The sequence below is a fragment of the Dipteris shenzhenensis genome, chromosome 23 (genome assembly GCF_047967505.1).
Source record: "Dipteris shenzhenensis isolate YYH24624 ecotype China chromosome 23, Dip_SZ_1.0, whole genome shotgun sequence".
Classification (NCBI taxonomy): Eukaryota; Viridiplantae; Streptophyta; class Polypodiopsida; order Gleicheniales; family Dipteridaceae; genus Dipteris; species Dipteris shenzhenensis.
Window position 1 is genome coordinate 52,096,240 of NC_141618.1, and position 72,089 is coordinate 52,168,328.

Consider the following 72,089-nt stretch of genomic DNA (forward strand, 5'->3'; position numbering starts at 1 on the left):
TGGATCACACTTTGCAATTAGGCATTTCATCTTTCCCAGGTACGTGCGTACATCTTCCTGCCAACCTTGTTCGATCTTGCTCAGTTGGAGAGCAGGATCATCTCGAAGTCTTTCCTTTGGGAATGCCTCTTGAATTCGGTTTGCAGCACGTCCCATGTGGCTCGTTCTTCCATTAGGAGGTCAAGGTACCATTCGGAGGCTTCATCAGTTAAGGCCATGGGAAACCATGCGACCTTGGTTTCATTTGATTGATCTCCGCCAACTCAACATGCGGCATCAAACTATTGGACGAATCTTGTTGGATCGCCTCGGCCATTGTATTTTGGAAGTTTGAGCTTGCCTATGGGTCACCTACCATGATTTTTATTCGGTCGGCCATCATTGTTGCGAGGGTTAAAGGAATGGCCCCATCTGCTTCTAGTTCAATGTCACCATCATCACGACAACGATCTACAATATTGTGACTTGGATGGATTGCGAGGGGGGAATTCGGGGCAAAGGGTGGTCGGAGACATTGGCCGAAGTGTAGTTACATGTAGAATTGTTGAGAGGCCAATTGGGTAAGCCCTCCTCAAGTCCAGTTGCTGATGCATGTGTGTTAGGGGGGATAGAGATGTGTCATTGTATTAGGGACCATCATGTTATAATTGTCCCTAGCATTGTCCCCTTGAGTGCAAGAATGTGCCGGTGTAGACGGATCGTCAATCGGAGGTCACAGGTGAAAGTTATGAGCGAATTAGTGTGAAAAGGAGACCACAAGGGGGTGTAAATTAACAAGTGCTAGGGATGAAAAAATGGTGTGAAATGGGCTGGAAAAGTTCCTCATAGTGTGGTGTTTTTGTGTGTGAAATCCTGGTTCAAACGGGGTCCAATTTGGTCATCAATAACCGACTTATGGACCTTTAAAGCTAGGGGCAATTAGGACCCCTTTGTGTTTAAGTCCAAGTATGAATGGACTTTAGACCTTAGTGCTAGCTAGGAGTTGGTCTAACTACTAGTTAAATTAAGTCTTAGTTAGTTTAACTGATCTAGTTTAGTTAGGCTAATTGATCTAGTTAGCCTAACCTACCTTGGTTATCCTAACTAGACAGTTAGTCCAACTAACCTAATCTAACTTACCCACCGTTAATCCAACTAAATAAATCAAGGTTAACCTAACCTAAGTGTAGTTAGCTCGACATAAGTCTAGTTAATTTAACCTAGTTATAACTAGTTTAACCTAAATCTAGTAAAACTAACCTAACCTAGTGAAAAATTGAAGATAAAGATTATCAACAGGAAGGAAAGATCTCAAGGTCGATTCAAGATGGAATGGCTTGCCGAAGATTGGGTAAATATCATCTACCAAAGCATGGCAATCAATGAATTAAATCCAATGGTCAAAGGCTTATCTAGGGGAAGCCATGAGTGTGGTAGAATGCTAGGGAAGATGAAGGAAAAGGCTGTGGAGACCATGATTACCTACGAGTGTGAACACTACAATGTGAAAACAACTAATAGTAGTTTACTTTTATAAATGAAATATTTTCCTAAAAATACTTTAATTCATAACTTATATTTAAAATAATAAAAATCCTAAACTATTATGTAACACACACACTCTCTCTCTCTCTTGTCTCTGTGCCAACATGTACTTAGGTAGTACAGAATTGTGTGTAGAGTAGTGGCAAAGCTCCGCATGTACTTGCATAAGGCTAGGAATAATCTCTCTTAGGAATCCTCAACATGCAAGTTCTACTTACAACTCCTACATGCATGTTCTACATGTAAGTCCTACATGCGATTCCTACATGCAAGTTCAACTTGCAACTCCTACATGCATGTTCTACATGCAAGTCCTACATGCGAGTTCAACATGTAACTCCTCCTACATGCAACATGCAACTCCTACATGCAACATGCAACTCCTACATGTAACTTGCAACTCCTACATGCAACTTCTATATGCATGTTCTACATGTAGAGAGAGAATGTCTTAATTCCTACATGCAAAGAGAGAAGCTCTCCAACTTGTATAAATACCCCATAATGGAATGAAGCCCACACTCTTTGGGGCATTGTGTTGAGTTCTACTTTGGTATTCCAAGCAATTGTCTCAAGTGTCCATGCTTCCTTGCACTCCACGTCCAAAAGCATGTCCTAACCTTGCAACTCTTCCAACCTTGCAACTCCTCCTCCTCCTCCTCCCTCCTCCTCCCTTCTCCTCTCTCTTCTCCTCCTCCGTCCTCCTCCCTTCTCCTCTCTCTCCTTTCCCCCCTAAACCCTTAGTTCATTAACCCTTGACCTCCATGATCTACGAGGGAAACGAGCTCTCTACCATGTACTCCACCTTGAACCTTGGAACCTCTTCTAAACTCTGGAACCTCTCTCTGAACCTTGGAACCCCCTTCTAAACCCTGAACCTCCCTCTGATCCTTAAACTACTCCTAAATCCTTCAACTCCCAATGAAGGTGAAAGCCCTCATTACCCCAACCAAAGCCTTCTTTACCCCAACCATGATGATGCACGTTCCTTTCACACATGCATGCATTATGTTTGCTTACCACACTTAAGCCTACGTCTCTCATCGGAATATGACTCTAGGTCCTAAGCTATACCTATACTACAAACGACAACACCGATATATCTATAGGTGACAAAAAGCCTTGGAACCCTACAAACTGAGAATACCCTACTCTTCCTGTGGAAGCCGTGGAAAAGAGCAAACATTTGGTGCCATTGCTGGGGAGACTAGTGTCTCAAGTAATGAGTAAACATATGCAACTATGTGTAAAAAATGAACTACTACAAATTTTCACAAACATAATACTCAAGGGCAAGGCGAGTAAAAATTTTTCCAACTCTAGCCAAATATATCAACCCCAAGCATCAACCTTGGGTTACTACCTTAAGAATTTTTCTTTATTTCTTAAAAAGAAGACACTTGAAGAACAAAAGAGGCTAGGTAATGGACATGAATGCATAGAGCTTGCAATTTCAATCATTTCATCTTTTTACGGAAGAGAGATCTGAGCTAACCATGAAAAGTTATGGCCTGGGAAGAGTTTAGGGTTTGATCCTAACCCTACACCCATTCCTATAAAAACCCACTCCACCCCCTCATTCTTCTTCTTTCACATCTAGCCTCCATCCTCTTCCCCATTCCGAGCCCTAGGCAAGACTGTCCTCCCTCTCCATTGACCACCACCCTACTCCCATCCTCACATGGTGAGTTATTTCGAGGCCTTCTTGCAGAGCAATAACCTAGCCATCCACCCACTATCCATTCACCCTCAACAATTATGTTACATCGAGAAAGACTTGGAGAGCGTTAAGGTGACCGTCTCTTCCTCCCTTTGGATTTCTGTCAAAGTTTTCTATCCATCAAGTTTTCTCCCACCCCCCCCCCCCCACCACCACCACCACCACCATCCCCTCCACCCTCCCCCCCCCCCCACCCCCACCACCATCCCCTCCACCCCCCCTCCATCCCCTCCCCCCCAACCCCCCCCCCTCTCTTCACCCCGCCCCAAGCCCCCCCCCTCCCTAACTCCATTTCTAAAGGCCTAAGACCTTAGGGCCCTAAGTCCCAGCACCCTCCTCCGCCTAGGTCGCCAATGACGCCCAGCACCCGTGGCAGCTCTACGAATTTTCACCGATCATCCCTACACCTACTCTCCCTACATAAGGGGCTCTAAGCCCCTGGTCTACAGATGCGGCCGCAACGACGACGCAGCAAGTCGCTCGCGGCGAGGGCTTGCCCGCCTCGCCAGTGCACCTCCGTTTGCACCCTCTGCCACCTCTGTTTGCGCCTCCTCCCGCACCTCCTTCTCCACCTGCCTTCATGCCCTCAACCCCCCCTCCCCTCCTCTCCACACCCCACTCCCCATTGCCCCTCCCCCTCGACCGCGAAAACTCCCCCCCTCATAGAGACCCTTCTGGCAGCCGCCGCGCGATGCCCCCCTCCATTAAAAAAAAAACCCTAATACTAACCTAACCCTAACACTAACCTAGGTTAGGTTAGTTGACTAGCGTAGGTTAGCATTTGGTTAGGTTAGGTTAATCTTACTATCCTCAGCTTAGTGTAACTGTAGGTTAGCTACTTAGGTAAACTATAGTTAAGTTAGGTAAACTAACTGTCAGTCAAACTAACTATCTAGTTAGGCTAACTAAATTGACTAAGTTAAACTAACCTAGTTACTCTAACTAGCAGTAGAGTAACTAGATAATTAGGATAACCGACCAATTAGACTAAGAAGCCCTAGTTTAGTTACCCCACTAAAGTCCATTCACACTACGCTTAAGGACAAGGACCACCCCCCCCCAACACACACAAAGGCCCCATTTTACCCCTACTTTAACACATCATAACTTGTCCATTTGGCGGCCAAACCAGACCCCGTTTGAACCACGATTTCACACATGGTAACACCATGCTATGGGGCATTTTTCTAGCCCATTTCACACCATTTAGGCATCCCTAGCACTCGCTAATTCGTGCCCCTGTGTGTGGGCTCCTTTTCACACTAATTCACTCATAAAATTCCATCGTGACCTCCGATTGACGAACCATCAGCATCGGCACATTTTCCTACACACGTGGGATAATCATAGACACATTATTAACATGGCAGTCCCTACAACATGAACACATCTCGAACCCCCCTAACACAACTACATCAACACGTGCAATTACGACAGAGACACCCGCTCGACCTTTTGCCAAATCTGCATGGAGCTACGCTCCTACCAAAGCATCTGACAACTACACTTGCCAAATTTGCATACAACTCCTCTGTAAAAAATGCCTCCGACAAGCCTCTACCCCGATTCCCCCCTGAAATTCAGGAAATCCCTTTGACTCCTCCAAGACACTCGTTGCGATGATGGGGATCTTGAACTTGATGTGGAGGGGAACAATTTTTTTAACAATCGCATCAATTTTGGCGACAATAATAACAATCAAGGCATGCGCCCCCTGGGCAAACTCAAACTTTCCAAATATAATGGTAGGGGTGATCCAGCCCGACTTCACTTTGAAGACAACCCTCCAAACTAACAATCAAAGTATTATACTCAGCTGCATTATTAGTTGCGATATGTGGGAATTCCAGCATTTTGATCAATCCAATGAAACCAAGGTCACCTGGTTCCCCATGGCCTTAACCGATGAAGCCTCATAATGGTACCTAGACCTCCTAGTGGAAGAAAGAGCCACATGGGACCTGTTGCAAACTGAATTCAAGAGGTGCTTTCAAAATGCATGTTATGTTAGCCATAATTGTGGAAGCTTGCGGCTTGGTTATGGTGAGGTAGGAAACCAGAGGGCTAGACAATGTTTGCATAAGTGGGGCCTAAAGGGCTTGGCTCTAAGGTCATCCCTAGGCTCAGGAATTAGTGATGAGGTGCCAAAAGAAGCCCATGGGAGGGCCTTAATTGATGGGAAAATATGTGTTTTTTTTTTGTGATACAACAAGGTGAATGACATTCAATGGGCCTACCTAGGAAAAGGGGAAGGGATTTATAGATGGTAGACATGTCAAAGGAGGTGACTTATGAATTGTTTTAACTTTGGTGGAAATATCGTTTGAAGTACATGCATGTGTTTTCTTTGTTGGTGATTTAGGGGAGGAAGTTATTGGTTTATTATATATAGGCTAGTGTGGTATAGGGTAGGGAGTCGTTAGATTGATACATGAATTTTGTATTGTGGTTTGTGGTTGTGTTTCACACATTGCTCCGAATGTGGTTAAGGGGGATTTTTGTGGTGTGGTAATGAGTTGTTTAATTTTTTGAGTTTGCATGAATTTGTTATAGTTTCAAGATGCTTAGCGTTAATGCATTTTAGTCTACGTTGAAGATACCGAGGATGTATGTGGAAATATGTGGTGGTATTTTGTGGAGCAGTTTTTATAGCATGTCAAGTAAGATTTTTGTTTCTATCCTTAGTGGCTTGTACACATTGAGTATTACTAGTTGTTAAAGCTTTGGATGTGAAGTATGGAGACCAAGCATTGACATCCTTGGTCAAATGAGAAGCTTTCACTCACCAAGTGGAGATGTATCCTGAAGAGGATTACCAAAAAGCAAGCGACAAAAAGCGAGTGAGCCAAAAAAAGCAAGTGATACAAAATAGTAAAAGATTTATAAATCCCTTATTTGAGTACTAAAAAAATATAATGTCAAAATGGTTTTGGCTAGTTTGGATAGGATGCTTGGATATGATAGAGTAAGTCCCCTTTTACTTCTTTCTAACTCCAATCGAACATTGTCTGTAGATGGAGACAATAGCCTCATCCTTATTGAGAGAGTGGCATTGGTTGGAGCAAATGGTTTCCTTGAAGGTTATTTCTTGATTTTGGTCACCAAGATTTTGTTAACATTTTCATGTTTGCATTGACCCCTTCTTCAAGAACATCATTTTTGTTCAAAAAAGTGTGAAAATATGTGATCACATTGGTAGCTTGGAAAATTAATTAGATTCGAATAAATATAATGATCCTAGTATGTATAATACCAGTGGTAATACTGGCAATTTACGATAGTATATAAAATTTACGATGGTAGGTGTGATAATATTGGCAAGATAGATAGAAATACTGATGGTATTACGAATTGTATCGGTGGTATTTTTAACTAGACTTTTTCCCCATTTTATGCATATAAAAAGCTTCCAAGAGTCGCAATTGCTCTTCATTTGGCAAGATTGTAGGCTATAGCTCCTCCACTTAGCATGTTGGGTAAGGTTGGCCACAATTTAGTCATAATCAATGTGTGTGCGTGCATAAGCGAACACGCACGTGTGTGTGTGTGTGTGGAGAGAGTTGTGATTATTGAAGTGATTGATTGCTTCGATATCTTGTGTATTGGTATAAGGGTCTACCACAATGGCAAGGCAATAAATGCGAAGGGGATTATGTGAGGTATTAAGATTTCCAAGAGCTTAGAATCCTGCCTTTATATTGGTGTGAGGTACTATTTTTTTTTTAGAGAGTGTGTTGATACATGTTTATGGTTTGGACTTTTTGTTTGAAAATTTATAGTCTTTATGTATGAGAGAAGAGGAGTAGAATAGTACGAGTGAAATTATTCATGTTGCTCGTGAACTTGTTTGAGCTTGCTTAGTTGGAGATCGGGATCATCTTGTATTCCCCATCAAGAATGCTTTATGTCCTTGAAAACAAGATTGGGAAACCTCCTTTGGAGAGTGCTTGCCATTTCCCATGTTGAACTCTCTTTAAGTCTATCTTTCCACTTAACTAGACATTCTTGATATATTATGTCTTGTTTTTTTTCTATTGTCTATCTAAATCTTTTCTGGTTCATGTGCTAAAGATGTAGGTTCAATGAGTTTGACTATAATCTCATTGCTGATGAGATTGTCATTGTCTCCTAACTTGTGTTTTAGCGTACCCACATGAAAAAATGGATATCCTCTACATCCTCCTAGTAAGGCTAATTTGTAAGTAGGTTCTCCAATTCTCTTAAGAATTAGTAACGGTCCACAATACCCAAGAGATAAATTTGAACATCTACTTGTCTTTAGGGTTTTTAAAGATTCAGGCACCCTAGGATAGTCTTTGTCACTTTCTTCAAAGTCCAACTTTCTATGATGTGGGTTTGTATAATTTCTTGCTCTATCTATCTTTAGCTACTGTGTAGGTAATTGTGGATCAATTGACCAAGATGGTTGAATTTATTCCAATCAACAAGAGGTAAAAACTCTTAAATTAGCAAAGCTGCTTGTGGAGAGTATTTATACACTCTATGGGCTAGAAACCAACATTGTTAGTGATAACATCATTTTTGGAGGTTTGTATTCATGAGGTTGGAAACTGCTTTGAATATGAGCAATGCAAATCATCCTCACATAGTGATGGTCAAATTGAAAGTGAAAATTATGCCTTTGAGGATATGTAAGGAAAAGGCAAATTAATTGGAAATAGTATTGGCACATATTAGAATTTGGATATAATTGTGCCAAAAGCATTCAACTATAGGTTTTAGTCTATTCATGATGATGTATGGATTTCAACCTAGAATCCAAATAGCAATGAGACTAAAACAAGAGAAGATTCAAGCACTTAAAGACTTTCTTAAAGATATCAATCAAATTCAAAAACTAGTTAAAAGAAAGCACAAGTGCCTATACCTTTGCAGATAAAGAGAGGAACTGATGCAAGGGTGATGCAAGAAACCAAGAGAACAAAAGACAAAATAAGCACTTTAGCATAGAAGATTAAGCAGAGGTTTTTTTGAAGTCGAAACACTTCATTACCCTCTCTGGCTCCGACTACTTGTTGCATCCCATTCTCTTGTAGTACAGTGTTGCCCCCTTTGAGACCTTTAATTTGGTTCAAAATCTTCCACAATGTAGATGAATAGATCATAAAATCTTTTTTTTAATGACAGATCTCCCCCAATTGCAAATAACAACTGATGAAAGATCCCACACTAACTAATGAGGTGATAGCAAAGATGAAAGGACACATCTATAGGAGAGGTTTTTAGGATGTTGGATCTCTATCTCGTGTGCCATGGTGCGATAGTAGCTGCCATAGTGTGCATTGGCCTTTTATCTTTGTTGTCATCTCATTAGTTAGTTAGTGTGGGATCTTTCATCAGTTGTTATTTGAAATTGGGGGAGATCCGTCATCGGAAAAAAGATTGTATTATCTATTCATCTGCATTGTGGAAGATTCTGTACCAAATTGAAGGTCTCAAAAGGGGCAACAGTGTACTACAAGAGAATGGGACATAGCAAGTAGACGGAGACAGAGAGTGTAATGAAGCATTTCAACTTTAAAAAAAGCTCTGTTTCATCTTCATTGCTAAAGTGCTTATTCTGTCTTTTGTTTTCTTGGTTTCTTGCATCACCCTTGCGTCAGTTCCTCTCTTTATGTGCATATGAGCTGGCAAGGTTTAACCTTATATTTTGTATTATACAAATGTACGTTTTATTGTGAAGGTGCATTGGGGCCCCCCAGTGCGCCGATTCCTAGTAGGTTCTTTCTTCCTTTAAATCCTCCAAGAGATGCTTCCTTTGCTCTTGTGTAATCACCAAGAGTATAGACTCTGGAGGAAGGTGCATCGGGTCTCTCAAAGAAGACAAAGTGCAAGTGAGGAACACAAGAACAAGAAGAAGATTTTGGTTGCAAGTGAGGAAGATGAGAAGAAGAAGAAGATGACGACGGGTCTTTTTTTCCTAAAATGCTTTCCCTCCACTATGGCAAAGGAGTGCAAGAGAAGGTAACAAGGATCAGTGCCATGCAGGCATCATCAACCCGAGTCTTCCTCCTCAATGCCATCCCCTCATGTAGCATTCAAGCACACAATAGGGTGATAAGTAAATGCGGCTATAAGTAGAGAGCTTTGAGGCAAGTTGCTAAACTAGCAAGCTATGGGGTGGGGATTCCATGTCAAATGACTTGTCAACTTTGAGGTGAGTTGAAGTAGAAAGCTTTGATGTGGGGATTTTTTGGTAAGAAGAAGGTTGAAAAGCCTTCCAAAACAAGGTGGCAATGCCACATTGGCCTTGCAAATGGAAACTGAAGGTTAGGTTTTGGGGCTTGTGTGGTGAAATTCTATGCAGACATGTAGGTAATGGAGTGGTCAGTCCTGTAGATGAACAACGTTCCTGACATGGTCTCGTTGAAAGGTATGTTGGTCCGAATGTGATCTAAAGTACTACCATATATTGTGGTTGGGACTGTGAAACTTGTATTTATGCATAACATTTTGTAGCCTTGTTGAAGTTGTTGTGCTATTCATGTCGATGTTGAAGTCACCAAGGACTATTTTCTTATTGTTTTGGTTTTATGTTGCGCTTTAGAATATCTTCGAAGAGGTTCAGCAAAGTGCTTATGTTGGTTGCTGGTGGCTTGTATATTGCGACAATCGTATAATCTAAGTTTTCCTTTCAAATAAGAGCTGATATGATCTCTATTCCCTGTTTTTGGTGTTTATGGTGATGTTTCAACACAACGCTTTTGTCCAGTAGAATGCATGAACCGCAGGAGGAGAACACATATATCGCACTGAACTTTTTAAATGTGGATGTATCAAATTGATTTGTTTGAGTTTCTTGTAAGCATATGACATTAGATTGCATAAGATGTTGTGTGCCATGGATGCCAAGTTTGTACTTTTGAAATGATGTAGCATTTAAAGATTGGATGTTTATGTTGAAATTGGAGTTTCTTGTAAGGATATGACATTAGATTGCATAAGATGTTGTGTGCCATGGATGTCAAGTTTGTACTTTTGAAATGATCTTGAATTTAAAGATTGGATGTTTATGTTGAAATTGAATGTTTTTTGCATTTGTTCTTTGATTTTGCACCATCTTCTTGTTCTATTAAGTCTCTGCATTTTTGCTTGGACGTCTTTGTCAACAGGGAAGTTTTCCTTTTTTATTGGTTCTTGCAACTAAAGGTCCTCAATTTTTCCCAACACCTGAAATGGCAGTGTACGCCAATTCGTGGCCTCTAACTTTTTCTGGTGAGAGGGCGACACGGTCCATGGTGAGGCCCTGTGATCTGGTGTGACCCGCAACTGGTTGAATGGGGAATTGTTCCCTTGTTAGAATGCTTTAATATTCCTATTTGTACTTCCTTGGAGATGCAAAACATAGGTGTCCAGCTTTGATGTACTTTTGCATTGTAGGCATCCCTATTGCTAGTTCTTGCTTTTTTCCCACGGTGTCGTTTGCTAACTTGATCCATACTATGTCTTTGCCTTTATATGTTGTCATCCCTTGGAAGACTCCGTCAGCTCCATTCACAAGACCATTATGCTGGTAAAGGTTACCAGAACAAAGTTCAACAAGCATTCCTTGCTTTATCTCTATTTTTGTTCTCAGGCTGCTGTCAGTTGTTTTTGGATCTTCCATTATTTTTCGACTTGTGCAAGGTGAATCAGTCAAGTTGTGCGTGTTCATTTGCATGTTTATATATAAGAGGTATGGGAATGTGTTGTCTTGTGGTGGGGTATGGAAGCATTTTTTGTTTATGTTGTCGACTTGTTGTTATGTGTGGGTGCACTTCCTAAATAAGTTCAAAATGTCAATGAAATCATGGTTTTCTATATAGCTCATAACATTTGACTTTAGCTGTCCAGTAGGTGATGGCCATGGACTCTAGTGTTTCCTTGTTGTCTTTACTTGGCCAGCACTAGAGAGTTTTATATGAAACTCTAAAATCTTGGGAAGCCATGTCGTTAGATCAACTTAACTATTATTAGCTACTTACAATAGCTCATATAGTTAGCAATGGCCAAGCATTCTGTTGAACACCCAGCGTCGTTTATGGGTTTTACTTGGTAGAAAGATCCAGAAGTTAAAACATCAACATGTCCGAAATAATCTTTGAAATTGTGTTTCAAGGAGCGCATTCGTGATACTGAGCGACAGTCCACCAGAACGTCAGCAAACTCCTTTGTTGATCGTATAGGGTCACAAGTATTCAGCACAGCGTCTCCCAACTACCTCTAGTTTTGTAAAGAAGTTTGTGACGTCATGCAGTCTAGGATTGGGTCTTGTGGGTCTAGATTTGATCAAACAACTTAAGCAAGCATGGAGCCAGAAAGTGAGTTTATGGCTGAAGATGTGGCTCCTTTAGATGACACTGCTAGAGAGGGAGAGGAGGTTGTCTTCCTCAGTTTCTTGTAAATTTTGGCCTCTGAGGATTCATTTTTTCATGCATTTCTGGATTTTCTTACGTATGATTCTGAAAAACTTTGCAGCATTTTGTTGCATGCCACTAGGAGAGGTTTCACTTTGTATTTTTGGATTACGAAAGGCTAACAAAGTCTGTTCTGTACGTGAATGCAGCCATTAAATGCCAAGACAAAAGTGAGTGAGCTAGATCTTGCCTTGAAAAATTTACATAATACTAAAGATGAACTTGAAGAGAGGCTAAGGATTTCTGAGGAGCAGTCTTTGCATCATGCAACCAATGCAGCCAGTTTGATAAATAGAGGTGTTGAACTGGAGAGCATGATAAGCCAGCATAAAACAGAAGCAGCTGATGCAAGGAAAAAGGTTACAGAGCTTGAGACTGCCTTGCCGGATGCACAGCAGCAAGCCAGTGAACTTGACGTGAAGTTGAAGTCAGCTCAAGACAATTCAGCAATGTTTGAAAATTCAATCAGTGAATTGTCAAATACAGTTGTTGAATTGGAGGACTCAGTAAGGATTTTTGAGTCTCAGGCCAAGGAATCTTCTGCAAAGTTTGTTGAGCTCATTGTTTCCTGATGCAAGGAAATCCTGTGACATCTATTGAATCTATAAACTGAAGTTTTTTTGAATGCGTTTAACTTATTTGTGGGCTGAACTACAAAGAAATTTCACTCTTTTTCCAGATGGCAACCATTATGCAAGAGAATGACGATTTTGAAGAGAAGGCTGCCAGCCTGAAAGAAAAGTCGAATGATACTCTGAAATATCTGCTAGAAGTCTTCAGGAATCCTCATTGAGGGAGGTGTCACTCAATGGTGAAGTTCAGGATCTAAAGACTGAATTAGAGAAAGCTGTTGAGGAAATAGAAGAGCTGAAGCAAAAACTCAAAGATTCTGTGACTACAGAAGAAGACCAGGTGCCCACTTGTACTTGTGCTAGCTTCATGTATTTCGTCTGTGTCAAAACCAACCTGTGTAAAAGAATACCTCATACTTTCAATAGTTCCACATGTGTCATTTGCAGAGATGTTTCTTTTTGGAATACGAATAATATGTGCACCTTTGAAAGCATCCTTTTTGGGGCTTGGTGAATTCATGGCCCTTTTAAAAGGAAATCTTGAATGTCACAAATCACAAGTGTACATCTTTTGAATAATTATGAAAGACTACTACCACAGATTTTCGTTCTCTTTTACTGAAGAGGCAAAGGAGATGATCCACATCAGCTTCCTACACTAACTGAGTCATGTCAAGCCATCTGATGGTGTTAAGGTGGTGGGACTCTTCTTTGTGCGCAAATATGTTGGCTGTCTGTATGGGTGCATGATCTTGCAAAAAGCTTGGGCCAGAATCTTAAATGTTTGTAAGCCTTGTGTAGAATGTGATTATCTGTCCAACAAATGTATATGCAGTTCTCTAGCATTCAGCGGATCTATATAAAGGTAAAGCAATATTCATACATTTTTTGTTGTAGCAATTCCCTTTCATGTTAGAGATGCTAGAGGGTTCAATGTAACCGATCCCCGATATGATTGCTAGTTCAATGTAACTCATTCCTGCTATGCTTGTGACACTTGAAATGAGGCATGCTAATCTGATGCTGATTGGTCTTTGGAATTCTCTTACCTTGCACTATAAGTTGGCAGTATGCACTTATCTTTCTTGTGAAGAAAACATATTATGCTTTTGTTCTGCATTATAATTGTTTTTTGGTATACCAGGGTATATGTTCATGCAACAAACTATGTGAGAAACTAAAGAGGATAATTGTCTATATCCAAACATTCCATCACCCTTGGTGTGCTGCCCTATCAGCTAGATTGTCTAAGCATTTTTTGTTTAGAAATGAAGAACATGCACCTTGAAGAGATCTTGTGATGATATAAGTTTCATTAAAATTAGACTATCGAGTAGAAAGTTATGAGCAAAAAACTAACAGGGGGTTAAACTATCATAAAAACTGCCCTCCACCCATGCTAGTTTCGCCTGAGCAAACTACTCCCTCAAGGCTCCACAATTATCAACGATCCAATACCCCTAGAATTTGCCTAAAAGAGAGGAAGAAGCTTGCATGGTGGCTCGGCAAACGGATGGACCATGTGTGCATAGTGAGCGGCTGAACAAGAACTACTTTAGACACTTGAATAGAGAGAGAAAAGGACATAGGAATGGAGACTCAAGAAAAATGATAAGAAGTGACTTTCATGTTTAGGAGAGACGAAAATGAAATATTATAGTCTTCACAAGCAGTTGTAATGGAGAGGGTGTGGACTACTTTTTGGTTATGGCTGAGTTTTCCCTTCACCTTTGAAGTGTTGACAGAAACTCAATATAAAGACCTTTGTATAAATGAATGCTGAAATATGTGTGGGTGTGTGGATACGTATGTTTGAGAGCATATGTTCATACTATGGTCTACACCTGCCATTGGGCACTGATGATGTCGGTGCGGATGCCATGTAGCTAGTCCCTACTATGTGTGATGGAGTTTATGGTTTTCAAACTTGTGAGTGACAATCATGAGATTCAAACTCCGCGCTGAGTTTGGGCATGTTCCTGGATCTATCTATCTATCTATCCAATGCTGCCCTTTGGGGGAGAAGATTATCTCAATGAGAACATCTGTCTTTAAAATGAAAACTAAAATGCCAGCACAAACCAGCTCCCACAAACAGCTAGTACGGATAACTATGCCATGAGAGGATGGGTTTACAGCCTATGCCCATCACAGGATGTAGAGGACGAATGCCAAACCTGTCGAGCCTATCAGCACATCAGGGAGAAATATGAAATAAAGATGTCCACACATATGAACCTGCTAATCCTCTTGGACCAACCACCGAAGAGAATAGGAGCTTACATCGATGAGGTATTGGCACATTGCAGTAAAGTCTTGGACTGAGCACACATGCTTGCAAGCATGCTCAAGGATGCGAACACATGAACTATTGTTGACAGCTATTTTTAGAGCTGCAACATGCAATTTTTAAATGGACTCACCTTATAGATCCTATTGGGTCTGCAACGGACATTAACACATAATATCATATCATATATTCTCTCTCTCTCTCTCTCTCTTTCGCTTTCGCTCTCGCTCTCAAGACTCTCAGTCTGTAACGATGTTGAAGTTTATTCTCTTTTGTTTGCATTTTTTCTCATAAGCATGTGAGACAAATATGCAAGAAATCTCGTCCTACCCCTTAGTTGGTTTCTATAGTCAAGAATTCATGCAGAAGTGCAGTCCATAAAGACAAAGGTTATTGTAGAGGTGGATATGAAGGTCAATAAAAAGATTAAGGAGCATGAGACTGGGCATGATAATGCACTTCAAATCAGGATTGGGGGGCTACCCGATGGCTGTTACAAGGAGGAAGACTCGTGTTTTGAGACTTTGCTTAGATTAAGGCGGCAGCCCCAAGTATTAAAATGAAGGCGAAGTAGATGATGTAAAGTTCTTCCATCAACTGAGACCCATGCTGCATTTACTCTTAGCACACGGGCTGCAAGACTAAACATTCTTCGCCAATCCAATTAATTGAAAGGGACAAAAGGATGGGTAGCTGAAGAGGTCACTCGAGCACATCAAAAGGAAAGTGAGTTGGCCAAGGTCAGAGTAGCCAGACCAGGCCAACAGATGGGCAGTATATCGCAAGGGTGTGGCCCATGCTGCATTTACTCTTAGCACACGGGCTGCAAGACTAAACATTCTTCGCCAATCCAATCAATTGAAAGGGACAAAAGAATGGGTAGCTGAAGAGCTCACTCGAGCACATCAAAAGGAACGTGAGTTGGCCAAGGTCAGAGCAGCCAGACCTGGCCAACAGACGGGCAGTATATCGCAAGGGTGTGTTCATCAAGGAGTTAAATCAAAACTGAAAGACCTTAACAGTCTTAAACTAATGTATGGTTGTTTATTGTCTTACTTTTATAGACTACAATGTAGGTACCTTATAATAACTCGGAGTAGCTTTATGCACTCCTTGGGAGCTGCCTTGCGCCCTCTCTAAATGGATGTATTAGGTGGTTTTTTGCTTCCCCATAGACCTGTTGGTCTCCCGTGGACATTAGTAGACTTTTTGGAGTCCTTTGTCACTTGAGTGCTCTATCCCTCTAGACCAGTAAGCAAGCGCTTCATCTTGCGACTCCATGGTCCAATCTAGCAGTCCTCTATTAGTCCAACGCTCCCTTGCTCCAGTCTAGTAAACATGTGTCCATCCCTCTATTGCTCCAATGTTCCATCCCTCGATCTCTCCAATGTAGTAAGCAGGCGCATCTTTCCCTCCCTCTCAGGCGCAGCTCATGCGCTAGTTCTCCCCGGCTCCTTACTTAGGTTCGTCCTTTCCTTTTTCTCACATTTTAACTACTCTCTTCTTATCAAGGATACTAACACCGTGATGATCAAACTCTACCTTTATTCCATTCTTGGCAATAGCATGAATACAAAGAAATTCTTGTAGAGTTTCAGAATTAAAGCACATTACTAAGTATCTGGTCTAACCTTTCTCTTGATGAATGAAACACTTCCTATTCCCTCTTTGAGTAGTCACCCATTATGGATGAAACTTTGGGATCCATTGGTCTGAGTGAACTGTACCACTCCCTCTTATTAATAGGTCATGTGTTGAAGTGGCACCACCATACATCTTCAATGTTAGAAAAAATAAGTGTGGGGGAGGTTGCTTGCTACAGCCAAAACTCCTTGTAGAGGCAGATAGATGAAACAAGATAGCGCCTAGGAATCACACAATGTCAATTTCAAATCCAACTTCTTTTCTGTATGAGTACTAGTGTAGAGAGAGATAGAGGTGCAGACAATAAATGGACAGTGCTAGAGAGAGAGAGAGAGGGAGAGAGAGAGAGAGAGAGATTAACATCTTCAAAAGCCCCTCACAGGACCATGAGACAAAGCACACACTCCAACATCAGTTATAGACAGAGAGTCTCATGGAAGTGCATATACCACTCCCAAAGGTATTTAGATTAGCTACATTGTACTAATTAAGATAAGATAATCGGCCTGTATTACATCAGTTGAAGACTAGGAGTCCTTGCGTTTAGATTTAAAGTCTTTGATAAGTGCTTTTCCATCTTTGTAGACAGCCCATTTTCTTTCTTTGTGAGCATCCTTCACTTTGTTCAGTTCTGTGGACTTCATCTTGAGCTAAATTGGGGTGAGCTCCTCTGAGATCCATACCTTGGTACCTGTCAGCTTATGTGTTTGCATAAGAATCTTGGTTCTTGCCTTCCTATCATTGAGAACCACTTTATCTTGTATCCCAATAGGAGCCACAATGGCTATGTCCTTTAAGTCCCACTCAAGGTTGCTGCATTATATTGTCATTTTTTTCTGCTAGGCTCCCTTCATGCCAACCTTCAGGTAGTCCTCCAATGCGTAGACATCGAGCATTAGCAGCCCTTTTTTCTTGCTCACTTCTTGCTTTAGAAAGCATATATGCTCTTGTGGGTCTGAGCTAATCCTCCGCTCGTAATGCAATGTGTATGGGCTGGGCATTGCTACGACATTAGAGTAGGAAGGTTTACTGATAGGGGTTGTGGAAAAAGTCTTCACCTTTGGAAGCTCCATGAAAGCTGTCTGGAGGTCTCTAACAAATTGATTAGTTGCAAATATTTCATCTTTGGTCCTCAGGATAGGTGGCAGAATCAACTTCCCATAGATGACCTAAAAGGGGTTTTTTCCTGTGGAGCTGTGAACTGTATTATTGTAAGCAAACTCCACTAATGGTAGGTACTTTTCACCCACATAGCATTTCAGCATATCCAATGCTGTGGAATTTGCTACTTCACTTTGACTATCTGTCTGGGGATGGAAGGAAGAAGAAAAATTCAGATTCGTCCCCATATTATCAAATAAAGCTCTCTAGAATAGACTGGTCATTCTGGGATCTCGATCACTGACAATGGACTTAGGCATACCATGGTGCTTAAAGATCTGTGCCATGAAAAGCTTAGCCATATGATCTGCCTTAATAGTTTTGTGAACTGGAATGAAATGAGCTTGCTTGTTGAATCTATCAATGATAGTCCAAATCCCATCATTCCCCGACTTTGATCTTGGCAAAATAAAAAATAAAGTCCATTGTAATACTTTCCCACGGTGCCTGAGGCACGGGAAGAGGCATAAGTAGGCCAAGTGCCTTCCTTCTATCATATTTCACTTTCTGACAGGTAAGGCGTTCTATGACAAACTGATGTATATCTTTCCGCATCCCTAGCCAAAAGAAATACCTCTCTAGTGCTTGAGTTGTTGCTGTAATTCTTCTATGCCCAGCATAGGGAGGTGCATGACATTCTTCCAAAATCTTTTTCCTCATCTCCTAGGTGATGCATAGGCAGTCATCTTTCATTAGATACCCATCTTTCAGGGAATAGTGACTGGTAGACTACCCCTCTTGCACTTGCTGTAAAATCTCACCAAAATTTGCATCATTAGCATATTTCTCCCTCATGTCTTCCCGATCCCGATGATAAGCAATAGTCACATTGTTCACCCGGGCTCTTCAAGACAAGGCATTTGCCACTCTGTTCCTAACTCCCGGAGTATGGACAATCTGAAAATGATACTTTGACAGCATGTTTGCCCACTCTGGAGTCTTCGAAACACTTGGTCACGCGAGTGATCTCCAAAGTGCTCGCCTAGCTCCATATTGCTTGGTTCTTCAATCCTTCTTAGTACCTGCAACCATTAACTAAAGCGCACAACCATGGCACCCATTAATGGTCAACGCTTTGCATGCAAATAATGATCTGTGGACTAATCCTAGTCATTGTGGGCGTCCCCACCAAGCAAACATGTGGACAAAACATAGAACACAATTCTTGGTCGACTGAGGTCAATCCCCATGGTGGTAATTAAGGGGCTTGACCATCAATCAAAGCGCCTTAATTATGGCCAAGTCTCTCTAATCGAGGTTGGCGCATCTTGGTTAACGAAGTTTACCCTCTTGGCGTAAGGCAAGTACTCTCTGACCGAAGTTAGCACCTTGGTTCTTTGGCTAACCGTGGTTAACCATCTTGGCCGAAGCCAAATCTCCCTAACCAGGGTTAGGCTTACTTAACCGAGGTTAAGTATCTTTGACCAAAGTCAAGACTTTGACCAAATGAAAATAACTCTTTAAACATAATCAAATAAATGAAAAACACATTAATTATGATTAATAAATGATCAACTGAAACTTTGACTTTGGAATATTTACAGCTTGGTGACACATTATATACGTGGCAAGTATAGAGGAAGTGCTCCTCTGTCTCACCTCCTCCAAGGTACATAGTCTATAGATCAGTTGCTCTCTGGGTGTGCATGTGGCTCTCCCTGTCACAATCCTCAACTAATAGGATGAGGCCCGCATCTTTCCAATGGCGATCCTCAAGGCATGTGAGACTCGTCTGTCCTCCAAGTATTGGGTTTTGATAATCACTCCATCTACTGATACTCTGAGGAAATGATCAACAATAGAATTCGATCTTGGTGGGGAGTTCTGGTCCCCCCCAAGTCTGTGGAGCTGGAGTAGGTCCAACTGTATGATACGGTTGATCTCATCTTGTGGAATCAATTGTTCAGGAACATCTAAGCTATACTGGAAGGGGGGGAGACGATCCATTTGGATGACTTGGCTGCGAAACCATTTGGATGCGTGCGTACCAAGCCATGCTAGTTCCCTTCTTAGCTAGGTGTATAGACGACTCTAGTGCCAATCTCGGTAGTCTCCCTCTAGATAAGGTCCAGACCTTGTGAAGAAAAATGACTGTCTGGAAGATAGCATCAACATGGAGCGGTGTCATGCCGAATGATTTGGTGGGGGACTGAGGGTTTTCTCCAAATCATCCTGGATCCCATCATCACCTGCAGCCTCTCGAAACGACGCCATTCAGTCCTCACTAATAGATCACTCCTGAGAAGGGTGCTGCGTACATGGCTGTCGGTCTCACTAATGTCAAATAGCCATCCCTTTGTGGGGGGTCTTGGAAATGTGCCTGAAAGCATAGTATCTCTAGTCGAGCTAGAGCTCCCTACCCTCCCGTGAGTCGTGGCCTAGCTGCGTGAGCCATTGTGAAGACTGGACCTGCAAAGACTGCCCCTAGGTAGGTGTACGACTATGCATTCTACACTGGCTCCCCTCAGTAAGTGAAAATGTATTGATAAAGAGCTGCTTGTGAGGTGTTGAAAATCATAACCTTGGTCTTCCCAAGGTTGACTGTGAGGTCTCTCTCTTTGCAAACACCTCTAGCTACAGACTCTGCAACACCCAAGGAGCATCTTCTGCGGTACAAGAGCAGGTCACAGTACAAGAAAGAGAGCTCACCTGGTCAACAGCAGATGCAGGATCAGGCGCAGCAGTATAGCGGTCTGTACGGGGCTGTCACAGGGCAGTGCGATGGACTGCAGCACACTGGAAGAGGCTGGAGCAGACAGTGCAACAGCAGAGACAAGGTGGGCTGAAGGCAGACAGGAGCCAGGTGTGTGTAGGGCTTATTTTTAGGCTGGAGGGGCCAGAGCAATGCGACACACCGGTAGGTCCAGTCTGTGGGCTGGTCAGACTGCTAGTCGGTCAGTTCCAGAGGCTTAGTGTCCTCTAAAAGGGGCACATTCCACATTCCATTAGTCCAGGTCCTGGTGCCTCAAGTTGAGTTGTCAATACTGCAACAGAGAGGTCCAGATCTACAGCAACAAGCCTTCAGAAGGGTTGCCTACACAGCAGCAAGGAGGTGAAGGTTCAATAGGGCAAACACTACCTTACGATAGGCTGTCCAATTGAGCAACAGGAAGGTGTGTTGCGGGGTACCCTTATGAAACCCACACAAGCTCTAGGAGAGCAACGCAGCTGAGTGTTTTGAAGGTGCCGCGAGGAGGCAGGACAACAGCTTCCGGGTGTTACAGGGGTCCACATATAGTCAGCATCCTGCTGATAGGGGTGGCACACTGTGCCCATGTTTTGTATATGAATTGGTCCATCCTTGGACAAAAATTTATTACTGTTTCTATATACTCTCTCTCTCTCTCTCTCTCTCTCTCTCTCTCTCGCATTGATACATTTACTGTCTGCAACATGATCTCTCTCTACACTAGTACACATCAGGGAAAAGTCTCTCTCTCTCTCTCTCTCTCTCTCAAAGCAGGACACCCCATGGACACCGGGAACTACCATACCCTCATGATGGGTCACACACTGGCTAAGATGTATGGGTCAATACTAGAGAGAGAGATCAGCTCCTACACGAAGTGCATGGGCAGAGGGCAATGGGACAGGCTGGGTTTCGGAGACAGCACTCCAACCTTGACCACATCTTCACTTTGCGGGCAGTCATCAAGGAGGTGAGGTCAAGAGCCCAGAAAGTCTATGCATGTTTTGTAGACTTTCGGAAGGCCTTCGAAACAGTCCCACGATTTCGGATGATCAGACGACTCCCAAGAGATGCATATCCTAGGAGACATGATATGGGGAGTGATGAGCTTATATGAGTCGTCAAGACTCAGAGGGAGAATATGCGCTCTTGGAGGCTTGTGAGAGTGGATTGAGAGCCTGATAGGGGTGAAGCAGGGATGTCCTCCCTCACTTACATTATTTGGGCTATACATTGATGAGATCACGACCTTCATTGATCGTCTGGGGGGCGAGGGATCACTGTTGACTGATCTAATGATACAGATATCACTGTATGCAGATGACATAGGCCTCCTATCTTCTTCAACAGTGGGCCTACAGCAGCACCTAGAGGCCCTACTGCCTGCAGCCTCCTTTGCAGTTCCAATCCTGCTTTTATCTGTGCTGGTCCTGGTTACATGTTTCGCCCATGGTCTGGGCCTTTCTTGGTGCACCTCCCCCATGCTCTCCTCATTTGGGGGCTTACAAATGTGGAGATGACCTTTCAAACTCCAACAGACAGGTCCCGATGTTACATTGGCAATCAAGGGTATCTCCTCAATCATGAAAAATAGCTCATTGATGAGAGAATTGCTGATGCTTTTGGTCTCTTCCTTGGGCTTCTCATTGCTGTCCTTGTTGTTTGCTTATTTCCTACACTTCCACCAACACTTTATTTGATTTTTCAAAACTTCAAGCAATTAATTGTCATTTCTCTTACTACAGGCGTTATTGCTTTGCTTTGATCATAGTTGAGCCGAATATAATCTACCGTACGTATGATGACGCCCACAAACCTGAGAACAAAACCAAAAGTCTAAAATATTTAGTTTCACTTTTTTATTATTGTGTCCAAATTTACTTTTAATAGCTGGACACTTTAGATGAAAGGACATACACGACATGTTACTTTTGCTTTAAAATTTGTACCTGCCCATGCATAATACTCCTTTGTATGAAATTTAATAAGTTATTGCGGTACAAGATGATGGTTCAATTCTCTAGATGTGTTAACTATCATGAAAGTACAGTTGTATAGGCTAAAGGCTAAGCATAGGTTACAAGTATCTTACGTTACATATGTAGTAAAATGTATCACGTTGTATAAATTTTTGGGGGAGATTTTGAAAATCCATGGCACATACCTAACCTACCTTAAAAATTTTCACTGTACGGCACCAGTACTGGTGCTTGTGCTGTACAGAACGTTCTGTGCAACCATGGCTTTGATTCCCTTTTTGATGCGTTATGGTTCGTTTTGGATCTGTGGTGTTCTTTTCCTTTGGAAATCCTGTTGTTTGAAATTTTGCCCCTAGGTTTGGGCTTTTAAGGCAGTTGCTATAAGACCCAAAATCTGAAAATATAAGTACTGACTTGTATGGAATGCTTCTTTAGAGATGACGGTGTAGGAAAGAAGCAATAAATGCGTAAAGCTCATCAGCTGAGCCCTTGCCCCCCACAATCCTTGTGACCCTTCCAATCATCCCTTGGTTTTTTCCTTGTGGTGCTGTATAAAATCGAGACATGAATTTTGGATCTCACTATACTGTAATGTACTTTCTGATGGATTTCAGGCACACATCGATCAACTAATGGTTACTTCCAACTCTTTTGAAGGAAAGCTAGCTGAAGCAGAGGAGGAGATGTTCAAATCAAAGCTTGAGATCAACAAAGCCCAAAAGGCTTACATGGAGCAGCAGACTATTGTAAAGGAGCTGGTATGATTAGAGCACTATGTTGTAGATAGTATCTTCTCACGACCACATTTCTTTTGCTTGATACATTTAATAGCGTTTCCTCTTACAAAAATTACAAACAAAAGAAAGAACCTCAGCTAGCGGAAGTGAAAAAGCCCCTTCTGAACTCTTGAAGTAATCCAACGTTGGGTAAACAGACTCCTTCCACGGTTGCACAGACTCTAACCATGATTGGCAAGGCACCTTAAGGAAATAGGTGGACAGAAAAGTAGAGTGAAGAATGCAGGTTTATCAATACTTTTAAGCCCACGCTCAAAATATTCACGAGATTTTTCTGACTAGCCTGGAAAATAAGTGATTCATAGGTCCTGATGGAAACTCCGAAGGACACGAAAATAAGATGCTTGTAGGTCCCCCTGATGGCAATTCCTAAGGACAGGAAATTGCCCGAGAGCAAAGAGACCAGAATCTAGAATTATCAGACTAAAGACAAGCCGTATTGATTTAAGATGCAGCATTTATCTTGTGTTTTTTCTATTAACTGCCTTAGGAGGCAAAATTTGTAGCCAACCTATGTAGAGCATCGCTAAACTTGCATATTTTTCTTGCTTTCAACCTACTGCCTGCTAATAATGTTGTCTCTTTTGTTATTAATTTGCTCAAATGGTTTGGAAGTGTCAGATTAGTACATGACTTCACTTTGTCTTCACATTCAACTTGGGAATCGAGTGTTATGGGTTATCAAAGTTTTGTGATGGTAATTTTGAATATGCAGGAGGTTACGGCAGCAACAAACGGAAAGCTTTCAACTCACAGCTCACATCATATGCTTTTTGTGCTTTCATTCATATCATTATTGTCAATAATGTAGGATTTTGGATTGCACAAAAGATCTATTCGAAGGTATTAGAGAGGGCGGAGAATTGTGGCAAATGAATTTACGATTCTTAGATCAGTTGTATATGCAAGAACCTTTTCAGAAGCAGAACTGCCAGACGTGTGCTCTTTGTTCCCAACGTGTGTAGCTTTATGATGGGATCTCGAGGATGAGGGAAAACAGACACCTTCGTAGCTCTTCTAAAACAAGGTGGTGCAGCTAGGAAGCTCATGATGCTGCAATTTGTGCATGTAACTGAATTTCAAACAGATTTGTGTACCGGTGACAAATTAATCAACCGGGACCGCCGTTTTCGAGATAATGTGGGGATCAATCTAATGCTTTTTTATTGCTTCATGGACTCTAATAATTGTAGGCAAGTTGCTCTTCGAAAAACGAAGAGACTCACTTTTTAGCACTGCCCCTAAAAGGGGCAGACTATAGCATCGAGGCCACGTGGCAGTCATGCAATCCTTTCTGCATGGCTGGGCGGGCACCCAGCCTTGTGCTACTGCTCCTCGTCACTCGACGTCCTTTTAACCGATCTTTGAACAAGAAGCATGTCTTCATCACCGGAGGCTCTAGCGGTATCGGTCTCTCCATCGCCAGGAAGCTGCTTCTCCAAGGGGCCAACGTCACTTTGGTGTCGCGAAGTATGGCCAATCTAACTACGGCAGCTGAAAGCCTTGTTAAAGAAGTCCATTGACAGAATCCGCTGTGAGGTATGTTTATTGATTTCGTGCATTCGCTTGGACAATCTTGCCAGAATGTGCATGTTTTAGCTGGTTGAAAATGAGTTGTAAGACAATCTCGTTGCCCATTGTGTTTTTATCGCCTGCGCTAAGTCGTTGTCTTTACTTGCTTGCCCTTTGTGAGTTGTGTGTGTCTAGCTTGATGTCCAGAGAGATAATCCTGATGGTGAAAGAACATGTGTATCTTCGCCGAATTAGTTTAGCAATAACTCAATTCCATCTGCATGCAATGAGATCTCGCGGGCAATGCTCTGGACGTGCGCGCAGAATGGGTTTTGAGCCATGTTCCTTGCTATGAAAACCTCTGACTGACCGCATCTAATTTTCCCGAGTGTCTCCAGGAACGACATCAAGCTCTAACAGTACCAAAAATGGGCAGCGATGACAGCAGGTAATTTCCTGAATCCTCTGCATAGCTTTGAATCTCCAAAGAGGAACCTCAAGTGCATGATCGTTTAACATGTAGCTGAACAGCCCAGCATCTAACATGATTCTCTCTACATTATGAGGGCTCTGTGATCGTCTGACGACTGGAAGTGAGCCCATTCACTGATAATGAACCCGAATTGCAGGGATTATTGCTATCGCTACTATTATAGCAGGCCTTGTGGTGGCAAGCGCGGTACTGATCAGGAGCCGTAGGTCGTTCGCTCTACCACGAGACAGGAAAGCAGAATCTCGTACGCTAGCTGCTTTCTTGTCTCAGGGGAAGTCAGAGGTTTTCTCTTACAGACAGGCGGACAAGGCCACCGAAGGCTTCGCGTCCAGCGAGAAGCTGGGAAATGGAGCTTACGGAACAGTGAACGCAGGAACACTGGAGGATAAGCGCAGAGTTGCAGTGAAGCGGATTCACTACTTCAACTCGCAAGGCATTCAGCAGATTGTGAATGAAGTGAACGTGAAATCTGGTGCGCCTGTTGGGTTGCTGTGTCGAATCCAGCGAGCCTCTTCTCGTTTTCGAGTTCGTTTCGAACGGTACTGTGGCTTTGTACGTGCAGATTGTTTGGCCAACGCATTGGCGGAATTGGTAGAGGTCTGAAGAACCAGTGAGAGTGCTATCGTTCGTGATGATAGCTATTTTCCGTTCGATAATTCGGATCAAAGGGAAAAAATGTTTGATGAAACACGAGAGGCAAGAGGGCTCCATTGTCGCAGCTCTCCACAGGATATGTGATTGACACCGAATCAAAGCTGTTGCTCCTACAGCTGAGTCTTACAGAGGACCATTTACATTACATAGCACGAGTTAGATTTCAAGCACAAATTATTTGTAAACTTGAATTGTTGTTGTGAGCAAGGCAGGTTCATGACGACAGTGTCGTAGGATCCAAGATCTATTATCGTCCCCCTGCCACCCACTTAACTACACACACTTAGAGCTCACTTGGCATCTTTACCTTGGCTTCCATCTAGCTATACTTTATAGCCCACCACCCTCCCCAACCCTTGAGTGTCAAACTAGATTGCTCGGATTGATGTTCAATTGTTTTAACTGAAACATGATCAACAAGTACGGCTTGTAGAGCGTGTAGATAGAGAATAAGGTGCATATTCTCATTTTCACATAGTTGCTGAACTGTATGCAGCCATCATAGTAGCCCCATCCGAAAGGGAACAGGAAGGGGAACACTGCTGACTCCATGGTTATGTCAACGCACGCACTGCCAGCTGCTGCTACTCCGTCGACGTGGAATGAAGCGACCCTCTCTGAAAGCATTTCTGTACCCCGTAGCTGTATGGAGGCAAACTCATGCGCAACGGTTCGCGGGGTCCACCATGTTTTGCAAAAGCAGGAGCTCAGGCTGAGATTCCGCTATTGACATTAACTCGAAGGGAGCTGTCTCATTGTGTAGTTCCAAGATACTTGCAATGGTTTAAGGAATCAAGATGCACATACCCATCTTGATGTCCGCACGCTCTGCTAAAGAATTGTACTTGCGCAATATTGGATTGTTCTCGATGTTGTATGCGAGCACAGCTGACAGCTCGTTCGTCACGATTTCTAGAGCCGAGCTTAGTGGGACGTTTCGCCAAGATATCAGAGGATTGTCTAGAAGTGACCTTCGATCGAGTGTGCCACGAGCAATCGCATTTGCAGTCGTGGTAACTGAAATGGATATATCTATGATGCTTAGCAGTTGCGTGTGGAGGTGGTTTGTTTTAAGCAACTGCCGAGAGTACTGTGGCATCAACCGCACAATGTATCTGCTCCGCTGGGCATCTCGTGTGCAGCTTTGGCATTTCCAGTAAGTCACTTGCATGCCCATATTCTCGCAGGCATCCAAAAGTATCATGTTTCCGAGTGCGGCGCTGTGGCTCGAGATGCGTATGCCTTGCGAAGAAACGATCCTTTGGTTTGCAGACAGTAGCGTGGTTATGCCACAGACACCGCAGATTTGAAGGCTAGAGAAAATAGCCGCGCAATTACTAACCCATTGCTTGTATCTATCTGCGATGGTTAACCACGATGACGTAGCTGGCCTCAAGGACATCTTTCTTGATGTTATATCAAGTTGAATAGCTCGATCTCTGGCTGCTCTGAGCGTTGACGAATGGTCATGTTCGAAGGAGTTTCCGGTGGTCATTTCTACATCGTGACATGAATCGATGTCTTATGTTCGGGTTTAAACACCTACAGGGATTAATAATAAAAACCATCCGAAACTTTGCTACAATTTCACTCACGTGGTTTTGTCTAAATGCAACAGAAAAAACAAAATGGACTGAATCTCTATCTTTAGAAGGTGAAAGAATTGATAAAATAACTTGAATCAAGCAAATACATTTTGTTGTGCGTACCTTTAGGAGAAGACACTCGTTTGGAGGCTGCAAACATCTCGAAAACAGAAGTGTTGCAAACATGATTAGTATGTTGGTCGAACCAAGCAAATGTAATATTCCCTTGCGGAAACAGAATGTGCGAAGAAGTGTGCGTGCTCAAGATGAGGTGTAAAAAAAAAAAACCATACGTAATGTATGGTGGAGAGCCAGCACATGTCTCTCCAAAAATTATATATCATAGGGGAACGTGCCATCCCCCCGTTTCGAATAGTCACCTCCAGTGTTGGAGGTGTAGTGCATTAATACGGACCAGAGCAACAGACGGTGCATAAACATTTCAGAATTGAAATGACCGTACATTCTACTTACGTGGAGTATCCTTTGTGACGTCCACAGCTCGACGAGAAGTCGCCTGTTTCTTTGCTGGAATGTTGGAATCTGAAAAACAATCATGATTAGTCAATATGCATTCCTCATGTTCTGCATGTTTGGATATGTTGGTTAGGATATATGCAATTTCCTAAAGATGATAAATTCAAGCACAAAAGCTATACACAATCCAACGATCAAAGATGTTAAAACCATCAAGGTAATCATCTTCACACATCTTCGAGCAGTTGTAGTTACAATTTTACAGAGGATCAAGCGCTTCTATTTTGTCCCCTTCACCCGGAATCCACCGCGATATAGGCAACTTGGGTCAGTCAACAAGCAGAACACTTAGCAAATTAAGCTCGTCTTCGAAGGTAAACGTCCGTGATCATTGCTTCGAGCTGTTGTACACTATTACAATGCTGAGGAGCCGCGCGATACTGTTTTGTCTTCTCCTGCTGTAAATCGAATAAGGTCCAGCGAGAGGAGCCGAGAAGTGATTCCCATCAGTGTTCATCTCTAAAGGACCGGACATATAGCCCCGCTCCAATGGCCCTGACATGAAGCCTCTTTCCAAAGGTCCCGAGATGAGCCCCCGTTCGATGGGTCCTGACATGAATCCCTTCTCCAAAGGTCCAGAGAATGTTCTGGAGATCGGACCCGAGAAGGTGACGCCCCTGGGAATGGGTTGCAGTGGCAACGCACTGAAGGAAGAGGTGCTCTCGAAGGCAGCCGCACGATCATCCGGGACGCTGGTGAAGGAGTGGAATTGCTCATGGCAGACGGCGGTACGCGGGGTGGAAGTGTTTGCAGTCACGGAAGCACCAGAGATTGATTTGAAGGTGGTTTCGGAGAGGTTTCTTGGTTTGTCAGCTGAAACAATAGCATTGTCGCTGTTGTGCAATCGGAAAGAACCGCTGCGAGCTTCGGAATCAGCCAAGGGAACAGGGACGACGCTGTATCTGTCTGAGGGGGAGGGAGAGAGGTGAGGGGGGGACTCGAGGGATGGACGAACATAGCAAAAGGAATGGCCTAAGCCTTCGTCGAGAGGCTCAGAGAAGAAAACAGCCACTCGCTCGCGATCGTGAGCAACAGGCACAAAGCACCCCACCACGCGCGACACACTGTTGCCCATGGCACATCTCTCTCTTCTTGTGATTGCTTGGCAGCTCTGTTTGACGATCCTCTCCGACTGCGGGCTTGTCAAGGTCAGAGGGGAAGATGGGTGGTGCGGAATTCCATGGCCGAATCTGAGGGAGAAGCACAAGCTACAGAGGTAGAGGGAAGGGGGAAGCAAATAGGCTTGATTTGTGTGTAGGGAGAGGGAGATTGCGAGGAAGCATGGCTAGGGAGGGAGGGAGGGAGGCCTTATAGGCTTCAGGAGGGCTGTTGAGCAACAAACTGCGACTGGTTCCACAACAAACTGTGATGGCAGCAAACTGAGATGAATGCGGAAGGGGTGATTGATTGCAGCAGAAGGAGCAGAAGAGCAACAACAGCAACAACAACAAGGCACAACAGAAAGCGAAGACGAGCTGAAAAACCGTTGTTCTTAAGAAAGAGAGCAATGAATAGTCGAGTATGTATCGAAGGTATACAAACCGAGACGGGCTTTTCAATAGCGATCAATCGATACGATGAACTGAATACAGCTGGTTGACAACGAGCAGAACACTATTTCAATGCTTTCACCTTCTGTCGAAGTGATCAACGTGAGCAAGGATTTTGTTCGTCCGTTTCGCCTGTCGAAGTGATCAACGTGAGCAAGGATTTCGTTCGTCCGTTTCGCCTATATTTAAAGGTTTTGCCTTGGCTTTTTACGCAGTTGGCTTTTTACGCAGCTTTTCAAAAGCTTTCCAGGTGAGGAATCCACAAAAGACTCAAATAGAGTACTGGTCATTTCTAGAACAATGCTTTAAATAGACAACTGTACCTTACGTAGTGTGAACAGTTGAGAGCGTGCAGATGTCTCCTCCTTCAGGCTAGCCTCCAAAAAGGCTTTTGATGCCTCTACTGAGCTCAGTTTGTTTTGCAACACAGCAAGCTCTCTCTGAACGTCAGTAAGCCGACCTTGGCCCTGTTGCTCTTCTGACTAATACATCTTTAGCTTTGCTTTTAGTTGGTTTACTTCTTCATTAAAAAGAGACTGCAATTCAAGGACATTGTCTCAGAAGACTCTTTTGAAGCTTAAATGTGAAACAGAAAGGTAAGAAATTTGATACCTGCAGGGATTGTAGCTCTTGTTGAAGCATGTTATTCTCAGCGTATGTATTATCACTGAAAGCTGGAGATATTGATTTCTTTTGTGGCTGTGAAAGCTGCTTTGCTTCTCGTGCTACTTGCAGCTCAGCTCTGAGTTCCTCATTCTCTTGTTTCAACTGCAAGGGACGCATATATTGTTTACATTTTTCTTTTCAGTTGGCATGTAGGTTAGACGGACATGGCACTTTCAATCTTATAATATATACACCAGTAAACTGCAAAAAACTATTGATGTCTCTAATTTACCTTGACCTGAACTCAAATAAAAGAAAACCCTGAAAACTTTCTTTAATCAAAGGATTTAAATACAAAGTCATTGAAGAGACCTTGCCACGAATTAAGACCAGTGTGTCATTTTTAGCATCCACAATCACTCGGAGCAAAGTGAGACCATTTTCCAACCTTGTCAACTGCAAAAAAGCTAAAGGGTTAATACCGACTTTGTACTCAAAGCCATCAACAAATTGTTTTAGAATTCATGTTACCTGGTCCATCAATGCTTTTCCCTCGGCAAAATCTGGAGCTACTTTGGGTGCGGCTTTATTAATATCAAATCCTGAAGGTTTGAACGTTGGCAGGACATGACGCTGGAAGGCATCCACAGTGTCAGCCAGGGTGGTTCCAATTCCAACACTGTTTTTTAACGCCTCTTCTAGCGATTGCAATCGTTGTGTCAATTGACTTTCCTGTGCAGCAGCAACTTGCTTCGTGTCTTCTAGGGCTCGCGCACACTGTTCTTTCTGACTTCTTGCTTGTTCCCTCTCGCTCAAAGCTTGAAGAAGCTGTCCTGATGTACTTTGCAACATATTTTTCAGTTGCTCAACCTCGGCCTTCAATTGTGACGTGGCCGACTGAACCATAGATGCAACTTCTGCATCGCGATGTTGCCGAAGTCTTTGGAGCTCAATCCGCTGTAGAAGTTACACAAATCACTTAAAGCATGATTTGGACAGTTATACACTAGTTCTTTGTATAATGTGAAAGGGGAGGGGTCGCACCTGGTTTTTCTCGCGGGCAATAAGGTCGTTGAGCTGACATCGTAACAGATCGTTCTCATTCTTGAAGGATCGATTTAGGACACTTTCCACGTCGCTGATGCCTTTCTGCCGCCTCTGTTGTAAATTGAGCACCACAATGTTTTCATAAACAAGGATTCGACATGTAGAATAATCATTCTGGAAATATTATATCGCTAAAGTCATACTGGTCATCCACGTACCTCCGGAGAGCCAGATACGTCACCTGCATTCCTACTTCCGCTCGGATCTGCATCAGGACAAGTTAATTTTGGTGAAGAAAGGCGCCACATCGCTAGTTTGGCCAAGTATCTTTAGAATTTTGACAAATAGGCATTGCTAGATTTGCGAACGCATTCCCCTTCAACATGTAAGAGCACGGTAAATGATGCCGCAGAAAATTTAGTGCTTCCAACAAAACCATGGGTATGTTCTCATGCCTACGATCTCCATTGGGCTATTTTGATTAGTTCCAAATTTCTTTGGTCTGCCGCAACAGGAGGCAATCGCTTCTAACAAGGATACGTTCTAGGGAGGCGGTGCTCCCAGATACGAACTCAGTCCATACAAGCATCAGAAAAGCACACAAAAGATTCGGAATATGAAGAAGGGGGGAGTACAAAGAAGGGAGGCAAGGGCAGCAGGGTTGGAGGTTGAGGAGGGAATTTGAGGGGAGGCTGTAGCTGCCATGGAGGGGCTTTTTACGCAGCTTTTCAAAAGCTTTCAAAGCTTTTGGGCTTTCAGAATTTAAAAAATCTAAGGGTGTATATTGTGCCATGTGGAAGCACAGGATTTCAGAATTTGAAAAAACGTCCTAGTGCTGGCCAAGTAATAACGCATCCTTTTTTTGGGCCGAAGCACTAAATGCACTTCTTTTTGTTTGTTGCATTTCCAAGGAATTTGGAATTTAAAATAAACTCGTCCGAGATTGCCGTGATGTGAAAGAACTTAAATTCGTTCCAGTCTCTCATTTCATGGCAAAGCCATGGAAACTCATTTAAGGATTGCAAAGCAAGCGTGAAACGGAAATATATATTGGCCAAAATCGTACCTTCCACTTCTAAGTAGATAGAACTTGTGTCGAAGTCATCGATTTGCATAGTGCAAGGTGGAGAAGAAAACAATGTTATCTTGGCCTTTAAGTTAATGTCAAACTTATAGGGAGATTTGAATTAAGCTACAGTACTCAGCAATAATAACTGCAACAATGATACAAACACGTCTCCTTTGATTGTGTGTCACAATGTTCTCTTCTGGGACTATGAGTTGGAACGATGAGCGTATGAGGTACGCTTATGAGGTATTTTTAAGAACGAAATGAGGGTGTAAAGGGAGGAGTAAGATCAGAGAGCCTTAGCCTATATATCGGCACCGTGTCCTACGATCTTTGATTACGGAGAGGTCTATTTCGGGTATCCCTTAACATAATCAAACGACTACTATTTTCAGACATTAGGGGAGAATTGGGGTCTCCAAAGGGCTCCCAATTAGTGTTTCCTAATTTCAAGGGATTAGTGAGGTATTTGAGGTGTATCAATGGGAGTGCTATTTTTTGTGGGGCAATGCCATGTTGAGGTGGAGGGTGGGCATACTTGCAAACAGCCCCTATTGGCTACTCCTGTTATACTGGGGACCACTCAAACCATCCCCCTCCTCCCCTCAACCCATGCTTGACGCTTCTCCCATATGCACCTCCATTTTTCAAACGTGGGAACTCATTTGGCATCTTCTCTACCCCCTCTTGCTCTGGTCCACTGTCTTTCTCCCTCTCCAGCACCTCCTGTAACAGTTGCTCATTCTCTCTCCATTCCTAGCTATAGCACCAACTGCTCATCCCCCTCTGCTCTTTCTTCCTCCATTCCTAGCTATAGTACCTCTTGTAGTGGTTGCTCATCTCCCTCTGCTCTTTCTCCCTCCATTCCTAGCTACAACACCTCCTGGAGCAGCTACTCATCCCCCTCTGCTCTTTCTTCCTCCATTCCTAGCTACAGCACCTCTTGGAGCTTTTCTCAATCTTCAGTTGCACCCTCTATACCTTCTCCCTCTATCGGAGCTGCTCTCTCCCTCCAAGCTGCACTTTCTAGTCCACTATTGCTGTTGTGACCTCTGTACAAGCATGGTGAGGAGACCATACATGTACTCTGTGTCCTACAGGAGCAAAAATGCACTGGGTGAATGGGTGCCTTGCACCTACAGCTTGAATGATTGGATAGTCATGAGAGGATCTGCCAAGAGTCCACATAAGCTTCCTAAGAGCAAAAGAGGTGATCTTTTGCATGAATGGAAGGGCCGCATCATGAAGTTCAAGCTTGGGAAGAAAGGATGGCTTGCAAAGGTGCAAACACATCTACATGGGGAAGGACATGCGCCTTCCTCCATCAAGCAATCAATCGATAATACCATTGCATTGTAAGTCTGTATTTTGTGTAAGATTTTGAAGTGTAATGAGTCAGTTTGAAATTGTATTTTGAAATAGAACCAGTGTAATGAGACAGTTTGAAATTGTATTTTGAAATAGCACTTGTGCATAGCAGATGTATTTCCTTCAAACTTTGAGGAGTGGGAACCAGTCCAGTGCTTCTTAGGTAAGTTTACTACCATTCATGAGGATTTAGGAAGGCAAATGCATGCTAGAGAGAAGTCCTCTACTTTGAAATAGAGAAATATCTATTGGTATAATGCCAAGTACATTACTCCAAGGACGGCATCAAGCTATGGCCATCTTCAGTGCATTGCAACACCACAACTTGAAGACATGGATTGCAGCATGGTGGACACAAGAACAGTGCAATCATACAAGGAAAAGATTGCAAAGGATGTGGGCATGAAGTTTATATTTGGCTCTAAATGGGTAAGGTTGTCTTGGTTTATCTCACTCCAGACGTTGCTTGGACTCCTGATGATGAGAACCGCCTTCAGATCCCTGCTAATCATTGCCCTCTTGGCCACTGGTGCCTGCAGTATGTTCAGAGGCCATGGAGTTGTGAGGAGGAGAGCGGGTAGTGTCTAAACGGCGTCCAGTGGGTCTAGCAGTTTGTTTAACTCGTGCCATAGAAATGAGGGATTTTAGGGTTTTGAAGTGCTTTTTATGTAGTCTTTTTTAAAGCACTTTAGGGTTTTTCTTTTAAATTAGGGTTTTTTGAGTGCACCCCCTCCCCCCCAAGTCTTTTGTCACCAGTTCAGTAATACTTAATCTTCACCAGCCTCCCTCCCAACCCACTCACCCCTCCGCCCTGCCATGTCGCACATGTAATTTTGCAATTTCCAAACAAATTTGTGAATTTTGGAATCTATAATTGACTCAAAATAGTGTTAACTTTATTCATCAAACATTTTACATTTGGGGCTCTCTTAGGACCCAACGCATCCCCTGTTTGACTCTACGTTGCAACCAAAGCACAACCCCTTGGCTCCCTGTTGAGGACTTCCAAGCAGCACATCTCCTTGTCTTCTTGACATGTTGAACTACTTTTGTGAGACTTGAGACCTCTACCTTATCGCGCTTGAGAGTCCTAGCCTCTAGACATCTATAAAACCAATCGAACATTTCGTGTAGTGCATTGCTTCGTGCGATACCACCCCCATGCCTTGTAATCTTGAAGTATGCTGCCTTCGCGCGATACCACCCCCATGCCTTGTATTCTTGAAGTATGCGATTTCTCCATTCCTTGAGTATTCCAAATGGATAGAGGGCCTCGTTGCTCCACAAACCATGGTGCATGTGTATAAAGAATATGCTGTAAAGAAAAACATTGTATTAGAAACATAAACTGACTCAAGTTTAAAGCACAAAATTTTAACCTAAGGAGGATTACCATGTAATGTGTAATATGTGACTCCCCCCATGATTCTACCATCAATGATATGAATTCTCCTAATGCTATCCTGAATCTCTCATAATAAAGCTTATCTGTTTGACCTTGTCTAAGCAACTTTATAAATGCATCAAGCTTTGTCCACAGTTTTGCTCTCAAAGTAGCAATTCGCGGATGTGAAGCTTGATTTGTAGTGCACTCATACAAAGCTTTCTAGTACTCCCAACCTAGGGTGCTTTGAGCCAATGTATGTTTTTCTTTATCAGCATTGTGGTTGGACAAGAACCTCCTTGCCTTTCCTCCACCCATGGATACTTTAGCAGGAAGATTTTGTGTCTTTCCTGATTGTTTGTTGTCCTGCTTAAGCTTCACATTGCTTCCGTGAAGTCCCATTAGTGAGAGTAGTTCTTCAACTTTTGCAATGCATTGTGTAGATACTTGCTATGGCCTCAAATTCCAAGCATAAACTAGATGGAGATAGAGTAACTTATCAAGTATATGCAGTTCAACATGCAAAGTACACACGTATACCTGCTCCAATGGAATTGGTAGAATGGAGTCCCACTTAGGATCCTTTTTGTGTGACGATCAAGGGCTGCACTTTGGTTGCAAGAAAGGATGCCATTTTCCCACCGTAGGCTTCCCTTTTGCATCTTCTGAGAGTGGGTGCAATACAAGCATGTCCATTTTGCATCTACACCTGTATCACAACCATACAAGCACTTGAGGGTCTTCAAATCACGAGCTAGATGCCATTCAACTTGAAACGTTCCATGCCATCCACAATTAATGTTTGCCCTGCCTCTTGTCTTCGAATAATCAACGGGATGCCGGTTCTCTCCAAAACCCACTTCAATGTCTCGTGGCACTCCTTTGGGTTCTCAATGGCTGCAAGCCACCATATGTCCTCAGATTGGACTGAGAAACCTTGCTCAACTTCCTCATCCCCTTGAGCAAAATGCAAGGCCCCTTGAGCAAAATGCAAGGTGTCGTTCATAATACAAATGCTCACCCTCTCTAGCTTGTGCTCTTTTACCCAACTGAGCTTCATCCATTTTTATAACAAATACTAGCTTGCCATCTGTACAGTGAAAGAGAAATACAGTAAAGATATAGAAATGAGAAGAAATAAAGTTGAATGCGAAGAGGGAATTTCCCTTACCTTCTTCTCTCATCCCATAGAATTTGACCATGGCTCTCTACAAATTCTCTACATCCACGTAAACATTATTGCTCGGGGGGGTCACTATGTATAAACCCTCTATATCACGAGCATTCAAAGCCTATATTTAAAATCCCTTATCTGTAAATTTTTTCATTAATAAAATGTACCCCTTTTCTATACAAATCTGTAAATTTTTTTCAAAACTATTTTAAATAGTCCCTTATGTATATTTATTTCTGTAAATTTTAGGAATAAAAAATATCCTTCTGTTGAACTCACGTGATAGGGTTACATATGATGAGTGACCCCCCCGAGCATTATTGAAAGCATTCATCTCAAACGTTTGGATGCCAGATTTCTTTTTACTCTTCCAAGTCATTGTGCCACTTACACAATGCTATCCTCCAAGCTTTTCTCTAGCACATTGGTTTGTTTCTTGACGTGCAAGCCTTACAAACCACGGTATTGGCAATGGCATTGTAGATATCTTATACTTTTTCTCCATAGAAGACTTGAAAATTTTAAAAACAGAGTTGTAAGCTTCACGACTTACACCAGCAGCATCACAAGCTCCAAGCACCTCCTTTGCTTGCATGAGGCCCTTGAAATCCTTCATTACCTCTCTAGCAACTTGTTCATGTAGCCCTTTTTGTCTAGGTTCCTTCAACACTTTCATGAAATCGCTTGCCTTTATTAAACTTCTTAGAACATGTGAAGGATCACTATCACCATCTCCATTGTTCCCATCACATCCTCCATAAAATTCCTAAAGTAGAGTACAAATGAGTCTTAGTGGAAACAATGCAACACCACGAATATTTAGGAGTAAGAAATTTCATTGAAAATTTGGGGAAGTAACCTTGCAGCCCGTATTCTCCTCTTTCGGGCACCACTATTGGTTGACAATGCATCTATAGATTGCAATTGTCTTTTCCTCTTCTTTAGTCCCAAAGGTGTTCCCTTCAACTTTTGTACTCGTTCTATCAACTTCTCTCGTTCCTTCTCCACAGCACATTGAACTTAGACCTTTCCAAATCTTGTTTGCTTTCAGCGAGCTTCTGGATTGATTCTTCCAATTCACGTCGCTTCAAGTCTAGTGCATGTGCTTTGTCACTGAGTTCTTTGTTTTGCAATTGGAGATCCTGCATACTATTATGCATTGCCACAATAGTAATATTTCCCAAATGTGCAAGTTCTTTTGCTTGGGCTCTCTGCACCTTGCTTACTTGCATAGCCAATGCATGAGAAGGGTTCAATCGATTGCAATAACCGAGCAATCCAACATGTCCCTTGCTAACAAACCGAACAACATCATGCACTGTATGAAAAGGAGAACTCTTTTGGGTGGCAGGTTCTAAAAGATACAAGTTTCCATCCACCCAAAGGTCAAGATGCTTCTTCCCTTGCAATCGAAGAATGTGGAGCACACTTTGAGGAGTTCCACTATATCCCAAATAGTGTGTGCTTGCATATTCTGCCTCCAGTTGTAGGTTCACATGGTACTTGTTGGATATGTCCTCGAATGGTGCCATGAGTACTCAAAGAGAGGTATCAGTGATGCAGGCTAAAATGTAGGGGAGAGCTGGCAAAGATGGAGCAGTGAGAGGGAGAGAGTAGCAAGGAAGAGGGAGGAGGAGAAGCAGATGAGGGCAAGAGGAAGAGGAGGAGGAGAGTAGGGCGACAGGTGTAGAAGGGAGGGAAGGAGCTGCTGCAAAATGGAGGAGGAGGGGAGAGATTCTATAGGAGGGAGGAGCAGAGGAGAGGGAGCCTGGGTGGCTGTAGAAGGAGGGGAGAGGAAGGAGGGAGGAGGAGCCAGGAGGAGGAGGAGGGGAGAGGGAGGAGGAGCAAGACAGAGGAGGGGAGAGGAGGAGGGAGGGGGAGGGAGGGAGAGGGAGAGGGAGAGGGAGGAGAAGGGAGGGAGGGAGGGGGGGAGGGAGGGAGGAGGGGGAGGGAGAGAGAGGGAGGGAGGGAGAGAGAGAGAGAGGGAGGGAGGGAGATTCAAAATTTGAAATTCAAATTTCAAAAAGTGGCCCTCTCCCCTCATTGATGGGGGGAGAGGTGGGCTCAAATGTGGGCTTAACCCACCTAGGTTGGGATGGTTAGGCCTCTTTGGGACCTTCCAAGCCCCTTGCATTAGCCCACTAAGCATTCCCTAATCCACTCCTTATGAGGCCCTTTTGAGACCTCAATTCATCTATAAAAAAGGTTAATGAAGAAGATCAAGGATTGCTAGAAACACCCCGAGAAGAGCCATAGCAACTCAAACGGTCTACTAGGGAAATTAGACCTCCAGTCAGATTGACATATGATTAAAAAGGCAAAGTAATTCAGGTGGAAACCACCAACTATGCTCTTATGACTACCATCACAGCTACAGAAGAGCCAATGTACTTTGAAGATGCAGTTGACAAGCCAGAATGGCAAACTGCTATGAATGAAGAAATGGAATCTTTGTACAAGAATAACACTTGGAAATTATGCGACCTTCCACCAGGAAAGAAGGCCATAGCAAACAAATGGGTATACAAAGTGAAGTACAATTCAGATGGAAGCATTGAAAGATACAAAGTCAGACTAGTTGCAAAAGGATTTGCATAGCAGAACTATTAAGACTATGATGAGACTTATGCTCCAGTAGCAAAGATGGATTCCATACAGTTCTTGATATCACTAGTGACACAGCATATGGAATAAGTACCAGCTTGATGTCAAGAATGCTTTTCTCATTGGCTACCTAGACGAGGAATTCTACATCCAACAACCAGTAGGTTATGTTGAACCAAGAAAAGAGAATCAGGTTTGTCATCTCAAGAAAAGTCTCTATGGCTTAAAGCAACCACTCAAAAGTTGGTACAGCAAAATCGACAAGTATTTTGCTAATCTGGGATACATAAAGTCCAATGCAAATCATACTCTCTACTACAAAGTTCAAGGGGAAGACATTACTATTGCACTTTTGTATGTAGATGATCTGATTGTGACCGGAAGTAATAATAGCTTCATAAAAAACTTATAACAAGACTTATTTGCAGAGTTCGACATGAAAGATCTTAGACTTATGCACTATTGTCTTGGTATTGAGTCCTAGAGAGATTCAGACACCTTTATGAGTCAGCTGAAATATGTTTATAGTCTCTTGAAGAAGTTTCATATGGCAGATTGCAAGATTGCAGCCACTCCCATGGAACAAAGTTTGAGACTTACAAAAGATTAAGAAAATCCTACCGTCAATGACAGGTACTGTCGTGGCAGCTCATTGGATATCTTATATATCTGACTATCACATGGCTAGATATCTGTTATGCAGTAAGTTCACTTGCACAGTTTGTGGCAAATCTAAAACAATCTCACTAGAATGTAGCCAAAAGAGTCTTGAGATACATCAGAGGTACAAGACAGTTTGGAATAGAATACAGAGGAAGTCATCTAAGGTTGCACGGATACTATGACAGTGACTATGCCGGAGATCATGAGACCAGGAGATCCACACAAGGATATGTATTTTTCCTTGGTCAAGGTGATATATGATGGTTGTCAAACAAACAACCAACTATTTCTTTGTCTTCAACTTTAAAAGAAGAAATATGGCTCAAAAAACTATTGTCAGAAATAGACTACTTTGATGAATCAAAGCCAACAACAATATATTGTGATAATCAATCGACTCAAGCATTGGCCAAGAATCTAGTATATCACTCCAGGAAAAAGCACATTGATGTCAGAGAGGAATTCATCAGAGACAGAGTGTTACTCGGTGACATCACACTATAGCATTGTGATAGCAAAGAGAATGTTGCAGACATCTTTACCAAACCACTCGATAAAGAGCTTTTCAAGAAGCACCAACAAGCTCTTGGTTTGACACAGAGGAAGGACATTCCCATTAAAGGGGTGTGATGGAATGTAATGCTCAACCCTTCTTCGATTCCCCAGAATCATCATCTTTAGGGAAGGCCTACTTCATGATGTTGATCTTGAGGGAAGGTGTTGAGAAACCATGCTCAACATCATGTGATCATATGTGCATAGCACTAACCCAATAGAGTGATATAAAGGAAAGGTTTAGATACCCTAACCCTAAATGGGTTTGTATATATTCTACAATCTTATGCTTGGTGGAGGATGAGAGACTGAGATACCTAGCTTAGCCTTTCATCCTCCATTGATCATGATAAGGTAAGATCAATTAAAAACGATCTTATCTTCTCATGCTTGGTGGAGGATGAGAGAACAAGATTGATTTTAAACTTTCATCCTCCACTGACCCTAGATCAATTTTAAAATTGACCGTAACCTCCCATCCTCCACCGGTCATGTAAGGCCAAATTTGCTTTTAAAAATGATATTAAGATTTCATCCTCTAGTGAGCCAAGGTTTGAAGGCTTATCTTAACCTCTCATCCTCCATCAGACATGATAGGTGAGTATTGGTTTTAGAACGAATCTTAGCCTCTCATCCTGTAGCAAGCATTAGAGGCCAAGATTAGTTTTAGAACCAATCTTAACCTATCATCCTCCACTAGGCATGAAAGATGAAGATCGATTTTAAAACCAATCTTAGCCTCTCATCTTCCACTGAGCATGAATGATAGAGATTCATTTTAAAACTAATATTAGCCTTTCATGCTCGGTGGAAAAGTACTAAAGATGAGAGGCCAAGATCAATTTTAAGACCGATCTTAGCCTCTCATGCTCTACTATGCACATGAAAGGATCTCAGGTTTATCCTCTCATCCTCCATCAAGCATGAGAGGCTAAGAATGATGTTCAAATCAATCTTAGCCTCTCAAATTCCATCAAGCATGAGAAGCTAAGAATGGTTTTAAAATCAATCTTAGCCTCTCAACTTCCATCGAGCTAAGGTCACTTTTAAAGTGCATCTTGGTGGAATATGAAAAGGACCACTTAGGCCAATACATGTGCAATACAAATATATATATATATATATATATATGTATGTATGTATGTATGTATGTATGTATGTATGTATGTATGTATGTATAGATAGATAGATAGAGAGAGACTATTTTGACATGCACAAGAGATTGATTTTGTGTGTTTCACTCTCCTCTCTCTCTTTCCACCTTGGAGTTCTCTCTAGAACTGTCCCTCCAAGCCCACCGCATGCCATGTGGAGCTTCTAGATGCCAAGTGTCCTTCTAAGGGACCTTAGTCTTTACCCCTTCTTGGCATCCCTCTCTAATGCTAGGCCCCACTTATGCCTAGCCACACAATAATTTATGTCCACCATTGCAGTGTTAAGCCCTTGGTTTCTATCCTCACCATAATCACGGTGCATGGCTCCAGGATTATGGCTGATGTAACATTCCCTGCCCCTTAAGAATGGTTTACCTCCTTAATTTTTTTTTTGAAAAACCTCTAGAGCTTGCTTATCCTTTTCCATGTCGAACTCTCTTTAGGCCCATCTTTCCATTTAACTAGAAATTCTTGTCATATTGTGTGTGTCTTCTTTTTTCTTGTTTATCTTTTAGAAAATTTGGTTCATGTGGTAAAGTAGCAGGTTCAATGAGTTCAACTAGGACTTCATTTCCAATGAGATTATCTTCACCTTCTAATTGTCTTTTTAGCCTAATTATGTGAAAAACTGGATGTATTTTACATCCTTTGGGTAAGACTAATTTGTAAGCAAGTTCTCCAATTCTCTCAAGTATTGTGAATGCTCCACAATACCTAGGAGACAACTTTGGACATTAACCTGTTTAGAGATTCTGAAGATTTAGGTACCGTAAGATAGACTTTCTCATTTACTTCAAACTCCAAGGTTTGCATAACTTCTTGCTCTATCTTGAGCTCTTTTGATGCTATCTTTAGATAACTTAAACATTTGATTCATATCCTTGAGAAGTCTTCAGCCACCTGAACCTTCTCTTTTTCGAGTCCCACTAAATTGGGGCTCTACATTGAAATCCTACATTATCATGAATGGACTAAAACCTATAGCTGAATGCTTCCCTGGGGGGACACTAAGAAATATGTAAGATAGCACGTGCGATCAACAAAAGGGTTTAATATTTTGATGGAGTTACAAAAATAATACATACACAAGGGGTTTTTTAATTCAAAAAGTGAAAATTTCCTTACATAAGGGATACTTTAATCATCTCAAAATTTACAGAAGGGGTGTACTTAGGTTATTAAAATCCATAAGTAGGGGGTTTTTTTAATCCCCCTAGATTGCACATGCTATATGGGGTTTTTACATTGTCCCCCCAGGAATGCTTGGCACTGTTATATGCATATTCTAATATGGGCAAATATTGTTTCTAATTAGTTTGCCGTTTACTTACATATGCTCAAAGCATATCCTCAATGACCTGATTGACCCTTTCAGTTTGACCATCACTCTATGGATGATCTGCAGTGCTCATGTCCAAAGAAGTTTCCAACCTCATAAACACAGCCCTCCAAAAATGGCTATTAAATTTGCTATCTTCATCACTAATGATACCGGTGAGTAGCCCATACAATTTAGAAATATGCTTCACAAATAGCCTAGCCACTTCTAGAGTTTCAACCTCTTCATTGGTTGGAATAAAATGAGCGACAATTACCCACCACAAAGAGGCGTGCCCCCTCAATACCCTAGGTAAACCAACAATAAAATCCATGGAGATGCTTTCCCATTTGCTAGATGGAATCTCCAATGGGTGTAGGAGACCGCCTATATTAAAGCATTCAACCTTATTGACTTGGCATTTTTGGCACTTCAGTACATAATCTTGGACATCCTTAATCTATTCTAGGCAAGAAAATTTCTCTCTTCAGAAGTGTGTACGTCTTCTAAATTCTGGGTGTCCAGCACTCGAACTATCATGACACTCGAAAAGGATTTGGCACCTACGTATATTTTTTTAATTTGATTCCCTTATCATCACAACCTATGGTGTGTCACCATTTCCATGTGACTCCTCAATGAAAGCTCCTCGATTAGTTGGATCCCTATTTTTAATTGCTTTCCATATTTTAGAAAAGTGAGGATCAAACTCATATTTTCATTTTAAGGACTCTAGGAAATCATTTTGAAATTTAGTAAAACTCAATTCATTAACAATTGACATTCGGCTTAGGGAGTCTACCACCACATTGAACTTTCCCTTCTAATATGTCAATTGGATATCAAACTCTTGAATTATTTCAGCCCATCTAGCTTTCCTACCTTTAAGTTCTGGATGATTGCAAATCCACTTAATGCTTTCTTGATCATACAAATAGTGCCTCCATTTCTTCAAAGCATAGACTATACCATATAGTTCCTTCTCTTATGCCGAGTAATTCCGTTGAGCACAGAGCCTAACTTTTTGCTTTCAAAAGCCACTGGCCGACCCTTTTGTAGTAGTACCACCCTAACAGAGCAAAATGACTGGCATCTATTTCAACCACGAATGTTTCATTCAAATCCACTACCTTTAAGACATGAGTAGACACTATAGCCACTTTTAATTTCTCAAAACTATTCTTTCGAGGTTCACCCCATATGAAGGTACTTCCGTTCCCCTTAAGCTAGTCCATCATCGGAATAGAAATCTTAGTGTAATCTTGGATGAATCTACTATAAAATCCAAACAAGCCGAAGAATGTCTACAATTCTTATAGCTTTGTAAGATGTGGCCATTCCAATATTACCCTAATCTTATGGGGATCCATGCGAATCCCTTCTTGGGATATAATATTTCCCAAGTACTTCACTTCTTTTGCAAAGAATTCACATTTGTATTCTTCTGCTAAAAGAGAACTATCTCTAAGAAATTGGAAGACTTTCTCAAATGTTTCAGGTGCTTTTTTCTTGTTTACTATAGATTAGGATATCATCTAAAAATACTACAACGAATTTTTCTAGATATGGTCTCAAGATACTATTCATAAGTGTCATAAAAGTTTGCTAGAGCCTTAATTAAACCAAATGGCATTACTTTGAATCAATGATGCCCATACCTAGTACAAAATGATGTCTTAGGGACATCCTCTTCTCTAATTCGCACTTGGTGATATCTTGATCTTAAGTCCATTTTAGTAAAATACTTTGCCCCTTGCAATTGATCAAAGATCTAATCAATGCAGGGCAAAGGATACGTATTCTTTATTGTCATTTTATTTAAGACTCTATAATCTATGCATAAATGCATAGTGCCATCTTTTTTCTTTACCAGTAAAACTAGCGATGACCATGGTGAGTTACTCGATTGAATTTGGACCTTTCTAAGGCATTCAACTATTTGTCTTTTGACCTCACGTTCCTCCATTTGACTAAGTCTATAGGGCAGTTTACAAATAGGGGTGGATCTAGGAATTATGTCTATTTTATGATGTACATCTCGCTCAAGAGGTAAACCATTAGGCAAGTCACTAGGAAAAACATGTTGAAATTCAACCATTAAATTTTTAAACAAAGATTCATACTTTTTTATCAAATCAAGAGAAAATTTATTCTTTTCAAATATAGCAGAAATAAAATCACCAATAAAAGAGATATACCTTGCATTGTTGTTGTTGTCAAAGTTATTCCAATTCCATCGAACAAATAAGAGGAGAGTTGGGCACATCATATTCTCCCTAAATCTGGAAGACTCTACCATATTTTTCAAACATAATGGAGTTATTTAGATAACTTTGCTGCAAGCTATGTCCAAGACTATACAAACACTCTCAACCAAGCACAACATCAATTCGATCGAGATGCATAATTTGGAAATCCAAGGCATCTTGATAACCTTGGAATTCCACCGCTACACCATGAATCATGGTTTCCCAAAACTTTTTATCACCGCCCTTTGCTAGAGAGACCACATACTTATGGGAACTTGGACTCTCTGGCAACTTCAATTTCTTAACTAGCTAATAGTTTAAGAAATTATGTGTTGCACTATCATCGACCATAATTCTTACCCTTCGCCCCTTTATTTTTCCATGCATCCTCATAAAATCATGAGGACCAAAGGTGGGTTGACACATTGTTGATGATATACATTACCTATGGGTGCTGTCCATATGCTATCCTCATGATAAATCTCTACCTCAATGTACTTATCAATACCATTAAGCGGCAACACCTGCACTGCCTGTACTTGTTTTTGTGGAGGTTTATTTGGGCTTTAGCTTCTGCTTGTTTATTTTTAGGGCATTTCCAAGTAGCATGGTCTTTGCCCAAACATTTGAAGCAAAAATTTTCATGCTTGGCCCTTTCATAATCCTCTTTCTTCAAGAGAGGATAATTTTGTGTTTGAGGTTTCTTAGGTGATGCCTGAGAAACCTCCCTCTTGAAGTACCCCTTTCTTTTCAAATTGGGAAAATTTGTAGAGCTTAGGAACAAAAGTTGTTAGTTCTGAAGTTCTAGCTTTGAATTTCCCCATCATATCATCGTATATTTGGGCTTACTGAATTGCTTCTTCAAAGGTTTTGGGAGAATTTCTTCTCACCTCAATGTTATGTGTTGTTGAGACCTCTCACAAGACCCCTTATCTTCTGGAATTCATCAATTCCTTTAAGCTTAAGGACTGCCTCCCTATAGTTTGCTATGTATTGGACTAAAGTGTTTTTACCCATAGTACAATTGTCCCAAGCCTTCACTCTTTCCAGCTCATTTTTCGATAAAAACTCTTTAAAAAAGGCTTGTTCAAATTCAGCCCAATACCTAGGGATCCTATCATTTTCTATGAGGCTCATCCACCATTTAAAGGCCTTATTAGGAAAAGACTCGCTTCCATGACTTGATTTTCAAGAGGGTTATTCCTGAGTCCATGGAAGTCTTGCCATTTTTGTAAGAATGTATTTATTGCATCCTTGTTATGTTCTTTTTCTTCCCCATTGAAAATTGGTGGTTTTAAGTCCTTAAGTATTTTAGAAGTTTCTTTAAGTCAAGAGGTGAGCCTCTCAATTTGCCCAGGAGGAGTTAGTGATTGTGCCATAGGAGTTACTGATTGAGAATCGGATAGTTTAGATATGTCTTTAGTGAGAGTTTTTAATCTATCATTAATTATCTCTAACTTGTTTTCTATATTCAGTGCTCGAGATTCTAGTTTAGTGAATGCTGTATACAGAATTCCATGATCACCGTAATCAATGTCCTCTATTTCCATATTATCCTCTTGAATTTCATTATGTACTTCCTCCTCTTGTATAATCATTTTTCCTTTTGTAGCCCTTTCCTTTGTCTCCCTGATTGTCTCCTCTCTTTTTGAACTCATCCTTTTAATGAGAATTTTCTAGATATTATAAAGACAAAGTCTTTATTGAGAGAAAAAAATGATGGCCACTTCCCTAGGATTTGTTCAAGACTTTCAATTTGTCTTTGGAATCTTTGCACTCTTTAATTTGCGATCTCGCCATTCGATTTTGCTCTTCCACACTGATCTAATAAATGCAAGTCTCCTCGTGCGCTCTTTACTAAGCCACCAGGTCTTGAACTCCTCGAACTTTTGAATTTGGCAAAGCTAAAAAAGATCAAGGTAATTTGGAGAGGAAGAGGATAAGAGGCTTTTGAACCTTTAAAAAGAAATAAGCTTTAGAGGGGTCTTAAGGACTATGGTGATGTGGCTTTTTTTTCTTAAGGTTTATAGACCTTTGATGATGTGGCTCTACCAATGGATTTGTTCAGCAGACTATTGTTGGTTTTGAAGCTCTGTATCGCGGCTCTTCCCATCGCGTAGTCGACTTATGAGTTTTATCTTGTATGATTTTTTGATGCACTCGCCTAACAAGTGATGTCGAGGTGTTATGGCTTCTTATCTAGAGTTCCTCTTGCTCACAACCTCAAGTGGTGCACAGTCAAACCATGGTCTTGCTTCATAGGTAATGGTTCTTTCACCACCTTGATTGCTATATGCTAGTGATTTTCACAATCCATAGCCGATGATAATGTGCATCATCAAAGAGAAAGCTCTCCTAAACATTCACACAAAGAGGCAATTCTTTGGGCATGCAAAAATAGATTAGAGTAGATTCCTCCTTCTGCCAAATAGCTAGACTCTCATACACGAAACGGCCAGTCATCTTCTCGGCCAATTGATCAATTTGAAGTGTCGAAGCTCCATTCTCTTACACGAAACGGCCAGTCATGTTCTTCTATGGCGTAGGTTTTGGGCAATGCTTCGATGAGTGCTGGTCAATAGGGTGGCTAATGAACTTCATGAACGACTTTGAGTGGATGCAGCTCCCACCGGGAAGTAAAGATGGCTATGGCAAGGCTAAGGCGGGAATAGCTTGAAGGAAATGTGCGTCTCTACCTTCCTGTAGATGATCTTTTCTTCTTCTCTATATATTCTGCATGACTAATCGTTTTGTGATCTTTGCTTGGAGTGTGCATTTTGATTATGTCAGCTCGCTGTGACAAATTTATGCAACGGAATGATCTCTCCTGCTCTAATACCAATGTTACACCCCAACAACATAGAGGGCTCTTCTTGATAATCCACCCAGCCATGAGTCCACAGAGAGAACAAACCTCTTCCATCCGAGAGAGAGACGTCCCACTCATGTTTCACTCTCCTCTTTCTCTTTCCACCTCGGAGTTCTCTCTAGAACTGTCCCTCCAAGCCCACCGCATGCCATGTGGAGCTCTAAGATGCCAAGTTTCCTTCTAAGGAACCTTGGTCTTTCCTCTTCTTGGCATCCTAGGCCCCACTTATGCCTAGCCACAATGATTTATGTCCACCGTTGCAGTGTCAAGCCCTCTTGGTTTCCCGCCTCACCATAATCATGCCGCATAGCTCCAAGATTATGGTGGCTGACGTAACACTAATCCACTCAAGATGCAAAAATGGATTCATACTAACAGTCGGGTTTGTGTTGCGTGAGCAAACCGTATGGAGACAGAGTGATAGTACACTGAAGTGGAATACGAGTAGAAGTTAGAGAGACAATTTAATTACACAAATGTAATTGTATCAATCCAAGTAGTCCTATATCAATACAATCAGCTTGTAGCTACAAGACGACCTATTGTATTGCGTTTTCCCTTATTTCTCTAAAGTATGATGGGGGCCTTGATGTGCGCATGGCACAATTTGAAACAAGGAGGTGACGACGGTTTCAACAGAGGAAGAAGGGGCAAGGCAACATAGAAGGCCAGTGGTTGGGTAGAAGGAGAGAGCTAGGTTGAGTCAGAGGTTAGAAACATCCAATAGTGAGGCTGATGAAAGGAGATAGGCTAAGGGATTGGTTAGAAAAATCCAATAGAGAGGTTGATGAAAGGAGGGAAAAGAAGAATAGGTTGGGCAACCATGAGAGGAGAGTAGTTGGGGAGAGAGAGAGAGAGAGAGAGAGAGAGAGAGAGAGAGAGAGAGAGAGAGAGAGAGAGGGTGACCGAAAGAGGATAAGGAAAGACATTGACTTGAAGAGTAGACAAGGGAAGCAAAAGATCATTGCAAAGAAGAGAATGAGCAGAAGGCAATGGAGGAGCAAAGGAGTAGAGATGAAGAGGTAGTGATGAGAAAGGAGAGGTAATTGAATATGGGGATGCAATTGTTGAACATAACAATGGAGGTGCAATAGGTGAGAGGGAAGGATGTCAACTTGGGAAGAGGAGCGATAGAGGCGGTGGCTAGAGGGAGGAGAGTTTTGACCTTTGTAGCTAGTGATAACACCTCCATTTGATTATAGTGGAGGTGGCATGTGTGTTGACACGATGAGGAGGTGGGATCCCACATCAAATGTGGGTAGGCTACTTTTGAGATGAGCAAAGAGCATAGAGCTTAGAAGAAACTAGGAGAGGCTGACATGTTGTAGGTGGTAATGGCATTCTCATATTCAACCCACGAAGCGTATAGTAGGTGGATTGAGGGAGTGATTGAGTGGACAAGAGTGTTTGTGCCCTCTATTCATGGCTAGAACAAATGGTGTGCCAGTTGTTCAACATTGGAACAAGATGGTGAAACGCACGTTTGCAATTGGTAGGTGGGTGCACCTCGAAAGAGTCGGTTTGCGATTATAGTTCCAAAGTTTGAACACCTATGCACGTGGGTGCCCTCTTGGGGATTATAATGATGCAATTTACTGGCTATTTAAGAATGTTGGAACAAAACAAGGTGGCAAAACCACTATAGACTTGCTTTTAATGAAAGGAAGAGTAGTTGGATAGTAAGAAGACTAAGCTAAACTCAATAGTTTAAAGGCATCTAACAAGGTGGCAAAACCACTATAGACTTGCTTTTAATGAAAGGAAGAGTAGTTGGATAGCAAGAAGACTAAGCTAACTCAATAGTTTGATGCATCTAAGACACTAATGACCTCCTCAACAAGTTTATCTTGACCAGTTACACATGAAAACCAATAAGGCCCTTTGGACCCAAAATACCAGCCATCTCTCCCCATAGTCCCTTAGCAAGCTTGATCAACTACACATTTGAACCCAAAATACCAACCATCTCCCCATACAAAGCAGAAGAAAACATGCCTTCCACTCTCACCTCATGTCTTCAATTGATGCAAATGAGGCTAGGGCAAATTCTCACCATTGTCATGTTCACCTTGGAGTATTGTAGCTAGAAGCTTGCAACTAGCCTGCTTGCTTATTTTCTTGCAAGCCAAGTGAGTGTCTATTTGAGAAATTCAGGTATGGTGGTTGGTAAAGTGTGTGCTTTTGGATGCAAGCGTGATTTTTTAAGTGCACTGGGCTATTAAAAGGCAATTTTAGCCTTGAAAGTAAAAGCGCACAAGTTGATTAACTTTTTCAAAACATCACACGTGGAAATGAATCCAATTCTCCATTGTAGCACTCTCTAAAGAGACAGTGCTGATAAACAAAAGAAGAAGAAGAAAATAGGCCTTTCACTCTGACCTCATGTCTTATTAGGGAGAATTCACACACAAGTGGATGGATGTTCTAACTGGGAATGGATTTGGGTGTTGCTCTTTTTCACACACAAGCTGCAACAGGTTCAACAAGGATGGTTGGATCAATATGGCGATGTTTTGATGTTCAGAAAAAAATAAGTAGAGAGGATGGGTGGGTACTTTTTGCACATCAAATCGGATCCCACCACCGCAACAGCTTTGCGCTCTTGTATGAAGCACTTGTCTGCCCTTGTCTTGAAGTGATGCATATGAAACTAGGGCAAATTGAATGAAGTGATTGGACTGAGGAAACCTTAGCCACAAGCTTGTGGAGAAGCTTTGCTTGTGCACCCAATGATGGGCACATGGTAAACTAGGCAATCACAAGCTGTTTCAAGGCCTCCAACAATGCTAAGCTTCTTGGCGGCCATCCCTTTACACACATAGGCTTTTAAGCAAGGCGGTGTGTGTGTAAAGGGTTTGCCCACAACAATGTGCCCATCCCATTTATTTAGGTGGGTTTCACAATTGTCCGAAATAGAACTGCCAACCCTCCATTCGATTGCAACTTTGGGCTTGGACAACAGCGTGAGCAACCCGTGCAATGAGCGGATATTGCATTTCTAGTTCCTTGTCGTAGCGGGGAAAAGCTGCTTCTGTCTGGACTTCATGTGTAAGGTTGAGCGCACATGCATCCTTTGTTGCGTGTGGCTAGAGGTGCTGTGTTTGTATTCATGTGAGTTAATTGGGCAAAGTGCATTTATGCGCCCTCGGGGCACTATTTGTGGCACCTTCGATTTGCAAGGTGCACTGGTGCATCACTTTGTTTGGACTAGTTGTTGTTGGTAGTCTTTCACTATTTACCTATGCAGAGGAGGTCAGGAGGAGCCAGAAGTGTGTTGAAAGAAGTACGAGCCGGTGATATATGATACACCTTTTAAAAATTGCGTGAACAAAAACTACACATTCCAAGGGTCCTCGATGCCATCAGATAGTGCAAAGCGGGTGCTGCCCAAGCCTCACATTTTTTGCCTAGTGTGCACTGGCTCTAAAGGTTTGATGCCCTTGCACTTGTATGGTGAAGGCCTCCTCTCTCGGGATTTCTCGTAAACATTTTTTACAAGTGCCATAGTGTGAGTGGTTGTTCTCTCTCTTCTCCACCATTTTCTCCATGTGTTTCTCTTCCTTCGATTCCTCCCAACTATTTCTATTTCAAGGCATATGCCACGTGTTCTCAGGCTACTTCGAGGGTGCCCTCCAGCCTTGAAATTTAAAGGCGTGCCTTGACCTTCATATTGAAGGACAAAATCTAACGGTGGCCTTCGAAAGTAAGGAAATAGGGGTAAAGACATACATTTATATGCAAAAATTTGAAAACTTGTTGAATTGTTGGCCTTCATGTGCAACATGAATTTTTTCATTGGGCGTCCTAAGAATTTTCGGGGCAGTGCCCTCCATTGGTATGGAAATGCAACTTATGATTCTTGTTGGGGCAAGTGGAACTAGGGCAAATTAAATGAAGTACGATAAACCCTATACCCAAGGAAACCTTGAAGGATTGAAGGAGTCTACTTGCTTTGCTCGCTTGTTACAGTTTCTGCAGAGTTCTTGCTTGCTTGTAGCTATGTCGACTCGTCTCCTTCTTCGCAGATGTGCCCTCTCCCTGCTTTCCCAAGCTCAAGCTCGCTCTTCCTCCCCTCTCCCTTTCTCACAGCTTTTCCCCTCCCCCCTTCCCCTTCCCCATCCCCTTCCTTCTCCCCTTTCCCCTCGATTTTTTGCCACCCGTAGCTCCGCCGATACCTACCTCGTCGAGGTTTTGAAATCCGAGATCGAGCACGAACTTCACCAGGAAGCCAGTAAGGTCAGTCCGTCATCTCAATTCGTTATTGTGGATGCTGGATTGGCGCATCCAATGTTCTTTCCAAATGTGTTGCCCACGTTCCTGGAAGAAGTCTAGGGTTGTAAAGAATTATTCTTGTTTTGGAATCCTTGTCCACAGCAAGGATCGTTGAAAGGTTCGACTGCGCCCTTCGAGTTGGCCGATAAGCCAGGGACCGAAGAAGTTATACTCAGCAGAACATTTGGGAATGAACAAATCGCAGTGACTTGCTTAGTTGAAAGTCAGTACCCAGAGGACGAAGAAGAAGAAGAAGAAGAAGAAGAAGAGCAAAATGAAGATGACTCTTCAACTGTAGCTGACCAAGGTAAACCTGTTGAGTGCCTGCGTATGACTGTGAATATCACCAAAGGGGCAGAGACGCCTGTTTTGGAGATAGAATGCGCCTTTTACCGGGGCTCTAGCGATATAACGATCGAGGGAATCTCATACCTGACCGACACTTCAAAGGATGACTCGGACAAGAAAGCGCAGCCTTATGAGGGCCCAAACTTTGAGTAAGTAATTGCATCTGGTGTGTTTTGTGGCAACTGAACCGAACTTTTTACTTAGTGCCTCAAATTGTATTTTGTGCTTTTCTGTTTCAGGGACCTTGATGAAAACCTGCAACGAGCCTTTCATGATCTTCTAAAAGCTAGGGGCCTTAGCCCAAGAATCGCTGGTTACGTGATGGAGTACATGTCCGTAAAGGAGCATCGTGAATACATGCGATGGTTGCATAACGTGGAGACCTTTTTCTCATCCTAAAAGTCAGAGCCTCCAACGAAATCAAGTTTTGTTAGGTTGGAATCGGGAGGATATTCTCCCTGAGAGTTTTTAGATTCTTGCTCCAAACTAATTTATTTGGCACATGAACTTAGCTAAAATAAGTGATCTAGTATTCCAGTGCAACGAGAGGAGATGTTGTTGATGAGGTTCAGAAGCTAATTTATATCAGTAGTTCAGTTTTGGATTCCTTCCCAAAATTTTCAGGGAGTTTATTGAGTGGCACTTTGGAGGATTATTCTTGTTGTAATAGACACAAGCTTTAGCGGGACGTCATTGAGCCCATCTTGGTTGGATGATGGACTTTCCAACGTGGAAGGCAAAGTAATCGCCTCCAAAATCTGCAGCCTTAATCCACACGTTCAGTTTCATCACGAGCAGGACCTGCTTTATTAAATCTCGATAACTATCGATTGTAGCTAGAGATTGATAAGGAGTTTGTTTTGTTTTACTATTTTGTCCTCACAAGAGGGAGAGTGGACGTTGGCTTCATTGTGACTGCATTGGAGCTACTTTATTCTTTGAAATCTGGTTTGGTAAAGCCAAGCTGAGAGAGAGTAAATAGCACTGGAGCAATTTCATTTTATGGTGAAAGGGTCTTCCTCGCCATAAGGACTTCATATGATATGCCATTTTTGAATGATATCCCTTCTCATATACATGGCAATTATAGTTGCACTCTGCGATTCACAGCTATACCTGGATGATAAAGGTATTGAACATGCCACACAATATTTGTTTTAGAATCAGCTGTGCCAGTAAGCGGCTTGGAAGTACTCTTCTTGCCTGTGGTCTCTTTTCAATTGCACAGGGAAGTATGTGGGAATGTTTTGTATGGGGAGTGTCGTGTGCGCTAAGTATGTGGGATGTGTGAACATGAACTGGTCTTTTGTTATTTTGTTGACTGCTGAAATCATACAATCTGAGACACGTGAAAGTGGACTCATTCTTTCTCAATTAGTCATCTGCTAATTTTTTGGGTCTCCTTTTGGCACATTTTATATAGTCCACTGCTACATCTTTTTGGCTTATTTTGGTAAAATCATGCTGTTTATACCGATGGTGTGAATAATGTTGAATATATCTATGATCCATAGGTGTTATTGCCTATTGTGACTGTCCTGTTTAAGAGCTTGCAATCCAATTGTGTGAAAGGCTCATTGAAGGCAACTGAATGCCAACATGGATCTGAAAAGGGTGGGCATGTTTTACAGAACTAGTGAGGAGCTGATGATGCTAGTACTAAGAAGCATTGAAGCATTCCTGTCTCAGCACAATAAAAGCCTGCATATAGAGGCAGATGTGTATGATGTGGGGGCTCTATTGATGAGGCATTACCTGCCCCTATTTCAAGTAAACATGAAAATTGTTTTCAAATCATGTTTATAAGAGGTTGAGTGTGCTAAGCACAATTTATGAATTAAAGAATGCTTGAGGGGATGAGTAAATCCCTTTTATAAACATAGTACTTACAGGCGGGGCGACTCCCACTCAATTATAGAATATGTGATTGTTCCTTCACAGGCAGGTGTATCCCAGTCACTTACGAGATATCACTATGTGCTTTATCACGCTATTGATTTAAATCTTTGGGGATGTACTCTATGTAGTCTTGTTTAAACTTAATCATTTTTTAGCTTAAGAAGTGGGTGGGGAAGATGTGTCCATGATTAGAGTTAGGCTAATGGATCTGTGCATTGGTAATGATAGGGAAATTCGTAGAGGTGTCTCAGAACTGATTATTGAGGCTTTGAGTAGGTTTGGATCTTGCTTTGACAGCACTTGTAGGGTTATGCCCACTCTTTGTTTCTTTATATATGATGATAGTTCCATAAAAGAACCCCTGTACAGTTGCAGGTGTTCAAAATCAGCTGGCAACAACCGCCCTCCCCCCAAAGATAGGGCGAGGTGAACGAAGACCTTCAGTAAAAGGGCAGCCAATGGCATGTGTGAACAATGAAGCATGACACATCATCACACCGGCGACATTTTTTTTGGGGTCTAGAGGATTTTTTGCTAATCTTTACGAATGTTGGAAAAAAACTTTAAAAAATCATGTTGACTTTCTTAATGTTGTTTAGTGTTAGTTTAGATTTAAGTTAGTGGCAGTTTAGTTGATACTAATGATGTCTAGGATTTACTTATATAAGGGGCAATGAATTATTTTGACCACCTTTATTAAAAGCATGTGATAATTTAAAGGAGTGTCTTCACTCAAGTCCCCACTCACATTTAATGGTCTATTCCCCTCTCTTTTCACTTATGTACATTTCATTTATTTGCTTTTTTCTCTTTCCCTTTCTGCCAATTTTCACCTTTCCTTTCCCCTTTTAAAAAATTTTATTGTAATATTTATCCGAGCTACTTCACCTTTTCACTAAATGTAGACATAGTGATTGTGCCACCTTGTTAAAAGTAGGGCCCTAGTGGTTTGTTCATTTGATTTTGGTCAAGTTGACCCTTTTTTCTTTAGGGGCGGGGGGTAGGGTTTAAGAGTTCTTAAAAAAAAAAGAAACCATGCTGACTTATATTAAAGAGGGATAAAAAAGATTACAAAAATGGGCCAAACAAAGAGGGCCGAGCCCCAAGCCTACGCTTAAGAGTAGAGCCCAACCTCCTAGAACTTGGGATTAACGCATCCTAATAGCAATCTCAACTATACAGTCAAAAACCAACGAGTCAATGGACCTGTAAATCCTGGCCAGGTCCATTATGGTAGTCCTACACAGCGCCAACAGAGCTGAGTCCGTGTAGCCAAAAGGCTTCGGCTGAGCTAGACACAACTGACCATGCACTGACCAGATTGTCTTTATCACAGCAGTGCGGATCAGGGGGCCAGCAGGCTGCTAGAGTTGAGGGGAGCCCTTCACCAAGTAAAACTAGCTTCCAGTTTGTACCCAACCGGAATCCGGACATTAACCTTGAGCTCCTAATAGCCCGTTCCACTTTATTCCAAAGCGTTCTTGAAGCTGGACAGTGTAGGAACAGATGTCGTGTAGATTCTACGGCCCGACCACACAAGGGACATGTCGGGTTGATCACCATCCTCTTCATCAATTTAGCCCGAATCGGCAGCCAGCTAAAGGCCAACTTCCAGAGGAGGAAGCTACACGCTCCCACCTTGCACCCCTTCCAGATCTGTCGTAAAATCACTTTCCACCACCCTGGAGACCGTTTGAGTCCCCAATATTTGTTCAGGCCAAGCTCGAACTCCGCCTTCTTGAGCATGCTTTTGTAGATCCCTTTAACTGACAGTTTTTTATTACAGTCTTTTCCAAATACCATTGGTTGTGTCTCCATTTCAAATCCAAAATGCAGTTGGATGGCCAAGATTCTGGTAACCGATCCATTAATCTTTGTAGGAGAAAAATCTCTCCTTCATTCAGTCTGTAACTATTATTGAGTACCCCAACCAGCCTCCAGTCCTCCTTCGAAGAGTCCTAAATTTGGGACCACACACGGAGCCCCTTTCTGTACAGGCTTCGAGTATAGGCTAAGTCCAACATAGCAAAGGAAACTCCATCCACCGAGATTGCCTTGCTCCACCAAATTGACTCCCCCAAACTAGCATCCCCCCGTACGCCCTTTCCATTCGGGCAGCTCAATTAGCGCTCTCCAAGCTGCGACCAACCCACTCACCAAGTCCGAACCCGAGATTCTAAATGGGTAATCTGAGAAGAGTTTATGATACCAGTTTAATCCTGGCCATGACCCTACAGCGATCGCTTTTCCATTCATTAGTGTTTAGGGCTCCCGACCTACTGTCGATCTGAGCTCCCCTACCTCTTCTTGAATGCTTTGTGTAGAAGCTAATTCATGGGCCGTGTGCTTTTGCTGATTTGATTTGCTTACTGTTTGAGTTGTGATTTTGTTCGAAGGTTTCAGGGTTGCACAGGGAGAATGTACTCGTTGACACTTCATCGGCCGTCTCGCTTGGTTGTTCATCATAATCTTTCTTTATCTCGTAGTGGCTTATGTGCAAGAAAGGCTTTGGCTGTTCCAACTATAGTTTTCATGCACGTAAAATGTCTGAGCTAGCATATAAAATCTCTGAGCTAGCAGCATGCCATATCTTTCTGATGTTACTAGCAGAGTTTGTTCGTTTTAGTTTAATAGAATCTGTTCATGTGGTTCATTATGTTCCACGAATTATGCTGGTAGATACATGGGGAGTTCATGAAAGTCACTGTGTGCAGGGAATGGGGATCATGCTGCGTAGGAAGCAAAGAGATGAGGTGAATGAGCTCGGGATCGAAGGACCAGGCTCGCAATATCAACAAAATTATCTTGTGCTAGGCCGTAAGCCTTTGTGGGCGCTCGAGGCCCAACAACGTAGACCAATGTGTTTGCCTTTGCAATTGAATCCGCATCCGAGTTTTTCTGAAAGCTCTAAGCCCCTTTCCTTGGATCTGAATAGACTATTCGTCGTTCCCAGAATACCAGCTAGCAGCAAGCAAGAGGACTAAAACCACATGGCTGTGAGGAAATGTTATGCGTACGACATCCTACCAATTTCCAATTTCAAAGCTACGAGCAGGCCAACTAGTTTGGCAGATGGGATATGAAAGAACTTATAGTATGTAATCCGCTAATAAGTTATCCACTTCGTTAAGGTACACTCGCCGTCTTCTCCCATTCACACGCTTGTGTCTTCGTGGGGAGCTAGCCTTCGGAAATTCATTCTCATAGGCTTCTTGCATTTGTTTTGTGGAATGATTCGAATGGATAAACAAGGTGAATGATTATAAATCATTCATAAGGCCTGCCCTAGATTCGAAATAGCGAGATGATGAATTGAAAGCTCATGAGAGAGAGAGAGGGAGAGAGGGGGAGGGGCCCTAGAAGTGTGGAGGATTTCTAGAGGGAAAAATAGCATGTGGAGAGGGAAGAATAGCAAGTGGATCGTAAAATCATTGGAGATTTTTGAAAAATTGAAAATGGCGATTTTCGCTTTGTTGTGAATCACCTTTACTTAGTCCTTTCTTTTGAGAGGCCAAAAAGCATTGAAGCTTAAGCAAAACTCTACACTCAATTTCTTGAGCTTCAACTTGAAAGGGTCAATAAAGTACTAGTAATGCGCCAAGTGAAAGAGTTTCCACAAGCTTTGCAACCATTAAGTGGTACTCCGAAAGCATTGACTCTGCCTTTCATATTGATGTTAAGTTGGATCCTTTAAGGGGTCTTCAATCTGACGCAACAATTTTGAGGATAGGAAATTGTAATGGATGCACTCTCATGTGAGATCACATCCATCAATCTTGAGGTCCTAGCGGCACCCAATACCAATTTTGAGGATAGGAAATTGTAAGGGATGCTTTGTGATTGTAGCATAGCTCGTGCAAGAGTCTCATTAGTTTCTTGTTAGTTTCATGAGAGATTTTTTTGTGTTCAAGGAAGTTTGTATATTGATGATATTGTTCTTGTTACTTCTAGGTAAGTGGTGTTTTATTTATCACTACTATATATTCCACATTGTATGAAGGTGTTTGCTTTCATTGCAAAGAGAATAACGTTTCAAGACAAGTCGAGAATGTTTATCGTTTAGTTTATGAATAAATAACTTCATTAGAGAAGATTCAAATGATGGTCCTTTGATTGAGGCTATCTTGAAAGAACCATAGATAGGAGAGAATACAGGCCTATTGAAGTTTTTACGGAATGTTGTTTCCAAGGGGACCCAAAATAAAATTTACCACAAGTTTAATCATTTGAAACATAAAAAATATAAGAGTATGTACACCAAAATTGAGATAAAAACACTCATATATTGATGGTAAATTTAACATATAAATGTACAAAATGCCACTATAAAAATGAGAGAGTCGAAGACAACAGGAAGACTCGTTGATGTCAACACAATCAATTAGTAGCATTTACATCGACAACTTCGTCTTGAGTCAAGTATTGCATGCCAAATAAGTCTATCTCTAAGTTTATATACAATTGATCACCTATATCATCATCCTCCATTGTATGTCTACCTAAGACTTGATTCTCTAGTTCACCCTCTAAGTCTCCCTGTTCTTCCCCAATGTTGTGATCTCCACCTTCCTTCATTACAGTGTCATTATTGTCACCTTCTTCTTGGCCCATCGTCATCTTCATCCTCTTCCCTAGATCCATTGGCATCATTAGTTGGATCTATTTGCGGCATCTTTGTATCCACATCCCTATATTCAAAATATGTTTGCTTCAAGGAGCAACTTAGACCACATACCACAAAGACCACCTATGTTGAAGATGCAAATTAAATGCCATCAATTATATTAAAGTATGCTTAAGTATATAAATAAATATAAATACACACACACACATATGTACATCTACTAATAATTATTTGAAAATGAAGATATCAGCTTTTAATCATTTCATTAGTATGTACCTATTCAGAATGTTGTGGAAGAACAAAAGTATCACTTTCATTGCTCCAGGGTCTGGTGGAATCAATGGCAAAAAAATCACTGATGTCTCTCCTCACTATAGCATTAGGATAATTGTAGATAGTTCTAAACCATTTGACATCAAGAATGAAAATACTAAATCATCTAAATTCAACTTCATAGATGTCACGTATAGTCCCACAATAATCTAATTGCGAGGAGAGAAGAGGTCTCAGAAGCACTTGCTCGGCTATCTTGTAAAAAGTTAGCTATGACTCCACAATCATAGGTGACTCTCCTTGAATTGATGTGCTCTACACGAAAATGCCGTCTATGTGACCATAATGCACTGTACTTTTTGTACTACAAAAGAACATGATTAAAACAATGAGGATGCATTTTGTAGCGATTGTGACCATAAATGCTTACGAGTGTCATGGGACACATGTGCAAAATGCCCAATCATAATTTACATGGATGGTGGATATGTTACAAGCAAGTACCTCTTGAAAAGTACACGAAAATGCCGTCTATGTGACCATAATGCACTGTACTTTCTGTACTACAAAAGAACATGATTAAAACAATGAGGATGCATTTTGTAGCGATTGTGACCATAAATGCTTACGAGTGTCATGGGACACATGTGCAAAATGCCCAATCATAATTTACATGGATGGTGGATATGTTACAAGCAAGTACCTCTTGAAAAGTGCTAAAATTGTGTTTTTTTAGCACATGCTTTGAAGCACAAAAAGCATACCGACCAAACGTGCTACCATCAAAAACCCTCCTCGTCGACTCACGTCACTCATTGGATGGTCTACTGACTCAGATTAGGGGGGTTAATAGATACTAGACGGTCTACTACTGGATCTACTTTTGTGATTGTAGGTGGATTGAACAATCACATGGTAATCAAAGAGGCAAACTTCAGTGACATTATCTTATGTTGAAGCTGATTTTGTATCAGTAGCATTGGCAACTAAAGAAGGTTTATGGATATAGATGTTATTGGAAGAACTAAAGCTACTTCCAAAGCTACTATTACAATTGTATTGTGACAAAATCTCTTGTACCTTGCAAACAATCCAAAGCACTCAGAGAAGACAAAGTATCATATCATTCGAGAAATGATTGAAGGAAAGAAGCAACAACCAGACCACACTGACGGACCTGATGTGGGCAGATTTTCTCATGAAGCCATTGCCTGCTGGTAAGAGACTCACATGTGGCCTACATCCGATTGCAAGCTCCCGCTCTCGATCGGTTACGTCCTCTCCATCATCTTCGGCTTTACGAAGAGCTTCTTGTAGCCAATCATGTGACATGTGTCTGGAGAGAAGAGCAAGGTCCAGTGGATATGGTACCCTTTACCTATGCATGACCCTAAATCTCATCCTCTCATTTATTCTTTCTACTTTGGCCTCTTCATATCTCTCCACCCATTTTTGCATCTCGAGACTATTAAGGATACAAAACATTATTCAATTTCTCCCTTTGCTTTTCACTCATCTTCTTTCAATCCCTTTACCTTGGGGAGACTCGACAATGACACAATCATCGTCCTTGATGTTTCAAGCATGTGGCATATCAAAATCCATGGATGCAAGAAACTCCATGATGTATACTAATGACCCTTGCACAAGCCATACCTCTGCCATACTTGCTTCGCGTCTAGCTCTTTGCCTTACAAATCCCTTCAAATTTTTCATAAACCATTCAAGGAAAAACATCCAATGACTACTATGAACGGTTCTTGCAATGGTGACCTCATCAACTACATGTACAAGCAAGTACACCTGAGTCGTCATAATGCTTGAGGGAAAATGCTTCTCAAGCAAGCACATAGCTTTGATGGAGTCCACCTTATCCCTCTCGATGCTCAATATGGAGACACATTTTTTACGAGATCCACCTATTCCTCTTCTACCGATCATTTAAAATTGTAAGAAATATAATCAAGGTGATATGATAGTAAGCATACCTGGGTCATTGTTTGCTTGGGTATAGCCATTTTTGGTGAGGTTCAGGGACTTTTCTGTATATGGGTATCTTGCATGACCCATAACTTATGCATTCCTCAACGGAATTCGGCAAACTTTGTCTTCAAGTTATAGTACCATTCCAAACTTGAACATGAGAGAAAAAAATTATGGAATAAGGATTTGGAACGAGACCATTAAAGCATTATAAGTGCTATGTTTGCATGTGAAGCATGCATTTTGAAGACTATAGGATATAGCAATTTATTCAAAAATGTCAAAATTTTATTCTATAGATACATGTAACCAAGTAATCATTCTAAAGTACACTACGTGAGCTTATCCTCAACCCAAGGACACACCTAAATGAGATCATTATGCATGGGTTAATGGGCCTCCAATGTTGTGCTAAAGTGACACATACCCATTTTAGGGCATGCTGCATAACTTTCTTTTGATTTGTTGAAAACCAAAATGGATTGAAAATTTGGAATCCAAACTGTTGGGACTAGTACATGGTGGTCTTAAAACATTGATAGTTGTTGGTATTGGTATCTAGATTCACCCTAAAATAGAAGAAGTTGGAAAAGTGCAATTTGCGCATGTGCAAAGATATTTTAATAAATCCAACACTATTTACAATTTTGAATTGTTTCTTTTTCCATGCACTTGCTTGCTATATGGCTCATGAGCATGCCAAAAGTCATTGCATTTAATAATACACAACATCAAACTCGATAGCATGCTCTTTGGCCTATTTGTGTTTTGAAGCATTTTAGGCCACATTGCACTTGTTTGGGATATCTAATTTTGCTAACATGTATCATCAGAGGGGGAAAAATCGGTGGTTGAAATGTCGCTACTCCCACAAATTTTGAATTTTTACACCTCCCGCCCATCAAATCTTAGAAGATTAAAGTACCTGCAACCTGCTCTCACCCTACAAACGCCCTGCAACCCGCATGCACCTCGACGTGACCTTGTGTAGACTTTGGTTTGCCATTGTCTTCTTTTGGGTAAGTTGTCTTCTATTCTTTGCTTGCCTCACCACCTAGCTTCTTTGGGTGTATTCTGGACTGATCGTGGCCATGGCGTGAATGGCAACATGCAGCTCACCATGGCTTACAAGAGAAGCAGACAGAGGCTGCGAGACAGGAAAGGCGAACAGAGAATGGGTCAAGGAAAGTGCTGGCATGGTACCGAATCGACAAAGAAAGACACTTTTGCAACATCTGCGAAGGGAGAAACAACGAGAACAAAGAAGACTTCTTACTGAGCAGTAGCAAGAAGTGGTTGCAGATGTGCGCATTCGATCATTGCCATCGGAGTGAAGAACACGATCTATGGTGTCACAATTGATGGGAGCATTCGAGGCAACAACATCAGGCCATTCAGGTGACTACCAGTCTCAAGTCTTCACAAGCTTTAGCATGCACCCTAAAGTTCATAGAGTAACAACCCTACCAACACTTCGGGAGATGCATGCCCAAGAGGCGATGCTCTCTAACCTGAGAAATGGCCTACAGAAAGTGAAAGGGGTGCACAGCTCAGATCAACTAGCTGCAAGGAGGGCGACATTAGCTATGTTGGTGTCCCCTAAAACAAAGGAGAATTGGCTTGGGCACATAATGTCAAAGATGTTGTTAATCAAAAGGACCAACGTGGCTCCAATGGTTGAATGTAGAGCAGAAGCAATGCACGATCATCCCGATCTGAGAAGTCTGTGGGCTTCAACAGAACGTAAGAAAAGGAGAGACAACCTAAGTGTGGAAGTCATTGCTACAGTGACGATGTTTTGGCACGAAAATACGAGAGTTTCTTCAAATAGAAAGGACATCTGTAAGAAACGGACGGGACGAAAGGTGTTTGAGGGAGCACATCATACACATGCTAGATACAACGTAGATCAATGGTGCCTAATCCAGCCCGGTAGTTGTTTGTGATTGAGCTTTGGGATAGTTTGCTTGTTTCTTTTCTTAAACTAGGTTTTGTCCTAAACTAGCCCAGTGGTTGGAACATCATGCAACTATAGGCTGGTTCAACTCAATCGTCAGTGATGTGATTGCCCTGAACCAGCATGGTTGAATAGACATTAGTTGTTGTCCAGCCCGGTGGCATGGTTGATCAAAAATTAAGAGCAGCAATATATTTCGCAATATATTGTTATTTGACTAAACCAGCCCGGTGGTTGGAACATCATGCAACCGTGGCTGCTTCAGCTCAATCACCTGTTATGTGATTGTCTTGAACCGGCGTGGTTGAACATACATTAGTTATTAACCAGCCCGGTGGTTGAAATTATTGTGTTTCTTAATACTTAAATTCGTTAAATTTAATTTTTTGCTATTCGGGTCATATAACACTGTTAAATTGTGGAATTCCTAAATGAAAAGCAATATATTGTTATTTTCTAATGGTGAAATTCAAAAATGAAATGCAATATACTTGTTATTGTCTAACATGTGAAGTTGAGACCGTCATGCTAAACCATCCTGGTGGTTGAAACTGTGACAGTGTCCTAAACCATCCCAATGGTTGAAATTGTGACTATCCTAAACATGTCCTAAACCAGTTCGGTGATTGAAATTGTGACTGTCCTAAACCCCAGCGTAGTGGTTGAAAATTATTTTGCTTCATTATATACTTTAATTAGACTGTGTTTTGTATTCTTTTAGTAGTAGCAAAAAGGGGGATCATTGTTCTGTTGTTCCCACATGTTGGGTCAGCAGAGGGAGTCGTCTCAAGTTTGTGGATCAAAATCTGGACATTTTAATTGGGGAGAGTATTGCAAGCCCTGGTACGTTAGGAAACTCAAAGACATGAATGCAAAACACACATAGACTTTGACCTGGCCCAGCAAGCTATGAATGACTTGAGATTTGGTTGTGTTGGAGTAGTGCTCCATGGGGATCGATGCCCATGCCTCCCCAATGAATGCGCAGTCTGTAGGCCACCTGGATCCTCATCATGTGTTGCAAGGGAGGGCAGGTTTTGTAGCTTGAGGTCTCTATGTGAGCCAGTGGTTTGTCCAAAGGGAGACGTTGAGTGGTACAAGATTGAATGCATTCGCGGCCAATGCAAGCATTATAGTTTGAAGGTGAAGAAGAAGACATTCAATGTCTGTCCAAATGAAATGAGGGAAGACAATCACTTTGCTCTAAAATGGAGGAGATTTAAAAATGTCAATGTTGAAGGATTCGATAAAAAGAGATGGCTATTGTCATATAAGAGCACCCAGCCAAGGAAGCTTGTAGGTCACGTGGTTCAATCCATCCCAAAATATGTGCTTCACAATTTCACGACCAGGTTGCCAATTTTCCTCGTGACACTATTGTATCTGTCATAGATTTTGCAAAAAATTATTATTTTCAAAAACGAGATGAGATACAAAGAGCTCACTGGTACAATAAGCAGATAACAATTCTTGTTCATATCACATACAGTCATTTGCTTGTTTCTTCCACGCCTGATGCCAATCTGCTTGTTGACTCACAGGAGTCCAGGTTAGTGCAACACACTTACCATTTCTACATTTCAGATGATAGGGAACATGGCACCCTATTTGTGCAGCATGCTTTTCTACTGCATTGGGAATGGCTGAAAAAGGAAAATCCCCATGTAGAAAATATAAAACAACACTGGGTGTGGTCAGATGATGCTGCCTCTCAATTTAAATCAGCACGTGGATTCTACTTCGTCTCAAGGTTCAAATCCCTGACCGATCTAGACATGATGTGGAATTTCTTTGGGTCTAGTCATGGCAAGGGTGAACATGATGGATGCGGTGTTGTTATTAAGCAAGCTCTGTTTAAACACCAATCAGCATGCCCTGAAGAAAAACTCAATAATGCCCATGATGCTGTAACATGGCTTACAGCCGACCTCTCCACAGGCGCGCATTCAACATACAATAAACAAAGCCCTAAGAATACTGTAGTACGCAGAGTCTTCCATGAAGTGAAAGTGGATGAAGTGTAAAGGAGAAGCTAGCACGATTGTAAGAAAATTAAAGGAGTTTGTGGTCTGCACAGCATATGGGGCTTTTCAAACAACCAACTAATTTAAATGAGAGAACTTTTTTGTTTCTGCAGTGCATGCATCATAGGGGATCATGACGATTGTGAGAACATTGCAACTGCGAAGACATGGAAGTGAGTTCAAGTTTTTCCTCTACGTTCAAATGGAGTCACAAACAATGGAGAGACAAACGACTTGCCACAGTTTCGGGAGAGTTTTGATGACCTCACTAACTGTCTGGAAGAGGGGGATAACTTTGCAGTTGTCACACATTCTGGGGAGAACGAGGAAGATGACCCATACTTTCTATTGCAGTGCACAAAACCTAAGTACAAGGTTGAGGAAACATTTAAGGATAATTGGGGAGCAACTTATGAGAAGTGGGATGTAGTAGTTGGAGCTTTTTGGTACAAAAAAACATCCAAGAGAGGCTGCAATTACGAACTACTACATAAGAGTCCACAAACATGTGTGTACTCTCATCTAGTAAGGACTATTAAGTTCTAGATGCAACCTGTGCCACAACGAAAGAAGGGAAAGAGTGTCTTCAAATTGGATTTAGACATGCATGAGCACATCTTGGGATGTCTTGGAGCGGTGGATAGGGATGACTGAGATAGTACTAAAAAAATGTATGTAGTCTCATTGCAGGGAAACAATATGTCCACTTGTCCTACAAAATGGAATTTGTATTGAGACTGCTTCTTTTTAGTATCTCCCAAATAACCACCGTGCTGGTTTTATTAAATTATTTTTGTAAATCCCAAACAGTGAAACCCATGCTTGTTTTTAGTATATCCCAACAACCACCGTGCTAGTTTCCCATAACAAATCCACACATCCTACAAATCCATTCATCTTGTAATAATAGAAGCAAACCACCGCGTTGGTGGTTGTTCATATCCTAGTGCAAACCAAACACTGCACTGGCGATAACTTATCCTGCACTACTACCGTGCTATCCCCACTACTGCTGTGCTATCCTAAAATTTGTTGCACAGTGCTTTACGCCCTTTAGACTGTTTATCATTTCGTTAACCGTCAAATTTCATCCCATGCTTGCTTTTAGTATATCCCAACAACCACCACGCTGGTTTCCTATAGCAAATCCATTCATCTTGTAATAATAGAAGCAAACCACCACGCTGGTGGCTATTCATATTCTAGTGTAACCAACCACTACACTGGCGATAACTGATCCTCCACTAATCCTGCACTACTACCATGCTATCCCTACACTACTGCCATGCTATCCTAAAATCTGTTGCACAGTGCTAGTGCCCTTTAGATTGGGTATAGTTAACCATCAGATTTCAACCACCGGGCTACTTAAAACATTTAAGTGCCAACATGGAAGCAGGTCGATATAAAATCAGGTATTATGAGCACCATGATAATATCCATAAGTTCAAGGAAATTCTAGACTCCCAACTATCTTATCAACCTCTCTATAGCAAGCATCTCCCAGCTCTGGAGGACACTTTGTTGCACTATGGCAGACCTCTTCATACACTCAGATCACACACTGCTTGCTTGACTCTGCCAACTTATATGCCCATAGTAACTCCTTGTTTCGCTGGGGGTTTGCTCTTTGTGCTCTATACATCTTCGAGCCTCTTTCATGTCCTGCCAAAAGAAACCTACATCATGAGCTTGACAAGTACCTTAAAGGAGCAGATAAAACAATAACCAGGGAAATTAATAATCACTGTCTGTGCTAACTCTAAGTAATACACCCGCCACCAAAGCATGTCCTCCTTGCATCTATTTTATTCCTTCTCTAGGTCTATTTCTACGAGGATGCCATCCAACATCCTCTTCAGATAGAACAAAGGCATTCCAAAGTCTTTTGGGTATGCCATAGATTTGCAGTAGGTGGATCGGTGTATAGAGTTTTGGGGCTAGATTTCGTAATGGGCTCTTAATTGTGTCTGTACTACACTTAAATAGGGAGAGAGTTCATTGAGACCGACCTTCTCATTCTTCAGTCTCATGTTAGCTGTCTAATCTAAATCTTTCATCTCACATTAGTTGTCTGATCGAAATCTTTCGTGATACAATAGTTCACTAATCGAAATCTTTCAGTGTCACATTAGTGATCTAATCAATATCTTTCGTCTCACATTACATGTCAAATTGAAATCTTTTGTCTCATTATTATCACAGTGCTGGCGTGGATCAAAGGACACTATCTAGTCACTTAGTTGAGAAAACATTGCCCAAGTAAACCCTGGAGAAGATTAATAATTCAATAGATTACACATAGATTACATAGATTACAATCTCAAAGACTCCTTTACTTCATATTACATCTCAAGGACTCCTTGTTGAGCTCCCTAATTGCAGGCTCAACCCTCCTTGCTCCTTCTGAGAATGAGGCTGGTTCCTTCATATTTTGGCCCAGCCCTTCCCTTCATGCCGCTTCCTCTTTCCTTGATTTGAGCTTCCTAGTTGTAGGCTCATCCCTTCTTGCTCCTTTCCTGAAGGGGGCTAGTTCCTCCCTTTAGGATCCTTTTCCTTGCAGTCAGGTTCGGTCTTGGCCTTCTTCAATTTGAGCTTCTTGTCTTTAAGATCTTTTGCCCAAATGGCAAATTGAGCTGCATCATCTACTTTCTCAACATAGATAGCTGTTCGTCAATTGCATTTTGCTTGGTTGCACAACGGAATACATTTTCCTTGGTACACAAATATATAACTCCAAGAACCAGCGTGGTGGCTTTCATAGATCTCCTCTTGTAATACATAAAAATAGGTAACGGATCTATAACTCCAAGAACCAGCGCGGTGGTCTCTCTAAGCCAACCTATGATTTGCATGAGCTGCAGGCAAAGAAGTGGCAAAAGGCTGCATGATGACAGGTGGTCAGGCTAGAGACTACGCTACAGTGGTGTTTAGAATGATAGATTGCATCTAATTATTACGGCAAGAACTAGCACGGTGGTCTCTCCAAGCCAACCTTTAATTTTAATGATCTACATGGGTGCGTGCCCGGTGACAATTGGCAAAGCTGTAGCAAAAGGTTGTGCGATAATAAGTGATTAGGTGGTGTAGGCCAAAGACTACACTATGTGAAGCAGTGTAGAGATGCCATGTGTTAAGCTATGCGGTTTTCTGAACACATAGATTGCATCTCATTATTACGCCAGTGCGCCTTCATGATAGTGGGAAAGTTTCCGATGAGAGCGGGGGTCCGTGCAAAATTCAAATATTCACCTAGAAGCTCATCGCATCGTGGCCCCAAAATGGCCCTAAAAATAGTTCCGCAATTGGCTACACCCAAGCTAACGTTGACCTACTTGACAATGTCAATGATCTTGTAGATAGGTTTTCTAACATCTTTTGATAAGCATTCTCTCACTGTAATTGGGAGGATAAACTACCCAAGCAACAAAGGAATTATTAAAATGTATCACAATCATATAAGTTACACGAAAGCATCACAATATTAGTTCTACTAAGCATTCAAGCTAACATGTAGAATACCTGTAAGGCCTTGTGCCAATCATGGTACTTGACTCCACTAAGGTTATTGTCCTTTGTAAACTCTCTCCTCAAGCAACGCATGTGTCCTGTGTGTGTCTGAAAAGATGCAATGTTTGCCTTGACCCTACAAACTTGGGTGAAGTTGGATGCCCATGTGATCAAGCTGTTGTGTATTTCATCCAAGAATGTTAATTAATTAAAGAAATTTTTTTGAGAGGATGAAAACTTACAATTTAGGAGCACCAAAGCGAGAAAGATAATTCCATGGATTGTACACAAAGCAATCAACATGGACAAAGCCAGATGTAGAAAGGGAACAACAAAAGCAAGTGACAATAATCCAAGACAAAGTTAAAAGATGTGTGACCTACCAAAAGTGCATAGTATTATGGTGTATGCTCCCTTAGCCATGATGTGAATGATTTAGCAAAGAAAAGAATGATAGTGTACCTTAATATTCTTGTCATCCTCCAAAGTTTTATCTCTTCAAAGATCCATGCTTCTTTCCATGCTACTCTCTGTCTTTCTTTGTTCACGTGCCTTTGGTTGAATATTCAAATGTGTTTTCACCTAATTAATACACTATTCAAAATTTTTGGACTTGTGTAAAGTCCAATTTGAGAAATGGACTAAAAAACAGTCCAAAAATTTTGAATATACTAGTAATGTTGTTTTTTGGACTAGATTTGACAACTCAAAACAAAAGATTTGGTGATTAAGTACTAAGAACATCAATGCATAACCAAATCTGTTACAAAGGTGGTCTACGTAAACATCTTCATAAATTCTTATGAATTGAGCTACTATTACCTAAGAACATCAATAAATGATTAATTCTCGGTGTAAATAAACACCTTTATGTATATGTGGTGTGCACACACCTTTATGACCATTTCTTTTAGAAAGGTGGTGTACATAAACCCCTTAGAAAGGTAGTGTACCTAAATCCTTTTATGTGTAAGTGGTGTACATATACACCTCACTTGGTATTAAAAAACACCCTTAACTATAAAAATACATTGACATAAAGTTAAAAATACACCATTAAGTATAAAATGGACCTCATTAACAATCTTTATACACAATAATGAGAGTAAAGACATAAAAAAAGTAGTTAACTTTTTATTAGATATTTGCTTTACATAGAAGTTCAAAACTTGTGATTACAAAGTCGTCAACCATCATGTTCCTCAATACCAATGTCCTCAATGCCAAGCCCTTGACTACCAGGGTCCTGACTAATAGGCTACTCCAAGACAGTACCAATGTCCTCAATGCGCCCTTGACTACCAAGGTCTTGAGTAATAGGTTGCTCTAAGATTGGAGTCTCAGTAGCAAGGTCCTCAGTAGTTTGTAGTCATGCTTTGCCTCGTCCATACCTTCTTTGGGTAAGGCTTCCTTGCTTAATCCACTTGCATGTCCTTCACCCAAGATCAACGGTGCCTTCCTCACTTTTAATTTCAAGGGAAGTGCTTCCACCTCTTTAGCCTTACCTTTTCCTACAACGTGCTGTACTACTACTTCTTGCTGCAGCGGGCCTTCTCGTTGAGTGGAGCATCATTGACTCTAGTTGAAAATTGATCGCCCTTATTCTTTGTGCGGATTTCTTCTTGGCATAAGTCATTGGATTCAGAGCTTTCATCCTCATCATCACCTGAGCTAGAATCATCACCCTCAGACTCACTACCCTCGTCTTCGACATTTTTCTCACTACCCTCTTCTTTGACATTTTCCTCTCAAAGAAAGTAGTACAACTGTAATATGTGTCAAAGAACTCAATCTGATGGGGGGTATCAATGACATTTATATTTCTACCTTGGCATAGCAATTTCTCAGCCAACAAAACCCATTCAATACAATGCTACTTCCCACCCATCATTCAGTAAATTCTTTGTCATCTCTAGTATCACATCAGGATGCATTGGCTTTCTGTAATCCACCATTGCTGCATCAAGCTTAACCTTATTGTCCTCAAAGTAATGAAGCTCGAGAGTCCTTAAAGGAATTTTGATTAGATTGCCACCACCCCTAGATAAGAAGCACATCAAGAAAGGCTGCAAGACTTGAATGACAGTGCCTTCCAAGACAGTCATATGATTGCATAGGACTATACCATGGTATACTTTTGAAAGTAAATACCCAAATGCAGATGTCAAACTCGCATTCAAGGCATCCCTTTGTGATTCTGTCGTGAACACGACCAACGTTGATCTTTTCTTATCTGCCATAGGACCTTCTATGATAAACCGCACAAGTTTAACTATCCATGACACGGCAAGGTCTTGCAATTCGTCTATGAAAAATACACATGGCTTCTCCCAAGCATGACCGCTCATTGTTATGAAATGCTTTGTATCAATGCCATTGATGTGTGCAAAATTTGTATCATTATCTAATAGCAAGATATCATAGGAGAAGCTGAATGGAGAACCATCATGTAAACCACCAATTGCTCTACCTTAGGCAGTGGAATGCAAGGCCTTTTTCTTGATGTCCATATATTCTGTTTCAACAACCTTTGGCATTTTAGCTCTTACATCCTTTGTTAGTGTGGCATAGGCAATGTAGGATCATCTTCTTGAAGTCTCTTAAACACCATAGGACGAAGAGTGATATTAGTGGCAACTGGAGTTCTTGTTTTCCTCGTATCTTCATACAATTTGTGTGCAAATGTCTTATCTAGCTTTCTTTGATTTGTGAACAATGAAGCTTGATCAATAAGCATTGTGGCCATGTTGAATTGTGAAAATCCCCAAATGTACCCCTCATCCTCTGGAGGATGTAAGTCTGCCACACTTATAGAAAAGTCTGCGAGACTTGTGTCTTCTTCTTGCGGATCCTCCTGATCATCATTATCTAAATTTTCGCCTAGTTTTAAATAACCTGCACTTGAACGATCTGCACGTGGAGTAGGAGTTATTTTGGCTCTCTTTCTGGGAATAGCTGTGGAACTTGAATCTGCTCCACGATCACTCCTTGTTCCTGTAGTTGTAGTAGTCGATGGTGTAGGTACAATTGGAGATATTGTAGTTACTGCCGTAGATATTGTAGTTACTCTTGTTAGAGATACTGTAGTTATTGCCACAGATATTGGCAGTACAACTTGAGGACTACATGTTATAGATGGCATACTTACTACTGCTGCTGAAGGTAAAACATCACCACTTGGAAATGCATCCCACATTTTCTTCAATGCTTCCAAGGCACTAAGAAATTCTTGGGATCCCTCAATTGAATCTGGTAAGGGCTTCAAGAAGTGCTTGTGCGTAACTCGTAACTTGTAGACCACATCGTCATTCTTCCCTTTGCACACAACTTCTATCAAATTATTTTCTTTAATGTTGATGGTTGAGACCATGCCTCCATTTTTTACTACCTCTGGAGAACATTTCATGCTTGACACATTCTCGGTAGTGATCACCAAAAAATACTTTGATTTGCGCTCCATAAAATACCAAGCATGTTCAAGATATTTGAAAGACACCTTGGAACCAAAACTCGAAGCCATAGTTTTCTGCAAAGCAATCAAAAATAAAAAATAAGAATTACAATGATTTTCAAACTAAAAATATTAAAAACATTACTAATTAAATATTCAAATATTAAAAATTAAAAATTAAATAAAAATTTAAAAGTTCAAATATATTTTTAAAAATATATTTTATTGAAAATTTAAAAGTTTAAATATAATTTTATATTTCTAGATACTATTTTTTTACATAAATAATTTAATCCAAAATATTTTATAAATAGATAAAAAAATTTAATTTAAATTTTCTAAAATTTTATTTGATTTTTTAAACATTTTATTTATTTATTTATTTAATTTATTTATATATCTATATATTTAAATTTTATTTATTTATTTAATTTTAATTTTTTATTTAAATATAATATAATATAATTTATTTTTTTAATTAATTAAATTAAATTAAATTAAATTATTTAAATCATTTAGATTTATTTAAAATTTAATTTATTTTATTTTTTAATCATTTTTTT

At 41.4% G+C, this 72,089-nt stretch overlaps 3 protein-coding genes and 1 pseudogene across 3 annotated transcripts; 3 read left to right on the forward strand and 1 right to left on the reverse strand.

The window, feature by feature from the left end:
• Positions 1–8,857: 8,857 nt before the first annotated feature.
• Positions 8,858–24,054, forward strand: LOC147887528 (uncharacterized). The gene is made up of 5 exons (XM_087394896.1): positions 8,858–9,229; positions 11,811–12,167; positions 12,341–12,573; positions 22,611–22,754; positions 23,509–24,054. Exons 1-3 carry the CDS (start codon positions 9,191–9,193, stop codon positions 12,452–12,454), a joined length of 510 nt encoding a protein of 169 aa, XP_087251022.1. The 5' UTR covers positions 8,858–9,190; the 3' UTR covers positions 12,455–12,573; positions 22,611–22,754; positions 23,509–24,054.
• An 11-nt stretch (positions 24,055–24,065) lies between these two features.
• On the forward strand, positions 24,066–25,401 carry LOC147887529 (wall-associated receptor kinase-like 14). Its single transcript, XM_087394332.1, has 3 exons — positions 24,066–24,332; positions 24,704–24,753; positions 24,935–25,401. The coding sequence occupies exons 2-3, from the start codon at positions 24,744–24,746 to the stop codon at positions 25,399–25,401; spliced, it is 477 nt and encodes a 158-aa protein (XP_087250458.1). The 5' UTR covers positions 24,066–24,332; positions 24,704–24,743.
• Positions 25,402–29,130: 3,729 nt separating this feature from the next.
• LOC147887530 (uncharacterized) lies at positions 29,131–31,086 on the reverse strand (annotated as a pseudogene).
• A 19,989-nt stretch (positions 31,087–51,075) lies between these two features.
• LOC147887531 (uncharacterized protein At2g39795, mitochondrial-like) lies at positions 51,076–53,109 on the forward strand. Its single transcript, XM_087394411.1, has 3 exons — positions 51,076–51,421; positions 51,560–51,954; positions 52,045–53,109. Exons 1-3 carry the CDS (start codon positions 51,077–51,079, stop codon positions 52,202–52,204), a joined length of 900 nt encoding a protein of 299 aa, XP_087250537.1. The 5' UTR covers position 51,076; the 3' UTR covers positions 52,205–53,109.
• Positions 53,110–72,089: the final 18,980 nt, after the last annotated feature.

Coding starts and splice junctions, on each gene's coding strand:
- LOC147887528 (XM_087394896.1), top strand. CDS start 9,191: ATGCTTTCCCTCCACTATGGCAAAGGAGTGCAAGAGAAG. Junction 9,230..11,810: donor GCAAAGGAGTGCAAGAGAAG/GTAACAAGGATC, acceptor ACGTGAATGCAG/CCATTAAATGCCAAGACAAA. Junction 12,168..12,340: donor TTGTTGAATTGGAGGACTCA/GTAAGGATTTTT, acceptor CTCTTTTTCCAG/ATGGCAACCATTATGCAAGA.
- LOC147887531 (XM_087394411.1), top strand. CDS start 51,077: ATGAAGTACGATAAACCCTATACCCAAGGAAACCTTGAAGGATTGAAG. Junction 51,422..51,559: donor TTCACCAGGAAGCCAGTAAG/GTCAGTCCGTCA, acceptor CCTTGTCCACAG/CAAGGATCGTTGAAAGGTTC. Junction 51,955..52,044: donor TATGAGGGCCCAAACTTTGA/GTAAGTAATTGC, acceptor TTTCTGTTTCAG/GGACCTTGATGAAAACCTGC.